This window comes from Gracilinanus agilis, chromosome 4, assembly GCF_016433145.1.
Source record: "Gracilinanus agilis isolate LMUSP501 chromosome 4, AgileGrace, whole genome shotgun sequence".
Classification (NCBI taxonomy): Eukaryota; Metazoa; Chordata; class Mammalia; order Didelphimorphia; family Didelphidae; genus Gracilinanus; species Gracilinanus agilis.
The window spans coordinates 128033010-128105098 of record NC_058133.1 but is presented as its reverse complement, the minus strand read 5'-3'; the positions used below and the strand labels follow the sequence as shown (position 1 = coordinate 128105098).

General features: G+C 35.9%; 3 protein-coding genes across 5 annotated transcripts in view; 2 read left to right on the top strand and 1 right to left on the bottom strand.

Moving 5' to 3' along the window:
- The window catches only part of IARS2 (isoleucyl-tRNA synthetase 2, mitochondrial), a 70640-nt gene extending 39502 nt beyond the window's left edge, over nucleotides 1–31138 (bottom strand). Inside the window, exons 1-11 of the mRNA XM_044671637.1 lie at nucleotides 30857–31138; nucleotides 25112–25234; nucleotides 17818–17977; nucleotides 15270–15418; nucleotides 15138–15187; nucleotides 14938–15047; nucleotides 10868–10958; nucleotides 10003–10118; nucleotides 5851–6020; nucleotides 4540–4630; nucleotides 3712–3863 (exon numbers count right to left, since the gene is read on the bottom strand). Coding sequence (XP_044527572.1) covers nucleotides 3712–3863; nucleotides 4540–4630; nucleotides 5851–6020; nucleotides 10003–10118; nucleotides 10868–10958; nucleotides 14938–15047; nucleotides 15138–15187; nucleotides 15270–15418; nucleotides 17818–17977; nucleotides 25112–25234; nucleotides 30857–31138 — 1494 coding nt within the window. The remainder of the gene's footprint in view (nucleotides 1–3711; nucleotides 3864–4539; nucleotides 4631–5850; nucleotides 6021–10002; nucleotides 10119–10867; nucleotides 10959–14937; nucleotides 15048–15137; nucleotides 15188–15269; nucleotides 15419–17817; nucleotides 17978–25111; nucleotides 25235–30856) is intronic.
- Nucleotides 31139–34989: 3851 nt separating this feature from the next.
- On the top strand, nucleotides 34990–71578 carry BPNT1 (3'(2'), 5'-bisphosphate nucleotidase 1). 3 transcript variants are annotated; one of them, XM_044672824.1, is made up of 9 exons: nucleotides 34990–35064; nucleotides 41482–41609; nucleotides 44574–44678; nucleotides 54453–54560; nucleotides 59375–59423; nucleotides 63655–63746; nucleotides 66477–66674; nucleotides 67400–67505; nucleotides 70927–71578. In XM_044672824.1, coding segments are annotated over exons 1-9 (936 nt in total). In that variant the 5' UTR covers nucleotides 34990–35063; the 3' UTR covers nucleotides 71076–71578. The 3 variants fall into 3 exon arrangements, with proteins under 3 accessions (XP_044528759.1, XP_044528762.1, XP_044528761.1); XM_044672827.1 differs by lacking the exon at nucleotides 34990–35064 and adding an exon at nucleotides 35323–35365; XM_044672826.1 differs by lacking the exon at nucleotides 34990–35064 and adding an exon at nucleotides 37381–37424.
- On the top strand, nucleotides 47013–48177 carry COMMD5 (COMM domain containing 5). Its single transcript, XM_044672828.1, has one exon. The coding sequence runs from the start codon at nucleotides 47066–47068 to the stop codon at nucleotides 47762–47764; it is 699 nt and encodes a 232-aa protein (XP_044528763.1). The 5' UTR covers nucleotides 47013–47065; the 3' UTR covers nucleotides 47765–48177.
- Nucleotides 71579–72089: the final 511 nt, after the last annotated feature.

The following is a 72089-nucleotide window of genomic DNA, read 5'->3' as shown; positions in this document are numbered from 1 at the left end:
CACTATACAGTTAAAGGATATCAACAGTTTTCAAAAGAATAATCATAAACTCTTATAGTTAAACAACTATATGAAAGAATAATCCAAATCTCTATTCCTAAAAGAAATGTAAATCAAAGTAACTATACAGTTTATCTCAGAAAATTCACAAATAGGGCAAAAGAGGAGATTAGAGTTAGCACTGAATAGGTTTACAGAAATATGTACACTTAGGAACTGTTGGTGGAGATGAGAATTAGTACATCCATTCTGGAAAGCAACCTGAAATTAAAATATAATGGAACATAACTATACAATAAAATGATGAATATGATGGACATGGAGAAGCATGGAAAGGTTTAAGAACTGATACAAAAGCAAAGTAAACAGAACTAGGAAAACATGATATAGAATGAAAACAATCTAAAGGGAAAAAACAATAATAAAACCATCAAGTGCTGATGAAATTTTAATGACAAAGCTTGGCCCCAAAGAAGAGACATGAGAAGGCACCTCCTCATCCTCCCTTCTTTCAAGAGGCAAGAGAGTATGGGTATGGAAGACTGCACAGAATATTCTTATTTGATATGTTGATTAGTTATACTCAATTGTTTTCCCCTCTCTATTTTATTTTTATAATAGAGGAGGACTCTTTGGGAAGGGGAGGGGATATAAGAAATGTACATGACATAAAATTAAAATATCTATAAACTTATGAAAAACAAAACAGAAAAAAAATTAGTACAATCTTGAAGAAACTATCAGTCAATTTGATATTTTAAAGAAAGTATTCTTTTTTATTTTTAAACCTTTACCTTCCATATTAGAATCAATACTATATTTTGGTTACAAGGCAAAAAAAGGAATAAGGACTAGGCAATGGGAGTTAAGTGACTTGCCCAGGATCACACAGCTAAGATGTGTCTGAGGCAAGATTTGAATCCAGGACCTCCCTCTCTGGGCTGGCTTTCAATCCACTGAGCTACCTAGCTGTCCCCTCAAAGCAAGTATTCTTTACCCTTATATCATAGGCTCTCCTGACAGACTAGTTCTCAAAATGATTTTTTTTAAATCATAGGTGGAAGAGATGCTAAGTTATCAGTTAGAAATTAATGATAATAAAGATGTAATTTCCCCTCCAAGTTGAGAGAACTCATGAAACTTGTTCATGGACCACTAAGGGGACTGAGGACCCCAGGTTAAGAACTTGTTTTAAAAAATAGTGTACACATTGGGGCAGCTGGGTAGCTCAGTGGATTGAGAGCCAGGCCTAGAGACGGAAGGTCCTAGGTTCAAATCTGGCCTCAGACACTTCCCAGCTGTGTGACCTTGGGCAAGTCACTTGACCCCCATTGCCTACCCTTACCACTCTTCCACCAAGGAACTAATACGCAGAAGTTAAGGGTTTAAAAATATTAAAAAAAAATACAAAAAAAAAAAAATACAAAAAATAGTGTACACAAATTCCTTTTCCTAAGAGTTTCTCCTTTCATATGAGACAGAGAAACATTAGCCCTCAACTTTATTTCACGCAACCCACAGGACAATTCAATTTAGCTGTAAAAAAATTATTTGTGTTCAATTGCAACACCCCACAAAGCCACAAGATGGCAATGTTAACCAATGTGACTGCCCCTAATCTTGCTTTTCTTTAACATTCAACTATAAAACTTTTTATTGTTTGTTTTAGGTTTCCTACTATTAATTTGAAGAGAATATGTGAGACATTTTATACTTATCTAAAAATTTTTTTTAATATCTTTTTTTAACTTATGTAAATATCAAGTGATTTTTTTCTTAAAACAAAACAAAACAAAACAAAACAACCCTTCTAGAATCAATACTTTATTGATTCTAAGGCAAAAGAGTGGTAAGAGCTAGGTAGTGAGGGTTAAGTGACTTGCTCAGGGTCATACAGCTAGGAAGTGTCTGAGGACAGATTTGAACCCAGGACCTCTCGTCTCTGGACCTGGCTCTCAATCCACTGAGCCACCCAGCTGCCCCTTGATTTTTTTTAAATATAGGACAATTGCCCTCAATGGGGGGGGTGGGGGGGGGATTCCATTTCCCTACTTTAACTTCACACATCTATGAAAGGATGAAATGAATAGGGACCCATATTATAATGATCACTTAATATAACTATAGATTCCATTTTCTCTATATCCTAATTTGAGACTAACCTTTTAATCAAATTCAGGTGGGATTCATGCTAAGTCAAAGATGCTCAAATCCCTAAAACCAAAAGGAGATCAAAACAATAACAGGGAATTGGCCAACAGTAACAGGGTCTTTTTCTATTTTAAAATAGTACCCAAAACATATAGGGCTTTAAACCAACCGATAAACTAATTTGCATGTTCAAAACTGAATAATACATACTTCATTAGAAACAGTGAGTCCCACTGCAATGCAGCATTTCAATTTGAAATTTTTTAGAATTTGACTACTAAAATGCTCTAGGAAGAAATATACAAAGTAACAGCAATATTGTAATGATGATAAATTGCAAAAGACTTGGGAATGCTAAACAAGACAATGATCCAAGACAATTCCAAAGGACCACGATAAAAAAATGCCATCAACCCCTAGAAAAAGAATTGATGAACTCCTGAGTATAAACTGAAGCATTTTTTCACTTTTTTTGGCTACACTGGCTAATTTGGAAACATATTTTGCATAATTTCACATGTCTAACTGGCATACTGCTTGTCTTGTCAATAAGTAGGTGAGGAGTCAGAAGAGAGAGAATTCAATAATCAAAATTTTTTAATGTGAGTGCTAAAAATAATAAAAAATATAACAAATGAAATGTTTCATGATGTTTATATATGCTTCATGAATTCAAAATTATCTGATTACAATGAAAATTAATTTTTCCTAAGTATGAAATTCCAAGAATGAGAATAATTGTTCAATATAGTAAGTACTTCAGTTTTAACCTATATTTCATTTAACAAAGAGCAGCTCCTTTTTGTTTTTATTCCTGATATCATTTCATGTAGCTGTGTATATGTATATATATATTTTTTTTATCCTGGGACTCCATTCTAGGAGCATAGGGCCACAACCAGTAGGCAATGGGTCATGGGTCACACAGTCGCTCAGGGTCACATAGCTGGGAAGTGTCTGAGGCCAGATTTGAACCTAGGACCTTTCGTCTCTAGGCCTGGCTCTCAATCCACTGAGCTAGCCTAGCTGCCTCTACTTTAGGTTGCAGTTTCTTTAGCAGATGTAGTTTTTAAAGGGTGGGGTTGCTAGCCCCATGCCCAACCCTCCTCCTTTTTCATCCGGGCTAGGGACCGTCCTTGGCCCAGGAGTGGTAAGGGTGGGCAATAGGGGTCAAGTGACTTGCCCAAGGTCACACAGCTGGAAGTGTCCGAGGCCGGACTTGAACCTAGGACCTCCAGTCTCTAGGCCTGGCTCTCAATCCACTGAGCCACCCAGCTGTCCCGTATATGTATATAGCAGTACAATAAAAAAAGTTCTTGTGACTAACCAACTAGCTGTGCAAACCCAGCCCATATTACATAACCTTAGCCATTCATAAAATAAGATTATAGAATAAATGATCTTGAAGATCATATCAAACTTTAAGCTTCAATGATTTTATGATTCTATGAATACAAGCAAGTACAAATGAAATAAGTTCTTTCAATGACTATCTGTGTACATATGCCTGAATGTAGGGTCAATCCTATACTTATAAAGTGAGTGATTTAAGTCTGGTACCTGGGCTGTAGCAAACATATTTTCTATCTTTATAAACCACTGCATGCTAGGGCGAATAATCACAGGTTTCTTTGTCCTCCAGTCATAGGGATAACTGTGTGTAAGTTGCTCCTCCTTTAGCAAAGTCTTGGTAGATTCAAGCATCTTTATGACTAATAAAAAACAAATGAAATTTCTAAGTTAGATATGATAACATATGATACAATGCACTCTAAAACCTCTTAAGCAAGAACCCCTTCAACTATTCCCCAGCTAGTAGTTGCTACCACCCAAGGCACCTACTATGCTGATATAAAAATCAGAGCCTATGGAACCCCTGATAGAAAAAAGTTACTCTTTCAGGAAAAAAAAGGGTGAAAAGTCTGGACAGGTAAGAGGTTCAACAATTAATATTTCACACAGTGGAAATGGTCACCTCTTTAGTTGAAAGCAAAAATGAGGGTCAAGTGGCTACAAGGAATCATAAGACCCACAAGGCTAGTCCACTATATCAATCTAGAAAGTCTTTTGGAATCCTAGAAACCACCAAGTTTATTTGTGTTTTAGTTTAAGGAAAGTGGTTTCTTTACCAAATCTCTTCCACGAATCTATCGCGTCACACAATCTTGTGCATGAAACATTGCAACTAAGTAGACTCGGTTAAAAACATACAGAAGTATGCTGCTTGACAAAATAAATTTAGATAAACCATTTAACAATTTTTCTTTCTTCAGGAAAGAGTCATCTCAAGTTACAAAACTGAAGATCAAAAGAAAAGAGATAGAGATGCTACTTGTACTTGTTGCCCACAGAACATACTTAGATTACTTAAACTGAGAAAATACTGACCAATATCAACTCCTTCTTCAAGTACATTCTTGTTCTGAAGTTCACTTCCTGCAGCTTCTGTGAAAATCCCATTTTCATCCACCAAACAATCCTAAAAGTTTCATTTTAGTCAATTAAAACAAAATGTTAAAATATCAGCACAAAAACTACATAATTATGTCTCATAACTAATTCTCATTCTAGAGTGAAAACTTTTGATAAGATACTTTTTAGTCCCAATTACATAAATTCAACTTATGTTTAGAAACAAATCTGTAGAACAAAGGTGTGTGTATGTATACATATATATGTATAATATACATATATATTCCTTTTTAGTTCAAACAACAAAATGTCAGAAGAGTTTCATCTACAAATATATATATATATATATATTCCTTTTTAGTTCAAACAACAAAATGTCAGAACAGAGTTTCATCTACGAAATGAGGGATAAGAAATCATTTTTAAAGTCCTCCTGGGTAATAGTCTGAAATTCTGATTTAGATTGCACCAATACAAAATTCATAGTAATTTAGACAAGTACTAGACTAAGATTTACTTTAAAATTTGTTTTCTAAATACTGCAAACAAAATTACAAAAAGAATACTTATATTACTTAAACTTATTGTTTACACATTACATTTAAATGACTTAGGATCATCTCCATTCCAAAAAAATACTAACTGGAAGTATCCCTTAGATATTAAGATAGCTGAGAAAAGGTCTCTGCTTAAGAATATTGTTAATATCTTTAAAGTAATAAAACTATAATCCTTTTCAAGTGAATATTTGAAATGACCCTTTTAAGTAACTGAAACTGAGTTAAAGGTAGCTGATATACTTAAAAAAGCACTTACTCTTAAGACCAGATGATCTAGGTTCAAACTTTACCTGTGACATTTACTTCCTATGTACTCTGGAACAAGTCACTTAATCCCCTAGATCTGTTTCCTTTTCTGTCAAGGAAGGGGGTTAGAGTAAAAGGCTAGTGAGATTTTTCCCAGCTGTATATCTATGATATACGGTCTTTCACAATTAGCCCCCAATAGCAAGGTTTTACTATACAATTTCAAGTTCAACAATTCTTAATTTTTATAATTTCACAAAATGTTATCTAGTTCAACTCATATCTTGAAGATTCAGAAAATGAGATCCCAAGAAGGGAAAGTACAAGTGATAAATGAAAGAGTTAGGACTGCCTGAAAAAGGAATAAATTACAATATAAGGTAGTCAAAATGAATTATGTTAATTTGATGTAAGCATAAAAACAGCTATTCTTCCTCACTCCTCCCTCTTAAAAAAAAAAAAAAAGAACAAGAAACGCTACCGTGGGCAGCTTGTGTATGGAAGCCACACTGTAATCTTCCATCCCATGAGCCGGAGCTGTGTGAACCAAGCCTGTACCTTTCGACATAGTCACATGATTAGCAGGTAAGAACGGAGAGACTTTGTCAGCAATTGTAGGATGCGCACAAGAACCACTTTCTAAATCAGCTCCTGAAAGGAGAGAAGATAACCATTAGGAATTTTTAGATTCAGACGTTCTTTTGAAACTTTCTTCCTATGAGATCCTAAACTCTCTGAGAGCAGGGTTTGTGTCATACTTCTGGCCTCACTGCCTGGCAGAATACATAGAAGGAACTTAGTACTTTTCTGTGCTTTGAACATGGTACAAGATTAGGGGAACAGCATACTGATTAGAGTTACAGGAATAGCATATTGCTGATAACCTTCCTGCTATATGAATTATACATACGTAAGAAATAATACATTGAATTATTTCAATATGAATCTCGGCCCATACTCACCTCTACTCCTGGAAATTACCTCAAAAGATTAGATCCATAACCCAACAACATGAGTTTTCCTTTTTAATTCTAACTCCTAAATTTACCTAAATCTTTTGTAAAATTACTTGTATCTGCTGCCTATACCATTTTTAGGATAATAAATTCTATAAGCCTACTCTGATGTTTAAAGCATTAATTTATGAAATTTATATTAAAACTATGCCTTTAAAAATCAGGGGGAATAGTAGAGGTGAGGAAGGAGAAAGAATAAAGCATACTTTTAATTACCTAGTTCCATAAGACTTGGCAAGATATGCCTTAAACTTAAAACCATTTTCCAAACTAATCATTTCTTTTCATCCATCTTGATATCTGTTAATGATTTTAGCAGTCTTTTTGGATGCATTTCAGCTTCACTGAGCCTTTATTGAAGCATAGTTGGCCCAAAGGTGTCAAACACTCTGCATTCCAGCCATATGAAACCCTCAATACTCATATGTGTAGCCCAAACTAAACGAAAACATAATTCTTGATGGTTTTAAATCTGTTGGTGTGCTCATAATAATTTTATATATACAAACACATGCACACATATATACATGTGTGTATACTTGTGTTTTCTTAAGTAATTATGCAGACTATGGGGATCTTTATGTGCAGTTTAGTGGACCGTATTTACATTGGTATTGGGCACCACTGCAGCAGAAGAAAGCGCAGAAACATTACAGGCTGTAATTGCACATAATTTTAAGCAGCTTGGGAGAAAAGAACTGCCTTCATTTAAGATAGTCAACAACCATTTACTAAGTTTTATTTTGTCCTAGGCACTGTGTTATTTTTGTCTCTCTGTCTAGTAAACAAAAGCAATGCCATCAATGGAGCATTTAATTTTAATAAATCCTGCTTGGTGAATGAAAGAATGAATGATCCTCTTTTCTTGGTAAAGGGCAGCCTTCCTGATGCTATTTAGCACCTTGATGCCTTTTAGACCTGCAAAGTCCTGGGAAAAGTAACCACCACACCACCACAGGAATGACTTAATCCTTTTACCTTCCCTTTCTCCCTTCCATTGAGGACCATCCTAGAGGGGAGCACCAAGTACAGGAGGACATCCAATCCTTCCTTCCTCCCCCCAACAGGATCATCAATTCTGTCTACTGGAGGCAGGTTTTCCTCTTTCCTTCTCCTTTGCTAGAGATGTATGGCTGTTCATAGAGTTTGAATAAGATGGCAGTTATTAATTTCACACATTCTAATGATATGGTGTTTTCTAAGAACCTCCACATCTCACCATCTGCCCTACTCTGAGCACTGCCATTCTAATTACTGAAATAATCTAAGGACCTCCAGGCCTTACTATTTGTTCCTTTAACACTTAGGACTTCCAGGCCATTCCATCTGTTTGGTATATGAACTGTCTCTTTTATTTTCTCTCTCCCAAGTAGAATGTGAGCCCTTTGAGGGCAGGGTTTGTCTAGTTTTTTTTCTATTTGAATCTGAAACCCTTAGTTTGGCACACAGTAAGCACTTAAATGTTCATTCATTCATTAATTTCCATTGGATTGATGGTTTTAATAAACAGACTATTAATGGCTGCTAGTCTATTTTTCTAATAAATGACTGATACCATATAACCACTCATGTCAAAACAACATTTTAAATTATTTTTCCCTAAAAGAATTATCTTTTATGTGCATACACTGAATTCCATTTGACAAACACACTCTCAATATGTTAGGTTGGCATTTCACTACCTTATGGATACACTTTTCCTGACAACATGTAATGGATATATGACCCACAATTCACATTTGTTCATCCAAGAAAGTGCTTATTCATATTTACTCTTTCTTTTCTTATCCCTAAACTAATTCTTCATGTATATCAAACTACATCAGTGCTGGTGAAGGTTTTCAAATTCACGTGCTTAGACTGCAATTTCAAGCTGCCCATATTACCCCAAAGAGCAGAGGGAGGAAGTGCTCACTTTGGGAGGGTTTAGCATTCAAAAAATGTCCTCAGGCACTGGGAACAGAGCAGCTCCCTGAGTGCCAGCTTTGCATGCATGCCATGCCTTCGCCAACACTGAACCACATCTCACAATCCTGTGACAAACCACTTTTAAAAATTCATTATTGGGGGCAGCTGGGTAGCTTAGTGGATTGAGAGTCAGGCCTAGAGACAAGAGGTCGTGGGTTCAAATCTGGCCTCAGACACTTCCTAGCTGTGTAACCCTGGGCAAGTCACTTAACCCCCATTGCCTAACCCTTACCACTCTTCTATCTACCTTGGAACCAATACATAGTATTGATTCTAAGATGGGAGGTAAGAGTTTAAAAGATAAAATTCATTAATAAAAACAAAAGCTTCTGAACATGATCAACAAATTAAGTCTGTTGTTTTCCCTTGTTCTGATACCTATTTATTCCCTCAAATAATCAACTCAGGCAAGATTTCTTTTACAGGAACCATACTGATTTTCTTCACATAGATTATACTTGCTGAAGACAATTATTCACACTATTCCTACCAGTTTTCAAGCTAAGGAAGTGAGATACATTCTTTTGAACTTTCAAAGATTTCCCTTTAGTAATCTGATAGATCGAATCCATGCAAACAACCCGACAACTGTCTCTTTACACAATGACCATTTAAAAATAATGTTGACAGTTACATCAATATACCTACAATTTTATTACTGACTTCTTCCCTATTGGGTTAATGGTATCAAGCTTGTGAATAATTTATAGCTAGTTTGTTGATAAGGACAGCATAACTTCTAAAAAGGAATTCGTATGAATATCTTTAGAAAAGAGAGAAGCAAAGAATTCATGGAGTTCTCTCACTTCATCAAAATTAACTATTTTCAATGACTAATCATGAGACCTCAATGAATTTCTAATTGACTTTGTTTTTCACATATTTAAGGAACACCTATCTTCCATATATTTAAAGAATTATTTGCTGTCCCCAAATTCAAGGAATCTGATATCTGTTACTTTTCTTATAAAAATTTTTCATCATCCTTTTTATTGAAGATGTCACATTTCCTAGTTGAGTCCCTTTCATTTTTCTTGAACTCATGTAAGGTTTTTGTTTGAGAAATTAGGTTTTTTTTAAACCAATGACACATTTTTTTTCTAGTCTTCAAAAAAAGTTATTATCTAGCAGTCTTTAGATGTTATCCAGTATTACTTACATTTTATTTACCATATAAGGTCACCAACTCTTTAGGTCTTCTAAGCTCAAACGTCCAAATTACGGCTATTTATAATTTGGTTGTATCATTTTGGTTGAGAGTTGCTTTTGGTATGCTTTCTAGAACTCATTCATTTTCTCCACAATCAAAATTTTGACTTTCAAAAATGTAATTTCTCTTTAAAAGTATTAAATATGTTTTCAGCAGTTTCTGTGTACTTTGTGTGTGTGTGTGTGTATCTTAAAGAAATTCCATTAGTTATGTAAACATGCATGTAACTTTCACTTATTTTATAAGTATTTCTATATTTTACATACATCTAACAAATAGATGTTCTTTTTTAAATATCACTTTAAATATTACTTGCTAGAAGCCAAGCTCCTATAAGAGAAAGACAATGTCCATCATTTTTGAAAAGTGAAAAGCAAAAGCTTTACATTCAAATCAATATGTAACTGATGAAGATAATGTTCCAATTAGCAATCTTTACCTAAAAATGTTGAAATAACCTCAAATTTTGTTTCCAAAGCAGTAGCTGTAGATTGTACTTTATCAGCACCCACTATATAAAATTCTCCAGAGTTGGCACATTTGACAATGGAATACCTAGAGGAAAATATTAGAAGTCTTATTAGTAGTAATAAAACAAGAAGTCACTGATAGCCTCTAGAGAAGCCAGTACCTTCCAATCTTTCCCTAATTATATAATATATTCATTGTTGCCTAGCCTGCCACAGCAGAGAGCACCAGTTTCAGAGCCTAAATAATCAGGGCTCAAGCCTAGATCTGACACAATGGCTATGGGACCTCAGGTGAGTTACTTAACCTCTCAGAGCTCCAGGCCAGTGCCTTTGGTCAAATTCCAAGAGATACAGGAGTCACCATTCTATGCATAAGAATTCCTGTGGGCCACTTGTTGACTTAATTTTAAAATGTATGATTGTTCATGTTTTCTTGTATTTTATTTTGTTAAATATTTCTCAATTCCACTGTAATCTATCTGGGCTGCACTAGGGAGGGCTGTGAGCCAGGTATGACCTGGGGGCTATATGACACACCTCTATTCTAGGCAACTCCACAAGACTGAAAGTTGCATGGAAGTGTTGAATTGGGCTGGGAGAAGCTTCCTCACAAAAGAGTTTCCTAAAACCAATGAAATCAAAGATCCAGGTCCTTTCCCTATTCCTTCCTAATAACAACTGATAAAGAGAAAACTTACAATATTATAAGAAATTAAATAAACCTATAAGCAAGTTTGCATCGTAACCTAGAAAATAGTATCCAGTAGATTTTAAGATTTTATACATTGAATGTGTTACCATCAAATATGGATAAAACAGAATCACAACACATACTTTGATTCTGGCATATAGCAAACAGCCTGATTGGCAGGAATAGTCCACGGCTGTGTGGTCCAGATTATTGCACTGACAGGCGATAAACCATCTGTAGGAGAAAAAGAAATGTGTTGTGAATGGCCCAATAAATAGTATATTATATGCCTATTGTATGTCAGCCACCTTACATAGCACTTGGGGGTTAGAGGAAGGAAAACGGGACAAAAAGGCCTGGGAAACAGACTAGACCCTGTCCCCAAAAAAGCTTGCAATCTAAAAGTATAAAAAAGATTCTATATGTATGTGTATATATACTCACACACAAGCAATCTAGAAAGTACAAGCATATGAATCAAGTACAAAATGTTTAAGAGTTCAGTTGTAGATGACATTTTTTTAAACACATATCTTCTACTAGGTTTGTATCCCAAAGAGATAAAAAAAAGTGGGGATGGATCTATTGGTACAAAAATATTTATAGCTGTGCTTTTTGAGGTGGCAAAAAAACTGGAATTTGAGGTGATATTCCTTAATTGGGGAATGGCTGAACAAACTGTGGTATATGATGGTGGTGGAATACTACTGTACTATAACAAATGATGAACAAGAGGATTTCAGAAAGAACTGGAAAGATCTACATGAACTGATGCAGAGTGAAATAAGAGCCAGGAGAACATTATACATAGTACCTAAAACATTAGGGGATGATCGAATGTGGTAGACTTTGCTACTAATAGCAATGAAATGATCCAGGACAATTCTGAGGGACTTATGAGAAAGAACACTATCCAAATCGAGAGAAAGATCAGTGGGAGCAGAAATGCAGAAGAAAATATGATTTATCACTTGTTTATTTGGATATGTGATTTGGGGTTTTGGTTTTAAAAGATTACTCTATTACAAAAATGAACAATATAGAAATAGATTTTGAGTGACAATACATACATAATCCAGTGGAATTGCTTGTCAATTCCAGGAGGGGGGAGGGAGACAACATGAATCATGGAATCATGGAAAAAGAGAAAAAAAAATAATTAAAAAAAAAGAAAAAAACCCATATTTTCTGTCTTAGAATAGATAATAAGTATTAGTTCCAAAGCTGAAGAGAAGAGCTAGGCAACTGGGGTTAAGTGACTTGCCCTACTAGGAAGTGTTTGAGGCCAAATTTTAATCTAGGAGCTTTTGTCTCCAAGCCTGGCTCTATCCACTGAACCATCTAGCTGCTCCGAGAAGATAACATTTAAACAAAGTCTTAAAGGTAGATAAGATTTCAACTGATAAAGAGTAGTGGGGGGAAATCATATCTAGGTATAGGGAATATTTTGGACGATCACCTGTTCTGATATAGTCTTGCATAGAATTCAGGTCTGGAACTTGTGAATTATGGTAGCATCCAGTATCAAAATAATTTGGATAGTTTGGTCTCCCATACTGTAATGCATTATTAAACCTATTATTGAATCTGTTGTTAAACCCATAATTTCCATATCCATTTTGCCTGAATCTGTTAAAGCGATTAAACCTAATGCCTCAGTTTCCCCTGAAGTTTTATCCAAAGAATTGTCCCCTAAATCTGCACTCTCTCATATGAGATGACCAGGTCTGTCACAAAGATAACATTTTGGGGTTTGTCTATATTGTCTGGGAGTGTAGTTATTTCTGGGTTGTCTATAAGTTCTTAGTGCAGCTACTGTTTTTTTCTTGCACTTCATTGGATTTCAGTTTTTGTTTAAGCTCTCTGATTTCTTTAAGTTATCAATTACATAGTTTTCTTTTTCTGATTGCTTATCTTTCTCATCTTGGAAAACATAATTAGCAATTCTCTGAATTTTGTCAGACCCATGTCAAACCAATTTGGACAGTTACACCAAAAATAATTTCAGATCACAGAGCATACATTTTTCACAAACTGTCTGTGAATATGATTTACGTTTTCCTGTTAAAATATCCTACCCAATCCATTTTTCAGCATAGTCAATAATTCTATCAAGGAAAGTGGAGGGAATCTCTCCCACTTCCTATTTTAAGCTTTCAAATTTAGACCAGGTTCCTGGGTGTCTAGAATTTTGCTTCACAGTTTCAATTATTGCCTCCCTGGCTATAATCAAGTCTCTGTACCCTGCAAACGAGTTAGCTTTCCACCCAGGATCCATGGTTGGCCAACTGGCAATTTGGGGGTTCCTATTAGTGTCCTCTATAATTTTCTGTTTCTCCCTCTGTCAATAATTCATCCATAAGGATGTCAAAGTCCAAATAAATATTGTAAAGCTTAACTAAGCACTTGAACTGCTTTACAACTCCCACTGGTTCTTCTTCATATTTGGGAATATTTTGCTTAAAACTGTCTATATCAGCTTGGGTAAACCTTTTGTGGCATATGAGATTCAGTAAACCATGCTCTGGGGACACTATGGGTACCTCCCTTAAAGGAAACATATTAGCTGGTATGCTTTCTAATGCTTCAGTTTCCATTTCTAATTTAGTTGGTTTATCTAATTTAGTTGCTTCATTTTCTTTACTTTCTGCCATTGGCCCTTTGGCCTTGAGTAATTCCTCATATTGAGTTTCCATTCTATCTAGTTTAATCTCTAGATAATTCACTTTTAACATTAGATCATTCTTTGCAGTAGCTTACTTGATGTTTGCTTTTAAATGTTTAAAAACAACTGCCAAAGATTTGATCATCATGTAAAAGCACAAGAAAACCAATACTAGCACAGGGACATAAGAGATTAGTTCCAGAAGTGTCAAGAGTAATGGCATTAGAAAGTCACAGGCAAGTGAATTTTGTATATGATCCAGTATAATAGAGAAAAAGAGATTTGGCAGAAAAGCCATATCTAACAGAAAAAGCCCCCTGGTGATTTTATGCAGCTAATTCACCTGCTTTTTTGAGAGCACAGAGCCTTTGAGTCAAGTTGACTGGGAGATGGGTTTTGGAGATACCTAGAGTTCAGCTCACAGTGACACTATCAGCTCTAGCTAGTGCTTCACTGGGCCCACTGCTGTGATAATAGTTCCAACTGCCCAAATTGACAGTTAGCTCTTTAAAATCAGATTTGTGGTTCTTTGTCCTATTTAATTTGTCAAAATTGTAAAAATAATGGGTGAATGAATTGGTTATGTATGTAAACTGATTAGATACTCTGCTTGCTATGCTTACAAAGTATCTTCAGTTTATATAAGTGAAGTGAAGCATAAGCAAACTTCACTTCAAGGCCAGGCACAAGGACACTAAGGAGACTCTTGTTATACAAAAATAAACTTTTTATTGAGAATATAAGGATATAAAAGAATTTCTAACTCTAAGGGGTTCTAACTCCACCCAAACAAAACTCCCTGGTTCCACAAGGAAAAATTTCTCTTGTTTCCACAGGCTACACTGATCCTTCCTGATCTGATTAACCCAAATTTTCCCTATTCTTCAATAAATTAACACTATTATCCTTATAAGAAGTATATAATTCTTAACTTTGTCTCCAAGTTATAAAAATAACAAAGACCAGCTGGCTGAGCCTCAGCAAGAACCAAGTTAAGAATCTGAGCCTTAGCAGTCTCAAGAGTCCAGACCAAAGACCAGGTCTTCCTTTGGTCTTCTCAGAGATAAAACAATTTATGAAGCAGCAATAGACAGTCACTGGTGTTTCCCAAGTTGAAAAAAGAAATCACTTAATTCCTTCAGGTTTTTCCCTCCTTTCCTTCTACCTCAGACAGTGAGGAGAGAGAGAAAAGATGTCACCTATACCCAGCACCCCAAGAAGAGAGTAACTGTCATTCCCTCAGAGCAACAGCCACACTCAGAGAGAGTAACTAACACAGAAAAACCATTACACTGTCGACATTTGAAACTGACACTCTTATCTCAGACCTATTTCAAACTCCAATTCTTTCTCAAGCCAGATTTTCTACTTCTTATCTCTAAACTAATATAACAAGACTTAATTTCTAATAACATCCTTATACTAGGCATAGGGAAAAACATGGATTTTTTTTTAAAGTTATAAAGGTAAGAAACCACAGGCTGTGGTGAGGAAACAGCAAATATCACAATGACATATCTTTAACAGAATAACTACAATAAATCTTACCTAACCCAGAGGCCAGCAAAGGAGGAGGTTTCACAAGTGGGAACTTGACATATACAGAACGACTAATATGCTTGGGATTATATTCAAGTTCAGCTTCAGCTAATGCAGTCCTAAAATTTTTCAAAACATTAAGTTAACAAATGAAACCTCTGAACTTACTCAAAAACTTTCCCCTTTTAGTTTTCAATGATTAAACATACCTTGCTGAAGGAGACCAAAATACAGGTTTATAAGCTCTATAAATCATATCCTGTAGAAGATAAAATTACATTAAAACAGTATTTTTGTGACATACACATTAAACTGTTTAAAAATTAATCAAATAAAAATACCTTAGCATACATTTGATAGAATGTTTTAAACTGTTGGGCCTCATACTTTCCATCAAATGTGTGGTAGCAATTATTCCAGTCCGCCATTATGCCCCAACGAATAAATGCAGACTTCTGTTTTTCAATAGCTGCTTCTGCAAATGCTCTGGCTGAAAAAGATAACTAATTCTTTTTAAAAAAAATTCAATCAAGTTCTTAAAACCTATATTAAATGTTATCCAAATGTCAAGGCTTACATGCTTCTAACATACATGTCTATACAGATCTGATTTGTAAGTTGGTATTGTGGCAATGAAATCATAGAGAGGCCACTAAATAATTTCTACTACACATTTCCCTTCTTTGTTATGGTTTCTTGATAATTTGTTCAAACTGGTGGCATTTATTACCTATTTCAATATATATACTGAATAACAAGATAACTGATCTTGGCCCATATCTTTGAAAAGGACTTTTCTTTGCAAGTAAAAAAATTATTAGAATATACAAATAATAGCTGTATAATTATATGTGAGGTTTTTTTTTCTTGATTACTCCCCACATAAGCAAGAGATTTCATCCATCCTTTCAGAGGAAAGAAAGGAGAATGTGAAAGAGTTTAATTTAAATTTTCTTAAGCTTGCTTTTCTTATGGGGAAAACAGGGGAATTAACTTAAATATTATATGTTAATATTACATTTCTGATTTATGGAACCTGAAATACAAATACTAAGTTCATACGACCAGAATACTGGGCTGTTATACATGTTTTTTAATCCTGCTTTCAATATCCCATAGTTAAGAGATTGACATTAGAGCCAAAACTCTGATTTAATAGGTCTATACTTCCTGAAAATCATAACATTTTACAAAATGCAGTTTTTTATAGAGTACCATAAAATTTTAACTGGCAGATTTCAATGTACTATTTGTTTTCATTCAAGTATTTCAGTCGTGTCCAACTGTTGTGACCCCACTGTGGGTTTTTTTTGGCAAAGACACAGGAGTGGTTTGCCATTTTCTTCTCTAGATCATTATTATAGATGAGGAACTAAGACAAACAAGGGTAACTTGTCCAGGTTCACAGAGCTAGTATCTAGGGCCAGACTTGAACTCCTGAAGATGAGTATTCCTGATTCCAGAATTGTGCCACCTAGATACCCTGACAATACTAGACTGGGGAAGAGGGTGGGGGGGAGGAGGGGGAGGAAGGTAGAACAGTCATATTTTTTAAAATAAGGCCCAGAAATGTTTAGAAAATGTACCTCCCCACTCTCTCAATGCAAAGGACAAGATTATAGTCTAGACTACTGCATATACAGTTAGTTCTGCTATAACCCTGTTTTGAAAATGCAAATTTGCTCCAACATAATTTTTATATGAGGGAACAACTGAGTTTCCTTATGTTCCATTTCGATGGTGAGGAATAGTTAGAATGCAAAAAAGTGTGCCATTACATAATAAATAATTCACAAGCTGCACAACACCCTACAACTACTTCTCCAAACTTCAGGCCTTTCTCAAGGTAAAATCCCATATTTACTGTATACCATCTGGTGCAATAAAAGGTGTATGCAACAGAGGGCTAGTTTGCAATCACTCACTCTGTACTTCCACAATGGTCAGTGCCCCAGAGTTGTGAATGAGGCATCTTTCTAAATCAAAGTTGTCAATTATTTCAGGGGACCTAGGGCCCAAGGCCAAAGAGTACCTCAAAGCCACAGATATAGCTACTATTAAATGTAGTACTTATATATTTCTTAATCACTTAATATAGCTAAAACTGTGTTGCTATCTTTGTTAGGTTCCTATCTTTTTTTTTAATCCTTTCCTTCTGTTTTAGCATTAGCAGTAATTATTGGTTCCAAGGCAGAAGAGCAATAAGGGCTACCCAAATGGGGTTATGACTTGCCCAGAGTCACAAAGCTGGGAAGTGTCTGAGACCAGATTTGAATCTAGGACCTCTCCTCTTCAAGGCCCAACTCTCTATCCATGGAGCCACCTAGGTGCCCCCCCCCCCATCTTTTTAATGTATCAGTGACAAGATCAATGACACATGAAGAAACCAGTGAAAATGCACATTAGCTATGGGGGGGGGAGGGAGGGGGTAGTAAGAACATGAATCATGTAACCATGGAAAAATTTTTCTCCTAAAAAAAGTGAATAAATAAATAGGTAATATCTTGGAATTTAAAAATGTATCAGTGACAAAAGTTTTTTATTTTTCCCAATAGCCCTGTGATTTCGTTGTGCAATTTTGCACAGCATGCAGTGTTTTATCAGAAGTGCATTTGTTAATAGGAGAAATGATTGTACTGTCAGACATGACTGATGTGTAGGTTTTGTTTTGCTTAATTTTTTCTTTCATCTCTTTTAATGCTCTACTATACAGAATAATTTTTGGTAGGTTAAGAGAGTAGAGGGATAAATTGATATATTAAGGTAATATCTAAATAAAAAACTTTAATACAAATAGAGTAAATTTTAAAAAAATTTTGGTAAGAAATAACTGAGTTTGATCAAGTACCTTTGCCATTATTTAAAATCATAAGATACAAAAAAATTTACCTTTCTTTCTAATTTCCACTGGTGAAAGATTCTGAGCTTTTTCTCCAAGTTCTGAAAGTGCTTTTAGTTCAATGGGTAATCCATGGCAATCCCAACCAGGCACAAAATGCACCTTTAAACCTCTCATCATTTGGAATCGATTACTGATGTCTTTCAAGATCTATAAAAAAACAATAAATGTAAATATACCTAATGCTTAAACCTTTAAATATCTTGATTTAGCAGGAATTTCTAATCAATTCCTTTTAAATGTTACATTTCCCCTCCCCCCCTTTTTTTTAACTTTTAGTTCCAAGGTAGAAGAGCAGTAAAGGCTAGGCAACTGGGGTCAAGTGACTTGCCCCCCATCACACAGCTAAGAAGTTTATGTGGCCAAAGTTGAACCCAGGATCTCTAGTCTTTAGGCCTAGCTCTGTATTCACTGCCCCTGTTGTAGCCCTTTTAATCCTTGCCAAAAATCTTTCTAAAAAGTTTCTTTTAACCCTCTTTAAGTGCAACATATCAAATGATTTAATGTCTTTCACAATTTGAGTATATGACTACCAAAGTAAATTTTCTTAAACATAATTATCACTAAAGAGTACTTGAGATGTAGATGGTGAAATAGAGGAATATACAACCATATGGGCCAGATCCAATGTATTTTATTATTCCTAAGAATAGAAGCTTCTTGGGGCATAAGTCCAATAGTTGGAATCTCTAGGTCAAAGGGCATGTATATTTTAATGACTTGACATACTTCTATATATTGTTTCCCAAAATAGTTGTACTGATTCATAGCTCTACCAGCAATACACTAGTAGTGCCTATCTTCACAAATCCTTTTAGATATTGGCTATTCCCATTTTTATATTTGTCAATTTGGTGGGTCTAAGGTAAAACCTTGGGATTGTTTCGGTATTAATTTCTCTTATTACTAGGGATTTGGAGCATGCTTTTATATGACTGTTAATAGTTTACAATTCTACATGTGAGAAGTTTGTTTCTATCCTTTGACTAACTTATCTACTGGAAAATTGGGAGTGGGGGTGTTTGTATTGTAATTGTATATAAAATAGGTTTTTGGATATTAAACCTTTATGTGAGAAATCTGATAAAAAGATTTTTCCCCATTTGACTCTTTCCCTTCTTATCCTAATTATACTAATTTTGAGTATACAGTTATAAATTTTATCTTTGTAACTGTCCCTATCCCTTGTGAAGATAATGAGAATCCCTGATCCCCTGATTAATCTAGAATATTGATTAATAATGGTAATTATACTTTATAAGGTGATATAGCAAAATGAATATAATGTAATCAGCTGTTTTTCTCTGTAACTACACATTAACTGTAGTTTCTGTAACATTCTTTTTTTTTTTCTTAAATTCACTATAAGTGAGCATGTTGCATTAAGAGGTAGCCCCACACAGCCTGTGTGACAGGCCAAAAGGCCAAGCCTCTGACTTGAAGGTTTGTGCCCTTTCCTACTATGCAAAGGAGGCCAGTCATATGGAAGATAAAGACCTACCATAGAAGACATTTCTTCTTTGCCTCTAAGTTATGAAGGGAATGTCCATCCTCTGGAGTTCCAGAAAAGAGGAAGTATTAAGGTATATAATTGGTGGAAATCACTCATTCATTTGTCTTAGTTATGAGGAAGTCTAATGACTCAGTTTTACTATGAGGCACTGGTCTCTCTCAATAAATTTTTTATTGGCTTGGAGCTTTGCCTCTTTGTTTTATTTCAAATTAGCTGAAAATATTCACCATTCTTGTTTGGTTAAAAATCCATCTCCTGACTCTGAATGAGTGCAATCATTCTTAAAAGCAATTTTGAATGCTACACAAAAAAGTTATCAAAGAGTGTGTCTGTCCTTTGATTCAGTTCTAGTACTGCCAAGTCTATACCCAAAAGATTTTTCAAAAAGTGGAAAAAGTTCTTTATATACTAAACTGTAGCAAGCTCTTTCAACAACAGTGAAAAACTGGAAACTAAGGGAATGGTCTACCAATTGAAGAACAGCAGGTATGGTATATGAATGTAATAAAGTTTTAGTTTTTGAGAAGGGAAGAATAGATAAATTTCAAAAAAGACATGGTAAGACTTCAATGAAATGATGCAGACTGAAAAAAGCAGAATCAGAAGAACAATTTATACTATAACATAAGTATTGTAAAAATGAACACTTTTGAGGACTGTAAAAGGGAATTCTTTGTTCTCTCTGAGTTTACACTTGTGAAAGAGAATCCATTATTCCCTTTGTCTATTTTGAGTTAACACTAACTTAAGTATCCCTACTTAGATTTTGAAGACAGGATTAACTCTTCTTTGTCTGCTTTTCAACTGAATCAACAAAAGACTGAACACCCTACTTAGTAATAGGTGAGAAGTTAGCAAGGTACTTAGAGAACTCTCAAGTCACTTATTTAAAGAGCTCTACCCTTTTAACTCAGTTCCAAACTTGTGAATCCTATGATTAGAGTTTATACTCTCGGAAACTCAATCAGCCAGGAATCTGTGAACCCTTTTGATGAGGATTCACTCCTCCAGGTGAGAACTGGCTCCCACAAACACTGCTCCCTGGGCAGTGCTAAATAATTTGAAAACTGTTATTGGCCTTTGTGAAGAGGGGCAGGGACAAGAAATCACCATAAAAAGCCATGAATTCTGCAGCTTAAGTCAGTCTTGTGGAGATAGTCTCCTAACTGGAGAGTCTTCAAGGGAGCTTAGCTGGAGACTGCGGCTTGGATCATGGGAATGGAGCTCGGCTTCAACTTGGACTCTGACTCCTGGACTACTTCATAGAGTGAGTGAAAGGTTGTCTCCTTCCTAGTTTCTGGCAAGACTAGCTTCCATCTTGGAGGAGACCTGGTGATTACTCATTACCAGTCTTCTTGGTTGAGAGCTAATTAATCTCTGCCTGGATTAAGATAGGATAGATAATGTTTCTATCCCCTTCACATTTCTCTACTTTGTTTCCTCTCTATTATGTAAATAAATTTCTGACTCAGAATATAATAAATATTGGCGACCACATAATTTCATAAAATTATTGTCCAACCATTAATTTTCACCTTTACAGGACTTACATAAAAAAAATTTTTTAAACCCTTACATTCCATCTTGGAGTCAATACTGTGTATTAGCTCCAAGGCAGAAGAGTGGTAAGGGTAGGCAATAGGGGTCAAGTAACTTGCCCAGGGTCACACAGCTGGGAAGTGTCCGAGGCCAAATTTGAACCTAGGACCTCCCATCTCTAGGTCTGGCTCTCAATTCACTGAGCTACCCAGCTGCCCCCAACTTACATATATTGATGAAGAATCAAATGAGTAGATCAGAAGAACAATTTACATCAATAACAATACTGCAAAAACAACCTTGAAAGCATAAGAATTATGATCACTACAGTGACCAGTCATAATTTGAGAGTAGAAGTGTCAAACATTCCACTAGCTGCACAGTTTAAGCACAGCATGTTACCCATTACATTCCCCAAAGTGGCCAGAACCATATTAAAATGTAACTTCTCTCTGATTTTAATGTGTCAATGTAATTAAAAAAAAAAAAAAGAAATAACATAATAATATGATTCAGAGAGATCCTTATATTGTATATATGTTTGCACATTTGCATTTAGAGAATTTTTTCTCTGCTTAACCATGCAAATGTATTTTTTAAAGTTTGTTTTTATTTTTTTCCAAAAGCATGGGATAGGTAAGAAAATAGATTTTTAATCATTTTTTCAAAATAGAGGAGTATGGATACTACATATATGAAATGTTCTAAGAGCTCTCAGATGGAATCAGTTTTGTTAGTTTTACTTGTTTTACTTTGTTATAAGCGATCTTTCATGAGGTAGGAGAAATCTATAATGTAAAAACTAAACATAATAAAACAAAAAAAATTTTTTTTCGACCACCTACTCGCAGCTTATGAAAGGTAGTGTGATTCTTTCTTTACAGATCCATTTCAAATTTATGAGGAATATAGTATAAAGGGTTGGTCTAAGTTTAATTTCTGCTAGGCTGCTTTAGAGTTTTCCTAGAAGGTTTGTTTGTTTTTTAATAAAATAGAGACTTCTTTCCTAATTAATTTATGCTTTCTGGTTTATTGAACAAGGAATTCCACCCTTTCTGATTCAGTCTTATCTATACTATTTCAATGATCTACTTTTCTATTTTTTAGCCAACCCAAATAGTTTTGATGACTGCTACTTGATAGACTAGTGTAAGGCAGTGATTTTTTCAAACCTTTTGAAGATGGAATGCCAGGCCCCACCCCTAGACCAAGTGAGGTGTTCACCCCCCTACCCCATACAGGGGAGGGAGAAAGTGTTTCCATTAGTCTGCTGGGCAGAGGGGGAAAGGATGTGAAAAAATGCCCTCAGGTGTGGAGAGGGGGATGGGAGCAGCTGTGCCTGAATCTCTCTGCTTTTCTAGTAACAAACTGGGGGGGAGATAAGGAGGACTGCCCATGGAAGTGCTCTATATGCCATCTTTGGTACACTGCCATAGGTTTGTCATCACTGGTTTAAGGTATGAAAGTGTTATTCCTCTTTGATTGCCTCTAGATATTCTAGATTGTCTTGTTTGTCCAAATGATTTTTATTATATTTTTCTAGTTCTGCAAATATTCCTTTGATAGTTTAGTAGGCAGAAAGTCTAAACATCTCACATTATTCAGATACCTTTTAGCACCATCAATTCCTTCCTTCTTGCCTATAGACATGATATGCACAAGTAAGCCCATCCTATTCCATCCTTTTCAGACTATCCCTGCCTATTAGAATAAAAAGGATTATTAGTTAAATCATTTCTTATTAAATACTCACTATGTGCCAGACATTGTGATAAGATCTTAGAATACAAATACAAGCAGAAAGAAAGCCAGCCTTTGCCCTCAAGAAGTCTAAAAGACCCCATTCTAAAGAAGGATGATAATGCATAACAGAAGAGTAGAAGACATGATAAAGAGGAATGAAGAAAGTTATCCTGGGAAAGTCAAGAAGTAGGAGATGAGCCTAGTTAGAAATGAGTAAGGTTAGCAGGGGTGCTTCCTCAAATGGAGGTTTTGAAGGAGAAATTCACCAAATGGAAAAGGAGACAACAGGGATGGAGGTTAACTCCAGTGTAGAAATGAAGCTAGAGTAGAGGTAGAAAAATACTGAGTCAGCAATTCATTCATTTCATCTCCATTTTCTCATTAATCATTAATTTCTTCCTGTCTACTTAGCTGCTTCTGTCCCATGTACAAAAAAAAATCTTTTCATTCCCTTATCTATCATCCTATATCTTTTCTTTTCGCCGAAGAGGCCCTTGAGGAAGTCATCTATAAATGTTACCATTGACTTCTTTTCTTCTATCTGGCTTCAGATATCATCATTCCTTCTAAATTGCTCTCTCGTGTGAAATTAATATAAATTGTACCCTTCCTTCCTCTTTCAAGAAAAACTCATTTTGGTGGTTATCAATCACATGCTTTGGGCACACATGCACATAATGGGAAAGCTCCAGGGGCCTCCTGGCTCCCATGTGTCCTGGAAGAGGCAGGCTGTTGTATCCTGCAACTCCTGGTAAACAGAAGACTGGCCTCTGAGCTGGACTGGTCAAGATATCCAACAAAGAGAGACCCAGAATGAGTGACGTCAATGGCTTTATAAAAGAGGACATTGAGTGAGCAAGAGAGTATTTTTTGAGCCTTTTGGTTCTTGGTGCTTAGTCTGGAAACTTTTCCCGGCATGGTGTTGAGCAAGCAAACAAGAGACAGACAAACACAACAAATTTGTCATGGCCAGATGATGATGTGACTGTATCACCCTCTCTTACTCCAAATTTTAATATCTAAAATATAATTATAAAATAATAGTCTCTAGAGAACTATAATCATAATACAAAGTTACCAGTGATTTCTTCATTGCCAAATTCAATGCTCTTTTCTCAAAACTCCTTCTTTTTGACCTCTCTGAAGTCACTGTTGATCATTCTCTCTTCCTCGATACTCCTTTTCGTTTTTTTTAGGACAGTCTCTCTCTCCCCTGGTTTTTCCTCCTACCTGCCTGACTAACCTTTCTCAGTATTTTTTGCTGATTCCTGATCCAGCTCATGCCCTCTAACCTCAGGTGTCTCACATGGTTCTTTCCTGTGCCCTCTTCTCTCTCTCTACAATACCACTATGTGATCTCATCAGTTCCCTTTAATTTAAATTATCATTTCTAGGCTGATGATTCTCAGTTCTATCTTTCCCTAACTCTTCTGCTGACTTGTGGTCTCGAATCTCCAACTGCCTTTCAGATATTTCATCTCATCTTCATTTAATTTTAAGAAAAAATCGAAGCAAGAACACAATAATGTAGGACACTGACCACAATGACTTGAATATAAGGTGAAATTTTCAACATTTGTTTCATTTGAAAACAGAGCTCACCTTATATTCTTAGAAGTCAAACACTGTGAGTCAGGGTCCCATGAGCCCTTGGCACAAGCAAGTGCAGCACTCCTTTGTGACTGTTGCCAGAAATTGAGAAATAAGCACTGTTACCTCTTGTGCAGGCAGAAAAGTACCTGTACAAAATATATTACAAACAGTACAAGAGAAGAGGGGAAGGAAATGAGTGATAATAAAACTACACTAGGATAGTCTACTGCAACATTGGTGAAATACTGGCATACATGCCCAGCCAGCATGGGGAGTAGCTGCTTGTTCTCCCTCTTCCCAGAGCCTAAGGGCATTTTTGCATGTCCCAGCCCTCTGTTCAGCTGCCCAAAGCAAGCACTTCCTCCCTCTGCTCTCTGGGGTAATGGGGGGGACAGGAGGATGGGGTGCACACACATGCAACTCGAAGTTGCAGTTTGGACATGTGAACTTGAAAATGTTTGCCAATGGTGGTCTAGTGGAAGACAATACAAGATCTGAAACTAAAGGACTTGTATTCTAATGATGGATTTTTCTGTAATTAGTTATTTGACTGTGGATAAGACACATCTTATATCTATAGTTCTCAATTTCTTCATCTTTAAGAGAAGGATGGTTCAAATAGAATATGCATAAAGGGTTCTTTCAATTCTGACATCCTAATTTAGCTTTACCTTTGTTTTAAAATTTCCACTAAGTTTCTCTGCTTGTAAAGGAGCCATATTCAAAGCCTTTCCAATTGGTGCAACCTCCTAAGCGTGTGCTTTCCTGGTATAGCTTCTGAGAGTTCAAGAATACTTCCACAACATAATGTGGCATCAAAGGAAACCTTTAGGGTACAAAACTATAACACATTTGAAGTAGACAAGACTGATAAGTAAAATGAAAATTATAAATACCTTATTTAAAGCATGACCAACATGGGCCTCACCATTAGCATATGGTGGTCCGTCATGAAGACAGAATTCTTGCTTTACATTTCTTTCTCTTTGCCATGAATAAAGTTCAGAAAATCCACATTTCTGTAAAGACAGGAAAATGCATTGTATCCATTTAATGCAGGAACAAATCACCTTATTTTACAGTGATACATTCTTAATAAAATAATAAAATATTTGGTACCAATTTTAAAATATATCAAAGTAAGCTATGTTAACATTGTTGTAGTCATTATTTATATTATACTTCATTTTGAATCGGTTCACACATATCTTTCTATCCTTTTCTGTATTCATTATAATCATTGTTTCTTATAGCACAGGAATACTCCATTACACTTTTGGTCATATTAAGTCAACCTGATAGGCATGAGGTAGTACCATAAGAGTTATTTTAATTTGTATTTCTCTAAGTGATAATGATTTGGTGCATTTTTTTCATATATATATATATTTGATTTCCTTATCTGAAAACTGCTTGTTCATATCTTTGACCATTTGTCAACTGAGGAATGGCTTGTATTCTTATACATTTGACTCAGTTCTCTATATATTTGAGAAATGAGGCCTTTGTCAGAGATGCCGCCTATATAAAAAATTTTCCCCAGTTTTCTGTTTCCTTTCTAATTTTAGTGCATTGATTTTATTTGTGCAAAATGTTTTTAATTTAATGTAGCTAAAATTATCCATTTTATATTGCGTAATGCTCTCTCTCTCTTGTTTGATCATAAATTCTTCCCTTATCCATAGATATGATAGGTAAACTATTCTTTTTACTCCCCTAATTCACTTATGGTAGCACCCTTTATGCCTGTCATATACACATTTTGACTTTATCTTTGCGTACAGTGAGATGATGGTCTCTATCTAGTTTCTTAGATATTGTTTTCCAGTTTTACAAACAGTTTTTGTCAAATAATGAGTTGTTTCAAAAGTTTGGGTCTTTCAGTTTATCATATACTAGATTATTATGGTCATTTTTCTATTAATTATTATATAACTATCCATTCCATTGATCCACCACTCTATTTCTTAACCAGTACCAGCTAGTTTTGACAATTATTGCTTTATAGTACAGTTTGAGATGTTACTACTATGCTAACTTCCTTTACTTGTTTTTTTCATTAATTCCCTTGATATTCTTGACCTTTTGTTCTTCTAGATAAGTTTTGCTATTTTTTTCCCTAGCTCTATAAAATAGTTTTTGGTAGTTTAATTGGTACAGCATTACATATGTAAGTTAGTTTGAGTAAATCACCATCTTCATTATATTGCTTTGGCCTACCCATGAGCAATTAATGTTTTCTCAGTTGCTTAGATGTGACTTTATTTGTATAAAAAGTATTTTGTAATTGTGTTCACAGAGTTCCTGGGTTGTGTTAGCAGGTGGACTCCCAGGTACTTTATATTGTCTATAGTTATTTTAAATGGAATCTCTTTATCTCTTCTTGCTAAGTTTTGTTGGTAATATATAAAAATGCTGATGATTTATATGGGTTTATTTTATCTCTTTCAACTTTGTTTAAGTTGTTAATTATTTCAATTATTTTTTGGTTTATTCTCTAGTATTCTCTAAGTGTACCAACATGTCATCTCCAAAGAGTATATATTTAATTATATACAAGCATATATAATTTATATAAAAAGTTTTTATAGCAGCTCTTTAACGGCAGCAAAAACAAGGGATTGTTCTCTTATTTGGGAATGGCTAAACAAATTAAACCAAATAAAATTTCAATTTAACAAATTAAATTAACTTAATTAATTTAAACAAATTAAATGAAATTATGTCATCTAAATGAATGTTAAAAAAACACTGCCAAAAGAAATGGCAAAATGGAGTTTCAAAGGAAACTGCAAAGACCAACAGAAATCACATGATTATGTGCAGATGCAGAAAAAGCCTTTGACAAAATACAACACCCATTCCTATTGAAAACACTAGAAAGTATAGGAAAAGAAGGGCCATTCCTCAAAATAATAAAGAGTATATATTTAAAACCATCGGCAAATATCATCTACAATGGGGACAAGTTAGAAGCCTTCCCAATAAGATCAGGAGTGAAGCAAGGATGCCCATTATCACCTCTATTATTTAATACTGTTCTAGAAACACTAGCCATAGCAATTGGAGAAGAAAAAGAAATGGGAGGGATTAAAGTAGGCAAAGAAGAAACTAAACTACCATTCTTTGCGGATAATTTGACAGTATACTCAAAGAATCCCAGAAAATCAACCAAAAGGCCAGTGGAAATAATGAACAACTTTAGCAAAGCTGCAGGGTACAAGATAATACCCACATAAATCATTAGCATCTCTATATATTTCCAACACAACTCAGCAGCAGGAGTTAGAAAGAGAAATTCCATTTAAAATCACTATAAAATATTTAGAAATCTATCTACCAAGAGAAACACGAGAGTTATATGAACACAACTACAAAACACTTTTTACACAATTAAAACTAGATCTAAGTGGAAATGTGCATTGGCCATGGGTAGGGGGAGTGCGGGGGGTGAAGGGGAAAGTAGGAGCATGAATCATGTAACCATGTTAAAAATGAATATTAATAAATGTTTAAATTTTAAAAAAAACTAGATCTAAATAACTGGAAAAAACATTAATTGCTCATGGGTAGGATGAGCTAATAAAAAAGACAATCCTACACAAATTAATCTACTTATTCAGTGCCAAACTTTTTCATAGAATTAGAAAAATTTATAACAAAGTTCATCTGGAAGAACAAAAGATCAAGAATATCAAGGGAAATAATGGAATAAAATATGAAGAATGGGGGTCTAGCAGTACCAGATCTTAAACTGTACTATAAAGCAGTGGTCATCAAAACAATATGGTACTGGCTAAGAGACAGAAGAGTAGATCAATGGAATAGACTAGGGGTAAATGACTTCAGCAAGCTAGTGTCAAATAAACCCAAAGATCCCAGCTTTTGGGACAAGAACTCACTATTTGACAAAAACTGCTGGGAAAATTGGAACACAGTATGGGAAAAATTAGGTTTAGATCAACATCTTAAACCCCATACCAAGATAAATTCAAAATTGGTAAATGACAAATATAAACAGTGAAATCAAATAAATTAGATTAGCATACCTGTCAGATCTGTGAAAAAGGAAGGAATTTAAGACCAAGCAAAAGATAGAGAACATTACAAAATGTAAAATGAATGACTATGATTATATCAAATTTAAAAGGTTTTGTACAAGCAAACCAATGCAACCAAAATTAGAAGGAAAGCAAGAAACTAAGAAAACATTTTTATAATAAAACTCCCTGATAAATGTTTAATTTTCCAAATATATAAAGAACTAAGTCAAATTTACAAAAAAACAAGTCATTCCCCAATCAACAAATGGTCAAGGGACAGGAATTGGCAGTTTTCACATGAAGAAATCAAAACTATTAATAAGCACATGGAAAAGTGTTCTAATTCCCTCCTGATTAGAGAAATGCAAATTAAAACAACTCTGAGGTACCACCTCACACCTAGTAGACAGGCCACTATGGCAACAAAGGAAAAGTGATAAATGTTGGAGGGGATGTGGCAAAATTGGGACACTAATAATAATTGGTGGAGTTGTAAATTGGTCCAACCATTCTGAAGGCCAATTTGGAATTAAGCGTATGGGACTTTAAAAGACTGCCTGCCCTTTGATCCAGCCATATCACTGCTGAGTTTGTACCCCAAAGAGATAATAAGAAAAAGACTTGTACAAAATATTTTTAGTTGTGCTATTTATGGTGGCAAAAAAATTGGAAAATGAGGGGATGTCCACTAATTAAAGTATGGCTGAACAAATTGTGGTAACTGCTGGTGATGGAATACTATTGTGCTGAAAGGAATAAAGAAGTGGAGGAATTCCATGTGAACTAGAAAGATCTCCAGGAACTGATACAGAGCAAAAGGAGCAGAACCAGGAGAACACTTATACACAGAAACACTGAGGCACAATTGAATGCAATAGACTTTTCTACTAGCAGCAATGCAATAATCCAGGACGATTCAGATGAACTTATGAGAAAGAACACAATCCAGAATGTAAGAACTGTGGGAACAGAAACGCAAAAGAAAAATATACGATTAATCACGTGGTTTGATGGGGATGTGATTAGGGTTTTTATGTCAAAAGTTCATTCTAGGGGGCAGCTGAGTAGCCCAGTGGATTAAGAGTCAGGCCTAGAGACGGGAGGTCCTAGGTTCAAATCTGGCCTCAGCACTTCCCAGCTGTGTGACCCTGGGCAAGTCACTTGACCCCCCCACTGCCTACCCTTACCACTCTTCCATCTAGGAGCCAATACACAGAAGTTAAGGGTTAAAAAAAAAACAACAAAAAAGTTCATTCTATTACAAATATGAAAAACATAGAAATAGGTTTTGAACAATGACACATGTATTACCCAGTGGAACTGCTTGTCCGCTCTGGGAGGGGGGAGGGAAAAGGGGTGGGAAAAATCATGAATCATGTAACAATGGAAAAATATTCTAAATAAATTTTTTAAAAACTGCCCAGATCTCTTAAAATCGGAAGGTAGAAATAAAAATAATGCACTGTTTAGCTCCTTTTTTCTTTTTTAATCCTTACCTTCTGGCTTAGATCAATACTGTGGATTAGTTCTAAGGCAGAAGATCAGTACCTCCTGTCACTACATAAGGCCTGGCTCTCATTTCACCAAGTAAGCTGCCCCTTACTAGTTAACTCTTGAAAGAAATCCCTAGGTTTTTATGCTCAAGTCACAAAGACTTGAGTTCAAATTCTGTCTATCACCTCTTGGCCCTCTGTGCCTTATTTTTCTCAATAGGAATAATCTACCTCTCAAGGTTGCTGTGAGGCTAAAATGAGTTAATAAGTATTGCAAATCTTAAATGACAACATAAATGCTAGCTTTTGTATCATAACAATCTTTTAAAATATTTTATAGTTCTTTTGATGTAGTTTATTCTGTAATCCTATGTACTCTATGTATGTATTTAAAAACACCATTTGGAGAATGAGTCCGTAAGTTTCACCAGACTTCCAAAGGGGTTTAACCGTACTAGACAGCTTAAGTCATTCTTAAATTCCCCTTGGCCATCTTCTATCATTCAGTTAGTCACTTCCTTGAACCTTTTTTCCTATAAATCAGTATGAGGCAAACTCGGGAGTTCAGGCTTCAGACTCCGAAGCCTTGCCACTTCTTTCTCTCAAGGTTCCCATTGGAGGAGCTCCCCATAATGTATGACAACTATAACTTTAGCCAGTTATGAAACATTATATACATTATCTAATTGGACCATCAAAACAACCAGGTGAGGTCGTAGGCATGGGACCTGTGGGCCGGCTAGGTGTTGCACAAGATAAGAGAAGTCGGATGGGATGCCAGGAAGACCCGAGTTCAAATCTAACACTTGGGAGCCAGGTGGGACCCTGGGCAAGTCAGTTAATTAACTTTAGTTAACTTCAGTTTTTCCATTCACAAAGTGGGGATGATAATAATAGCACCTACCTCCCAGAGTGGCTGCGAGGATCAAATGAGATCACGGCGCTAAGTCAGTAATAACTTATTGTTATCCCTAACTTGGGGGACCCCGGTACTCAAAGAGGTTAGGTGACATATCCTAGGTCACACAACTCCCTCCCACGCCGCACCCCCCACCCCGACGCCGGCCCTATCCCTGGGGAGGGGGGGGATGGGAATGTTGCCTACCTGCTGGATCTCCAGTTCCATGTCTGTCTGCTCACGGCCCACCAGCTTCATGGGGAAGCTGGTCTTCGGCAGCAACACCGTCTCGCGGTACTTGCCGCCCTTCGAGTTCTCCTGCTGCTTTCTGGCCCCGCTGGTGGTGATGGCCCTCCGCAACAAGCTCTTCATAGTCCCCGGCCATCCCAGACCCCACGGAGGTAGGCGCAGCCCACTCACGCCTCTGGCTGACGCAGCTGTAACAGCTGCCGCCGCCGAGGCCTGGCCAGGTCTCAGGCCCCAGAGCATGGCGAGGAGGCGGGCGCGAGAATGGCTACCTGCGCCCGACAGGGCCTGAGGAGCCGCGCTGCCCCGCCCCAGGATCTCAGAAACAACCCCCGACCCCACTCTACTCCGGCACTACGCATGCGCCAGAGTCGCTTAGGAGCGCATGCTCAGTCTGTCCGAGTCGCTGCCAAAAGACAGCCTGGCGCTCCCAACTGGGTATTAGGGGAAAAGCAAGAGAGTAGAATTTAATCACTCTAGTAAGTATTTATTAAGCGTCTACAATGTTTCAAGCGTTGGGGAGAGACAGTCCCTGCCCTCAAAGAGCTTTCTAGCCACATAATAAATGGCCTGTATCCTTGACTGCACTTAGAAACCTGATGCAGGTCAACAAAGACTACACCTTAGGTTTCTAATAATATAGGTGTGTAAATTTTATATATGTATGTGGAAATATAAACATTTATACTATGGTAAAATATAGATTCCTTTTTGTTAAAAGTTCTCATATAAATTTCACAAACACTCAACAAATATGTCTAGTATTTTTGTATATTTTCTTAAGGTTCGGCCTATATCTATACTTATCCAAGATCAAAGGTTTTTATTGATTGCTCTTTGAACACTATTCCTTTTGTGCAATAAAAGCTGAGGAAATTTTTCATGACACCTCCAATGGTCCAATTAGGAAACTACACAGAGCAAATGCCAAATGATGCCTTTTTAGTCCCATAAAAGTTCCTGCAAGAACTCTTGGATATTAGATTCAGTGATCTGAAAGACTGGTATCTCCTGCATTCTTTACCTGGAAGTGCTGTTATCCTCTGCTGCTCCATTCTACTGATTGCTCTGTTGTAAATAGGTCTGTTAAGACCTTCCCAGTTCTGAGCTATTTCAAGAGCAAAAAACTGTATCCTGATAACAAAGATAGTGTTTCCACTATATCCCTGAATACATTTCTGCCATACTATAGTTGAAATCTTCCAGATACTGGAGTGGGGGTGCAGGGTCCCCTGGAAACCCCAAGTCTCTGGAGGAATCCCAGGTTAGAAAGAGTATATGAGGAATTCCCTCAACCTGGACCCCAGGAATACAGGTGTCAGAAGAAAACTGATCCTGGTTGTAACCAGAGAGAAAACTGCATAAACAAAAGATTTTCTGAGAGATGCATTTCCTTCTGCTTTAGAAGCCATTTCCTTATTTTATGATGAAGGCTATATAGCATGGATGTTTACCTCAAATACCAACAGATTCTCTGAGATATGCAAATTCCTTGCCTTTATGTTCATGGCTTAATATGTTACAAACGATGTATATCTATGCTTGTACTCCAGACACCAAGGCACCTCACATGGGAATGTCACTTGATGCCCCTTGTTTGTCCCTTTCCCCACCTTCCTTTCTGGTCACATAGTTTCTGTTCCTTTAAGGTATAAAAATCCTGAACCTCTTCTCTCCAACTGAGACAGATTTCACCTGCATCTGCCTCCTGGCCATTTGATCTAATAAAATCCATTTATTTTCTAAAGATTTGTCAGATCCAGGTAATTTTCTAAGTGGGTATCCTCCTGAAACTGATAAAATCAAGCTCTCTCACAACAATACCATTGAACATCATACAGAAAGGTCTGCACTTTCTTTTTTAGCTGGTTCTGATTTGAGCTCTTCTATCCAACACATCTATGTATGTATGTTGGCTAGAAACCTGATTCAGGTACTTTACTGTTAAGAGCTATCTCAATGGGCAGTTCTTGGCCTAGAGTTAAGAGAGAACTGAGTTGAATTGCATTCTCAGACACTGACTATCTGTAGGCCCCTGGACAAGTTATTTAATCTCCCATTTGCCTCAATTTCTTTATTTCAAAATGGGGATATTAACAGCACCTAAACTCCAGGATTATTGTGAGTATCAAGAAAATAATATCTTTTAAGTTCTAAGCAAAGTGCCTGACACATAGTAAGCCCTCCATAAATAAATGCTAGCTATTATTATTGTCATGAGACTTTTATAAGATATGTATGAAAAATCTCTTTGCAGAAATATTAAAGGGCTATATAAATGCCAGCTATCAAGTCATTAAATATTAAGCACCATCTATGTGCCAGGCATGATGCTAATAGATGGGACTACATAGAACAGTTAAAAAACAAAAACAGCCCCTGCTTTCAGTAGCTCATAGGCTCTCCCAGCTTAGTCTCTTCCCTACTCTAGTCCATCCTAAAGTTTAGTTTCATCAATTCACCCATCCTTTTCCCTCCCCATTCCCCCAACTCCCATTCAATAAACACCATTGCCTCCCTACCGACTCCAGGATCAAATATTGTAAAAATCATCTTTAGGGCTGTAAAGCCTTTTATAACTTCATCCCCTTCTACCTTTCTAGTCTTATATCAATAACACTGACCTCTTTGCTATTTCTTGCACATTCTATTTCCCAACTCCACACATTTTCATTGACAGTTCCCCTGATCCTTATAATTCTGTCCTTCATCTTTGCCTCCCAAGTTCCCCGATTTCCTTTAAAGTCTCTGCTAAAATGCTCCTCTATAAAAGAGACCTTTCCCTGTTTATTTCTTGTTTGTTCCTTGTTGATTCCATGTTAGACTGTGAGGTCCTTTAAAGCAGGGACTCATTTTTTGTTTGTCTTTCTTTGTATTTCCAGTACTTGGAACAGTTAATGCTTGTCACTTTGTAATAACTGGGGAGACATCCCAAATAGACACAAACAAAAGGGAGACAGAGATAGGTCTATTTTTGTGAATATATGTGTGTATGTATATTTATAAATATATATGGGGTGTTCAGGCATGTCTACCCCAAGCATGTGGCATCTCCTGGTGAAATAGGCAGATAAGAATAATTTGTTCCAATAGCCATAAAAATAGGTAATAGGCCTCAAATCAGTTGATGAGTTAGGGGGATGTTTTATATATGTATGTATATATGGAGAGAGATGCATGTATATACACAGATACATATACTCACAAAAATAGGCCTGTCTCTTGTTTGGATAGGTGTGTATATGTACATATATACACAAATAAACACACATTCATGTGTGTGTGTGTATATATAATGAGGAAGCTAAGTGGTAAAGTGAATAAAGCACCGGTCCTGATGTCAGGAAAACTTGAATTTAAATCCAGCCTCAGAAGCTCACTGATCTGTATTTGCCTCAATTTCCTCATCTGTAAAATGGGGATGATGATAATAGTACTTCCTAGGGTTATTGTAAAGATCAAATGAGATAAGCCTGTAATTGTTGTAATTGTAAAGCACCTGACACAGCAAGCAGCTGCACAGATGTCAATTATTACCAAAATAATTACTATTAAAATTATTGTTAATATTAGTGATGTTCTCTGGAGGAAGGTGTATTAACATTAGGTATGTGGCCAAGAAAATGAAAAATTGTGGCCAGCAGGTCAGTATAATTCTTTTTATTAACTCCCTTACTTTGTAATCATTTATCACAACGACCACCCAGTTCATCCCTCCCCCACTCCCCACCAACGACTCGTCCTTTCCTACCAAAAGGATAATTAGATATTAATTGCGTCTTGCGGACTACAGAGGAGTTCGAGTTGGGGATGCTGATTTTGCTCATTTCTCCGGAGTGCTGGTTGCGGTTAACAACTGGGATTAGAATCTTTGACAGCGCCTGCCTTAGGTTATCAAAACGATTGCCAGGTAGAAGGGTAAGAGCTGGCTTCTGGCCCTAGGATAGAAGTTAATAATCAAAAGGGCCCGTGTAGCTTTAAGCCGAAATGACGGCGGGCCAAAGAGGGCGGGCATAAGTCTCCAGGGAAGAAGTGGCTAACTTCGATTGCTCATTGGACGACCAGCCTGCCTCTTGCACACCCAAGGAGAAGAGCAAAAGTTTGGGGTCGCATGAAAACGAGTAGAGATGATTTTTCTTTTTTAAGGCGTTAGAGGAAGCAGAATACAAGTGAGTGCTTTGAGCATGCGCCAGGCGGTCGCCTACTCCCTCCTCATTGGCTGTAGCGGATACCATACGTTTGGGATGACCTCTATGCTGTAGAGGACGTCCTACGGGAGGAAACGAGGGACCTGCCCCTGAAAATGCGTTTTTTTCTTTCTTTCTTTTTTTTTTTTTCCCCCCTTCTTTAAAGTATTTTTCATCTGGTTAGTTTTCCTGTTCTATCACAAGTAGCTGGAGCAAGTTTGAGCCATTTCGCTATCTCTCTCATCCTTTAAGTAGCTGTTTGCATCCATCTGAGGGCATTCAGGTACACATGTTAATCTAATTAATTAAAAAATTTGGTTGAGTCTGAATTATCCCCACCCACTCCCTTTCCCAAGACTTTCCAGGACCAGGCACTGGGAGTAGAGAGAGTGTTAACACTACCCTTAGTTATTGGGTTGTGACTTTTTTTTGGAATGCCCTGGAACATTTTTATAGCTGCTGTTAGCAAGGAACTGTGGCAGACTTGAGTGATGGCATTTGGCTGGTTGTTCAAATAAAATCTCAATTGCTTTTCATATACATCTAAGGATAAAGAAGGACACTAAAATACTAAGTCATTTTCTACCACCCTTCCTTTAGACTTTTTAGTTGTAAATTCACTCTACAAACTTGTATTAAATGCATCATCCTGTATTGGGTGTTAGTCCCTTGATAGACCTCCATTTTTCTATTATTGGATCAAAGAATAATGACAGCAGTAATGGAAAGAAATTTGCATGGTTTGTTTCAAGGTATAATTTATATAGTGTCAATAGAATGAAAAAAATTACAAAATTAGGTATTTGGGGAACAGGGGCAAGTATTATTTTGTTTGTTGTTTTTCAGTTTTGTCCAACTCTTTGTGTCTTCATTTGGTGTTGTCTAGGCAAAGATCCTGGAATAGTTTACCATTTCCTTTTCTAGTTTATTTTACAGATGAGGAAACTGAGGCCAACAAGGTTAAAAGACTTGCCAGGGGTCACACTGCCAGGATGTGTCTGAAGCCAGATAAAAACTCAAGAAGATGAGTCTTTCTGACTCAAGGCCAGTGCTCTATTCACTTCACTACCTAGCTGCCCTAATTATATGGTAAATAGACACAATGAAAAGTATTCTAAAACAAGAACTTTCAAATATTTTGAATAATGGAACACATTCTAACTTTGAGTCTTGATTGTTAAAAAAATGTACCCCAACTCCGACAGTTACTATGTTACCCAGGGCAAGTCACAACCTTTTAGTGCTTTGGTTTTCTTATCTATAAAATAATGATAATAATACTTGATTGTTGTGAGACTCAAATGGGATATCAGTAAAGGACTTTGCAAACTCTGAAATACTATATAAATATTAATATTCTATTATTATTAGGATGGGGCCAAAGGTGATCTAGCAAACACAGCATGTCCTCTGTTCACCCTTATATGATTTGCCAATCACAAGACTATAGCTAAAAGTTCAATTGTATCATATTTTTCCATTTTATTAAATCTTGAAGCTATGGTCCTGTTAAATGTATTTGTCATGGTTCCTCAGTATCTTCTTTTCCATGCATTAAAAGGCTGGTATAAGGTATGAGAGTTGTTGATCTATCCCTACAGCCTAAGATTGGATCTTAGTAGGTTCTTTGATGCCATCTTAGTGTCATCACTAGTTTACATTATACAAAATCAACCTACACCCAGCTTTTCTGTTATTTCTTGAGAGGAGAGGCACTGTGCCTTAAAGTTCCTTCTCTGCTTTTTCATCCAAGCCTATATACTATTTTTCTTTAAAACCTTTACTTTCTATCTTAGTAATAGCTCTAAGACAGAAGGGCAAGGACTAAGCAGTTGGGGTTAAGTGACTTGCCCATAGTCACACAACTAGGAAGTATCTGAAGCCAGATTTGAGCCCAGGTCCTCCCTGTATAGAGCCCAGGCCTGTATAGACACTGTGATCTCGCTGCTGCCCCTACCTGTGCTCTATTTAAAAGATGCCATATACCTGGAACATAAATTTTTTGACATGACTCAACTTTTTCTTGGTGTTGTGATAACATATCATATCAATAACATCAACACTCAGTAGTAAGTAGTAGCAATGATTTTTAGAATTAGACTGATATTTGGTGGCCAAGGTATTCAGAATCTAACTTAGAGTTAGGTGTATTTTTGATTCAATACTATATTTTGAGCATCAGGTAAGAAAGAGTTAAAATTGGGAGGGTTCTAGGACCCAGAAGATTTGTAGAACTAAGGGGAGGAAACACTGATTGGATTGAAATTTGGATCGTATAGTAGGAAGTTGTCTGTTTCCCGGTAGCTGGCTTTGTGCTTCACATACATCTGCTACAAAAAGAGGTATTTCTCTTTGGGAGTTATCATTTATCAAGAATCTTTGCCAAATTTTAGTAGTAGGGGAAGAAATAGGATCCAACAAGGAGCTCTCAGTTACAGACCGTATTTTGTTACCCAGAACAATTTGATTTCCTCTTAACAAATAAGCCAAGATTTGTTTGTCTTTGGGAAAAGATGGGGGGAAGAAAAGGTCACATTTTTCACAATAATGATTAAATTACTAATTTCATTTAGCACTAAAGAGTGCCTAAGAGGCCAAGGTGGAAATTATTGATTATTTGCAACCTGATGGTGAATGATTCAAAAGGCATCTATTCGTGAAATCTATTCGATTTGCCTTTCTACGTGTTTCGTCTAATTGTGTAGATGGATTCTGTTTTGGTGAGTTGTTCAACCAGGTGGTGGTGGGAAAGAAAAGGAAAATCATTAAAATATTTTCTTTGGAAGAAAGATAAATTTGCAAACCTGTAGGAAGAGAGCATAGTCATAGGTGAGGTCTGGTAAGACTTAAATGATCAAGGAGTTCAAAGGTAATGGATACCTTTTTTTTTTTAAGTTTACAGTTTACAGTGAAGGAAACTGGTTTGCCTTTAACAAATAGAAATGTTAAGTAAGATAAGGACAAACTGGCACCACAAAAGGAGGGATTCTGAGTTTTGCAAAACAAAATGTATTACCAAGTAGAGATTGGAAGAATGATTTTGTTTTAAAGCCTCTTAGGTTTGTGTGAACAGAAATGTGAAGGCCCGTTCATTTCATGCCCTTTCTCCTCTTTTCAGTATTTAAGCAGGCTCTGAATTAGTAATAACAGTTAGAACTTCTGTTTTAAGCACGAGGCCTTCTGTGCCACTGTGCACTGTCTGTAAAAGAGAAAAGTGAGTCTGGTGATTGTATTTCAAGTTGAAACAAAGAGAACATGAACACAGTTATACATCATTTCTGTCAGTTTTTTTTTGGTCCATAAGAGAGCTTCCAAGCACTTTATGTTTTTTATCATTTTCATAGTTCTATAGAGAATATAGCAAATGTTTTGTAAATAGTGAGGTGGAGTGGTTGGAAATTTAGGTTTGGAATAAGGAGTTCTTCTATTTACTACATGCTGGTCAGATTAATATTTGGGGCTTCGTTCTTCTTATCTGTATAACGAAGAGCCTGAACTTGACTTTTAAGGTTCTTTTTAGTTCTCAATTGTATGATCCTGTGACTTATAAGCCTACAGAAACATGAACTATCAAGAGTATTATTATTGAGGGGCAGCTGGGTGACAGCCATGCCTAGACATGGAAGGTCTTGGGTTCAAGTTTGGCCTCACACACTTCCTAGTTATGTGAGCCAGGGCAAGTCACTTCACCCATCCTTGCCTAGCCCTTACCACTCTTCTGCCTTGGAACTGATACACAATATTGATTCTAAGATGGAAGGTAAGAGTTTAAAAAAAACACATTCTTATTGACTATTCTTATTTTATTGTTGGAAAAACTAAGATATGAGAATTTAATTCTCTTGCCCAAGATCTCACTCCCAAGAACTTCAGTCGTTCTAAATTCTGTTCTGTGCCTACCCTATTGGACTCTTATTTGTGTCAGTAGAGATGAAGGTAGAACATGGGTATGTAAGAAGTTGTGTGCAAGTATGATCAGTACCTCAGACTTGCCCCTGCCTTGGAGCTAATCAAATTTCCTTTGGAAAGATACTTGCACCTGGAAGCTGTTTATTTCTTTGTTATGTCTAGGCCATCAAGTAATTGTCCCTCCTGTGTCTCCCTGGTGGAAAATATGGTCTGTTTTCCCCAAAGACTTTGGCTTCTCTTTAATTTTCATGTTGTTATTTTCTTCTATGTGTTATTTGTCCTTTTTATATACATATATAAGGAAAAAGAAGCAACACGGTTTATATACATATATAAGGAAAAAGAAGCAACATAAAAGGAGCCCTGGATTTGGAATTGAAGACAGCCATGAATCCTGTTTCTGTGTACTCTCTGGCTGTATGTTTCTGAACAAAGCAATTAACTCTTCTGGGGTTCCTTTTATTTATTCAAAATGAGGAGGCAGGACTGTAAGACCTTTGAAGCTCCTCTCAGATATAGATCTCTATTCCTATTTATGATATATACATCCCTTTAAAAAGATAATAAGCAAATAGCTGTTGAATTGCATACTTTTTAATCTTAGATTCCCAATATCTATGGTAGAGGCAAAGTAGGGCACTGCAGTATCTTTGTCAAGAAAACTCCAAATGGGGTCACAAAGTCAGACTAAAATGACTTAACAACAAAAAGTCAAAGTGGATTAATAAATACACTGCTGGGTTCAGCATTAGGAAGATTCAGTCTAATCCCTCCTCCAACTCACTTATTAGTTATACGTGACAAGTCACTTAAATTCTTTAGGTCTTTGGTAACTAACTCACTAGACTTTATCTGGGATAATTCCCTAGAACTTTTCTACTAGATCTCTTTATTGTTAAAAGAAATTATAGCCAGCAGAGTTACTTGTGCTTAAGCTCAGGTCATTTGTATATATTTGAAGTATTATCTCAGGGTAAAATTTATATTGGAATAAATTGTCTTATAAAATTACAATTTAAAAATTTTCACAAAGAGCAAGTAAATGAACTTTGAAAAGTGCTTTAGACTTCAAAACAGCAGTTATTTGATTTTAAGACATGCTTTGTCAGTCAACCTCCACGAAAGCCCCACTCAAGTATATGGCATGATGGTGAATCTGGATTTAGAAGTTAAATCAATATAAAGCACAAACTCTGGTAGATTGCCTAAGTAGAAAATGCTTTAATTATGGGCTGAAATTGGGTGTCTAATATCTAAAAACCGGTCTATGTAAATTAGAAGTTCTTCAAGGTATGCCACTTAGAACAAGGAAAGCCTGAAGCAAGTATTCCCTTAACTTAAATTCCCTTGATGTCAGTTTCCTCATATTTAAAAAGAGGGGATTGGATAGATGATCTCTAATAACCTTCCCAGCTGTAGAATCTGATAATCCTATAATCACCAGAAGGTTGAAAACCAAAAATTAACCTTTGTTGTTCCTGGCTTCCTTTGAGGCTTAGTTAAAGTTTTGCTTTCTACAGGAAGCCTTTCCCAGGTCCTGGCAATGCTAGTGTCTTCCTTCTAGGAGTGCCTTCAATTTGTCCTATCTATATCTTGTACATAGATTTTTGCATGTTTTCTTCCCATTCAGATTCTCATTTCCTTAGGTGTGGGGACCTTGATTTATTGTTCTTTTGAATCTCTATGGCTTAGCCTAATGCCTGGCATATAAGTAGGAATTTTTTAAAACCTTTATATATTTTCTCTTAGTATCAATTCTAAAACAGAAGAGCAGCAATGGCTAGGCAGTTGGGTTGAGTGACTTGGCCTGAGTCACACAGCTAGGAAGTGTCTAAGGCTAGATTTAAACCCAGATCCTCTTGACTGCAGGCCTAGGGTATTTTCCACTATACTACCTAGCAACCCTCATGTAGTAGGCACTTAATAAACACTTGTAGACTAGATTAGCAACTCAGGAGTGTTAACAATCAACTATTAAGGCACTGAAAGATTATCCTCTCTATATGAAATAAGACTGAAGTTGTCAATAAAAAGTACAAATGAACTGAGTTAAAAACAAAATTGCTTGGATTTGGGGACTACTATCATACACAAGTGCTTTTATTTATTTATTTTTTTTAATTTTTTTAAACCCTTAACTTCTGTGTATTGCCTCCTTGGTGGAAGAGTGGTAAGGGTGGGCAATGGGGGTCAAGTGACTTGCCCAGGGTCACACAGCTAGGAAGTGTCTGAGGCTGGATTTGGAACCTAGGACCTCCCATCTCTAGGCCTGACTCTCAATCCACTGAGCTACCCAGCCCCACAAGTGCTTTTAGATAGATAATCTTTTTGATTATCTATCTGAGGATAGCAAGTTTGTAGCAGCATTAATACTATGTGTATTTAGTTCAATTCTATGCCTTTATGCAAATATAGAAATAAATTAAATGAATATTATTTATATTGCCTATCTGTATGTATAACAGAGGGCTTCTCTTGACTTCTTTCCAGTGTTAATCATGGCTTCCAGTCCAACTGTCTTGATTCGTTTGGTTGCTTCTGCATATTCTATTGCTCAGAAAGCTGGGATGATAATCAGAAATGTGATGGCTGGGGGCGACCTTGGAATCGTGGAGAAGGTACATCTCATTTCATGCTAATTTTATATTCATTTAGATCTAGCAAAATTACTAATTCAAACATTCTAGTGGTCAAAATAATGTTTTTTATATTGGGAAAGTATAAGAGCTTTGTGCCATATGCATGAGACAATAATAATAAGATAACATTTACAGAGTGTTTTATTTACAAAGTACCTTACATATCCTCTCTCGTTTAATCTTAACTGAAGGAGCAGTTGGAAGTCTTGAGCTTTGTCTGTGGCCTGCTGAGGTTTTAGTTGTGAGTAGGATCCAGAAGAACATTGTACTTAGGTTCAAAACCTGCTTCTGACACTCATATCTTTGCAGTCTTGGACACGTAAGCTTCTTGGATTTCTGTTTCCTCACCTATAAAATGAGGAGACTGGACTAGTTGGCCTCTGAGGTCCATGCCAGTCCCAGATCTACAATCCTGTGATTCTTAGAGCCCAGTCTTCTACTTAAATCGCTTGCCCTTGTGATTATTGGCTAGTCCTTGTACAGCCAATATATTTCAAACCCTAGTTTGGGGTATTTTATGAGAAGCCACACAATCCTTGGCAAATGTGGCAATTCTAATAAAATGTGAATAAACAAACAAATAAATAAATAATGAAATTTTCATTGTCCTTAGAGACCTTTGATGATATAGTACAGTGATGGGTGAACTTTTGAGCTTGGTATGTCAAAATTCGCCAAAAAACCGAGCATAACTAGGGCGGTGTGTCACTTTGAGAAAAAAGCCATAATTTCAAGATATTTATAGTTTAAATAACAAAAATGTATAATTGTAATATATAACTGTATTTAATAAACCAAAATAGGTAAATTAACATAGGTAGAATTGTCATCTACAGTGCACAGAGTGTCTACACTACACTATAGCAAATGTTTCATCCTCAGCATGTGGCCCCATACTTCTCTGTATGCGGCCACATGTGACCACGTGTCATCAAAAATGGCTATGTGTGTCAGTGCTGACACGTGTGTCATAGATTTGCCATCACCGATATAGTATAATCTGTGGTCCACACATAATAGTTTTCTTTTTAATACAATAATTACAAATTGGGACAGTACTTATAGTAACAGTTAACTAAGAGAACTATTACTCAATTTAAAAAATATCCTTGTATTTCCTTTGTATTTAGTCCTGGTAATATCATACCACTAAGTACAAATGTAGAGAAACTGTTTTTTTTTGGTCATTTTTGTATTTTCAATAGGGCCTGGCACATAGTAAGCACTAGAAATGCTGGCTGACTGATTGACTAATAGAGAAAGGCACCACTAAAGCATCGCTTGACTAATAAATACAGACTTTCCTTAAACTTGCAGTAAACTTTGTTGAATACCTTTGTTTATGTAAGCAAATTCTGGAATGTAGTTTAATCAGGAACATTTTACTGATTTGGAAGAGAGATAATAAATGTATATAGTGACAGATTCTAGTAACAGCCAAACCAGTCCTCACCATTCTTCTTAGAACTGATACTTAGTATTGATTCTAAGATAGAATGTAAGGTCACTGATTCAAAGGGAAAAATTCAAATGAAGGCAGTGCAGAAACAAAAAAACTTACAAATACTTGTGTTGTGAGAAATTATTTGAAGTTAAAAATGTACAACATGAACATTTTTCACTTTTAAAATTAAAAATAGGAAGCCAGTCTATTACAAATACATGAAAATAAGACTTTGAGAGAAAGAGAATGGGAATGGAATTTCCAATAGCAATTTGTAGAGGAAAATAATCAAGAAGTGTTATTCAACTTGGTACTTATGAAGTCTAGACACCAAAGGCTTTATTACATTGTTTTAAAGAGTATATACTATGCACTATGTGTGTCTTCCTACTTAATGTGGTCACCAATTAATTTGTTATGCTGCAAAAGCAAGGTGGTCTCCCTGCTAGAAGAGACAAAAAAAAAAAAAAAAGGACTTGAGGAGCAACCTTCTATGGTCAAAGTTGTTAGAGAAGATGAAAGAAATATTCCAAGAAGGAAACAGAAATTTAAAAATTACATGCAAAGAGGGCCATCAATACTAGGGGCCAGAGGCTAGTGAATTAAGAAAATATAACAGAAAGAGAGAAGAAACTGAACCATTTGAGCTATATTCCAAATCTCCAAATATAACATTCAGGGCCTAGAGGGCGATTTAGAACCTATTGAAGAAGGCTGCAGTAAGGTAACAAACATTTATTAAGTACTTGCTCTGTGCCTTGTAGGAAACATGCTCAGTGTTGAGATTACCAAAAAAAAAAAAAAAAAAAAAAAAAAAGGCAAAAACAGTCCCTTATCTCTAGGAGCTCATATGCTAGGGAGGGAGATAACTTGATAATATGCCAATAACTTTGTACACATATATACATATATCTTTATTCATATTTCTTTCTTTATTATATGTGTTGTGGAGGGAGGGAGAGAGAGAGAGAGAGAGAAAGATAGAGAGAGAATGAAAATAATGGAGAGAGAGTTTATATATGGAAGGAAAGAAATCTCAGAGGTAAAGAAGGGGTTGTCTAGAAAAGAAAAAAACAAACAACCCCTGCCCTCAAGGAATTTACAGTCCACAGAGGGAAGGCAGGTACACAAAAGAAAACTTAAAAAAAGGGGAGGTGGATACTAGAGGATAGAATAGGCTTCCTAGTAAGTAGTTTGTTCTCCATCATTAGAAAATTCAAGGCTACAGTCAATGACTGTCAGGAATGTTGTAGAAGTGATTTCAGTGTTGGGAAGAAATGTTTGACTAGATGACATTCAAGTCCCTTTGAACTCCTAAGATGCTTTGAATCCTGCTTTGAAACAAAAGGGGCTATGATGGGGAAAGTGGATATGGTAGAGGTAGAGAGAAACTGGGAATTTGTAGGGCTCTTTCAAAGATAGAAACAGTACTCACTACTGTAGGACCTAGACTAAAAACTGCAGAACCTTCTCACAGTAATTTTCATCTTTTGTTGTAGACATCTTCAGTAGATCTACAAACCAAAGCTGACCGACTGGCACAGATAAGCATATGTTCTTCATTGGCACGGAAATTCCCCAAACTAACAATAATAGGAGAAGAGGTAAAAGTTTTCTGATGACCAAATTTGCCTTCTTTTTGTTGATTTTAAATTTTAATAAGTATCACTTGGAAATTTTTAAACTAATTATAAGTGCTTGAATGCATATTGTCCTAAAGCAGTGGTTTCCAAACTTCATGTTGCAAATGCTTTTCTTAGAAACAGTTTTTTTCATAAAACAATCCAGGGGGCAGCTGGGTAGCTCAGTGGATTGAGAGCCAGGCCTAGAGACAGGAAGTCCTAGGTTCAAATCTGGCCTCAGACACTTCCCAGCTGTGTAACCCTGGGCAAGTCACTTGACCTCCATTGCCTACCTTTATTGAAGGTAAGAGTTTAAAAAAAAATCCACCTTTATGTTATTTTATTTAAATAAATAATTGCAATTTTATAGCAGAACACAAATCTTAAACACCTAATGTAGAAATCAAAGTAGAATGCAGGCAGGCAGGAAGGCACCCAAGCCTCAAGTGGGGGATGGATGCAAGAGAGATTGCAATAGTTGATTCTCTCCTAAGATGACACAGGGCCTGTTTGCTCTTACTAGAGGGAGAAGGCCAGTGGCTTCCCCAAGAGAAATTGATTGATTCTTTCCCAACTCGATGATTTAGTTGAGAGAAAGATTATTCCCAAAGGAGAGGATGTTTTTGGATAATGGATGAAGACCACAATCAACGATTAATGATAAAATCAGAAAGGGCCCACACAACTGACTCCTCTAGCCAACTGCCAGGCCTGCTGGAATATGGAGAATCTCTCAGGGTAAGTCAATTGACAATGACCTTCTCAGCTGAAGAATTCAAATGCTATCTGTCTTATGGATATAACTCTTTTAATAACAAGGTGAATCAAATGGAGAAGGAATATCTTGAAAGTAAAGAGGGATTAGGAGAATTCTATAACTAATTAGTTGAGTCTTGGGCAGGCTTTATCCTGACCTGGCAACCCACCCCTCCTCACAGAATTTCTTTTCCTTTCCTTATCTATAACTCTATTATGTAACTAATAAAGTAAATGAGTAAGCTTTAGATGGGTTATTGATATAGTTGATTGGAGGTCTGTAGAGATGATGGTTTGTCTCTACTAACTGCCTACAAGATCTTCAGCAACTGTGGTAGTTCTGTTTCAATGAGGGTCAGTCTATCAAGACTAGAAGTCTTATAAAGTTACAGGGTAAAAGCACAAATATCTGCTGGTATGAGATATTTTTAGGCCTACGAGTGTTCAGTTAGCACCATTCTCCTCCCTACCTCCCCAAAAACCCAGTGAGTCCTCTGCTTGGGGAGTTCCCCCTTATTACCTTACCCTGGTTCCAACCATCCTCAACTGCCCTTGGCTTCTTGGGATTCCAAGGCATGTACCCCACTTGGAGTAATAGCTTACAACAACAACAACAACAACAATAACAATAACAACAACAATAATAATAATAATAATAGTAGGGGCAACTGGGTAGCTCAGTGGATTGAGAGTCAGACCTAGAGACGGGAGGTCCTAGGCTCAAATCCAGCCTCAGACACTTCCCAGCTATGTGACCCTGGGCAAGTCACTTGACCCCCATTGCCTACCTTTACCACTCTTCCACCTAGGAGCCAATACACAGAAGTTAAGGGTTTAAAAAATAAATAAAATAAAATAATATAGATGGTAATTTGACTAAAATCGGCTAAAATTGTCATATTAGTGGCTATAATAATATTGTGAGCTGTTTTCTGATGAAATTTTCCCAAACATAGTATCTGTTATTATTACTTATTTTTTCCGGTGGATAGCTAGGTGGTCCTTTGGGCCTGAGTCAGGATGACTTGAATTCAAATGTAACTTCATATACTTACTAGCCACAGTGACCCTGGGCAAGTCACTTAACCTCTTTATCTCAGTGTCTTCATCAGTAAAATGGAGATCTAAGGGTTGTGAGGCACAAGTGAGATAACAATTGCAAAGTGCTTAGTACTGTGCCTGGTTCATAGAAAACAGTATTAGGTTATCAATTATTTTCCAACCATTAATGAAGCCCAGTTTTACACAGGTGAGACGTTACCAACGTCCGTAAATCTGGCATTTTCTTGTTTGACAAACCCCTAGAGCCCAAGCGTGATTTTCTGGTCCACTGGCATGTAACGCTGCGATATCTTGGAGTTTGGGGGCTGCTCAGGCGAGGAGTCCGGAGGAGGACCCGTCCATCCAGGGCATGCGTGCACTCTATCCTCCGCCCGCGAGGGGGCTGCAGTCTAGGCGTCCCTTTCCCCTTTCTTCCTCTGAGACCGCTGCTCTTCTCCCTTTGGAAGGGCTGCATCCGGGGCTTCCGGGTTCCTCCCTTCCTTCCTCGGATCTGCTACATCTGGGGCTCTGAGCACCTATTACAAATATCGCTGGCGACTAGAGGGTTGATCATGTCTGCTGCAGGAGCAGCTGCGACCCGTGGCCTTAAACCCGCGGCTCCCTACTTCCCCCCGGCCGGGGATGGCCCCGGCAGCCGGGTGAGCTTCCTAGGCCCCCGTCCCCCGGCTGCGGTGGAAGCCATGGCTCGGGAGGTGCGGGGCTTGGACAAGGACTTATTTCGGCAGCTGCTAAAGGTGGTGGTTAGCGCCCTGCAGGGAGAGGACTGCCGGGAGGCCACCCGGCGCCTGGTGGACTCGTCGCCACTGTCAGAGTCGCAGTTTGGAGTCCTGGTCGCTGGCATGTATGCGCTGCTCCGGGAGGCCCTTCGGCTGCCGGCGTCCGCCCTCAAGCCCGACGCCTTCAGGGAGGACCTCCAGCAGCTCCAGGTGCCCGACGAGTTTCTGGCGGATTTTGCCACGGTGGTCTTCGGCAGCCGGCGCCCCGACCTGGAAGGCCTTGCTCGCGAGCAGGGCGCCCGCCTCCCCACGGTGGAAGACTTCAGGTGGAGGGTGGACGTGACCATTTCCACTAGCTCACTGGCCCGCTCCTTGCAGCCATCCATCCTGATGCAGCTAAAGCTCTCGGATGGGAAGGCCCATCGCTTTGAAGTGCCGGTAGCCAAGTTTCAAGAACTAAGGTACAACGTGGCCTTGATCCTGAAAGAAATGAATGACCTAGAAAAGAGATGCAGTCTTAAAATCCAGGACTAAAGCTCGCCTGCTGGTGGATTAAGTTCAGCAACTTCCCAAGAAGCCTGCTCTGTGATAATGAAGGAATCTAGAATCATGAAACATGCTGTCTCCCAAACACTGTGCCATCATTTCTCTTACTTTGTTGTAAATATTTTTCAATTAAAATACTGGTTTTGTAAGTTAGGATTTTTTTCTTCCTCAAAAAATCCTAATGTAAAAGATGACAGTTTATGCCTGAAATCACTTTTATATGATTTGTGAGGAGACAATTTTAAATAACTAATAAAGACAGAAGACTATAGAAAAAACAAACAAACAATAAGGCATTGCAATTCAGGTCTATGAAAAGCATGTGTCACATTTGTTCTTTGTAAATAGGTTCCTTATCTAGTCTCATTTAGAAATATGTTTATATCTTTAAAATAAGAATTGTTTTTGTAGGGTAGTTAAGTGATTAATAAATGTCTTCGTTTTTAGGACGTTGTTTAAAAAATTGAGAATTATCAAAATATTTTGTAAAGTTATCCCTAAATTTTTCAAAAGAACAGAGACTTAATCTTTTTCTGGATTAGTGTAGTAACCTGAGGACCTTGCATTGACTTATTGAGGGGTGTTAAGTTTTTATAGCATTCCACTAAAATAAAGTTTTAGGAGGAAAAATTTTAAATAGGATTAATTTGCTTCATCTACATTATTATCACTTCCCCCCTCAAAAAAAAAATTGGTATTAGTTTCTTTTAGCTCAAACACTTTTAAGAGTACTTAAGCCAGAGAGTTGCACAGTACTAATGAAAAAGTTAGAAAACTTTTTTGTTCCCTGGACTCCTTTACACATTTTTCTTTATTTCTTTTTTTTTTTTAATAACTTATTTCCGCCTTGGAGTTGATGCTGTTTTATCTTCAGTGAGAACTAGACAATTGGGGTTAAGTGAAGTGCCCAAAGTTACACAGCAACAAAGTGTCTGAGGCCAAATTGGAACCCAGAACCTTCTGCTTCTGGGCCTGGCACTGTATTCACTGAGTCACCTAGCTATCCCTTCTTTACACTCCTAAAAACTTATTGAAGACTCCCATAAGACCTTTGGTTAATATGGGATTATATAAATCCATATTTATGCTATTAGAAATGAAAACCTCTAAATTTAAAAAATACTCAATGAACAGTAAATTCATTACATACTAACAACTTTTACAAAAAATAAAAAATTAAGCAGTGGTATTGTTTTAGATATTTTTCCAAATCTCTTTAATGTCTTGACAATGCAAGTCAATTAGAGTCTCATCTGCATCTTTATCCAATACATTTTGATAAACTGTTTTAGTTGGAAGAATATGAAGAAAATCTGCTGTCATGGAGATGTGTAATTAGAAGGGAGGGGAGTATTTTAATAAGTAAAAATTTCTTAACATTGTTGAAAAAGTTTTGACCACATGGACCCCCTTAAAGGATTTCAGAGATGTCTCAGAAATCAGGAAACCCCACTCGGAACTACTTCTATAGAAATATTTTTCTTAAACCCTAAAATTTCTCATAATTTTGTAAAGAACCTTTCTTTTCTGACAGATGTATAGTCTTTTACTCTTTTAATTTGCAAAGTGAGCTATGCCCTCACATTTTTAAATAAAAATGAATATGAAACATTCAGTAAGTTCTGCATATGGACATTTTAAACTTCTGCTTGTAAACCAGCACTGTGGGAAAAGCCCATAATTAGCAGTGACAAAACCTGAATTTGAATCTTGCCCCCTACTGCTTAATATACTTGTCAGGAAGGTTGAATTAGATGACCTCTAAAGAGCCCTTTTGCTTCAGATCTGTGTACAAATGACTGTTGTTATATCCAGACATCAATAGAACTCTGGTATAGAGTACAGTACATTTTTCCACATTATATCATTTTTGTTAAATTCATCAGTTGGGAAATTTTTCTTTAGCATTATTAAAAATGGGTTTGTGCAGTTACAATTTTTTCCTAACATTGGTTTCAACAACATATCAAAAAATTGTTGGCATCCTTTAATATACATATTCCTTCATTTACTTAAAATACAAAATTGAAAGATTTTAGTTTCTTAGCTTATTACTGAAGTATTTTGACATGAGAACTTCCCATTTTTGTGCAATCAGTGCACAAAAGATAAAACAATCTCTTTTGAAAGCTTACTTTCCAACGTCCAAGTACATTTGTAAGGACAGTAAATATGTAACAAGATAGAGGATAAATAAGAAGTTTTTTTATAAAGGGGCAGTAGGGGGTGCGATGAATAAGGTTCCAAGACTGAAGTCAGTAAGACTTATCTTCCCAAGTTCAAATCTGGTCTCAGACACTAGTTGTGTTACATAGAGCAAGCCATGAGCTGGAGAAGGAAATGGCCAATCACTGGTATTTAAAAAAAAAAACCCAAATGGGGTCACAAAAAGTTGGACATTACTGAAAAATGAATAGCAACAACGTAATTTGGGATTGAAGGAAGTAACATTTGAGTAAATCTGGAAGGCTATCATTTGGTGTAATAACAAATAATATCAAAGTTGAAATATAGCCTCTGATAACTCCCTGTTCCTGGGCAAGTCACTTAAATTTTGCCTTGGTTTCCTCATCTGTAAAATGGGATAATAATAGTTTCTATTTAACAGAATTCTTGTGAGTCACAAATGAGATAATATTTGTAACACATTTAGTACAGTGCCTGGCATTACAGTTTGTGTTTCATCTTGGAGGAAAGAAGGAATTTTATAAACCCAAGTTTTGAGAAAATATGTTCCAGGCATAAAGGGCAGTCTGCAAAAGCACAGACAGAATAGATGCTGATGTCATTGTCTGAGAAACAGAAGGGAAGGTCAGTTTGAGTGGATTGTAAGAAAGGTGGGCTAGGGTCAGGATATGACCTTGTCCTTTTTTCAATTTTTAGCTACTCATGGATTTTCTTTTCAAAATAGCTGTTTTCCATCATAAAATGATATTGTTGTATTTGTACAAAAATTAGACAGTTAAAAGATGTAAGAGGCATAAATTTAATTCTTGTAGATTTTAAACCATTCAAACCAACTATAATCATTTAAAAAACTTAATTGCAGAATTATTTGGAAATCAGCTTATATCATACTTAAAATGATGTTTAATATGATAGCTATTATACTTCTTTTAACTTGTACAAAGGATTGTTTAATTTTAAATTTTAACATTTATTAAAATATCACTGGCATCTTGTAATGGCAGATTATGCTGAGTTCAGTCTTCAACATTAACTCACATTTGACTTTGTACACTGTAGTAAGTACTTCATTGTCAATTGGAGAATATTTTCCATAATAGTCTTGCTTTTCTTGACTTTGCTTTGAATTTCTTTGATTTTTAGAAGACCTGTGTGATAACTGTACAGAAAATTTTTGTTAATTTTGGCTAGTGCTTCATCTTTATGCTCAGGACTTTCATGACCACAGGGGGCACCCCCTTCCAATTAAAAAAATTTTAGTAAAGTATAATATATCAAAGGATCTCTTCCTCCCTTCCTTCCTCCCTCCCTTCCTCCCTTCTGTCTTGGAGCCAATACTAGGTATCGGCTCCAAGGCAGAAGAGTGGTAAGGGTAGGCAATGGAGGTTAAGTGACTTGCCCAGGGTCAAACAGCTGAGAAGTGTCTGAGGCCAGATTTGAACCTAGGACCTCCAGTCTCTAGGCCTGACTCTCAATCCACTGAGCTACCCAGCTGCTCCCTAAAGGATATTTAGAACTGAAGCAATCTCAGTCCAACAGATAAAGAAACTGAGACCTAGAGACATTTTGCATCTTACCTAATGTCATATACATAGTAAGTAGCAAGAGATAAGACTTGAACCCAGATTCTTTGGCTTCAGATATAGGGTAAGTAGTACAGGTGGCCAGTCCCATGGTCTAAGCCAAGGGATATTCCTATGCTAAAAATTAAATAAATGTAGTACTACATAATATCATACTTTCCATTTAAGTCAGAACTATGATACTTACCCTTACCTTCACATTGTTATGTGGTCTTATTCAGGGTTCAAGCATAGAGGAATCCACTGTTAAAGGGAATTACACTTTAAAATTGCTTGATTTGATAATAAACCTGGTCCACCATCGCTATTCAAAAAATTTACTTTTAGCTCTTGTCTAAGGTTTCCCCAAAAAGCAGGGAGTGAGAGAGTGAAGAGTTCTGTCAAAAAAAAATAATACTGTACTTACTCTCATTGGCATAAGCTTTACAACAGTTTTTATTAATTTGACTATTCAAAGTTCAAGCTGTGTTCTGCTTGAGGGAGAAATGTCCAAACTACCAAGTTCCTTATGCTGTCAAACATCTTTCAATACAATTCATTTTGAAATAACATAGGATTCTTGAACAGGAACATTTCATAATATAATAAAACAGTCACAGTTCAGGGTTAACATGTTTCATCAAAGAGCAATAATTACTTTTGCCTTTGAAGAACCAGTTTCCATAAACTACTTAATTCTTCCATGTCCATTATCTTCAAGAGCTTTTTTAGTTTGATAATTACCCTAATTTGAATAAGTTGAATCACTTAGGGGTCCTTTGAAGTCAATAGCTTCATTAGGCACCTTATTTTTAGAAGTTATCTTCTAATTGAGTCATGTCCAACTTTTCATGATACCATTTGAGGTTTTCTTGTCAAAGATTCTGAAGTGGTTTGCCATATCTCTCTTCAACTCATTTTATAGATGAGGAAACAGAGGCAAACAGGGTTAAGTAACTTGCTCAGAGTCACACAATTAGTAAGTGGCTGAAAGCCACGTTTGAACTGAGAAAAATGAGTCTTCCTGACTTGAGGTCTTGTACTTTATTTACTTTGCCATCTAGCTGCCCTATGTAAAAATCTTCTGAACAGAATGTAAACTTCTAAAGAGCAGGAACTCTTTGTTTTTGTAATTCCAGGAGCTAGCATAGTGCTTTTTATATAGTAGGCATTTAATACTTGTTGGCCTGGATTAGATAGTAGAAAGGGTAGAATATTCACTGTCATAGGTTTATTTATGTTTTCTTTGGAAAGACTATAGCTTTTTCCCCTTAATTTATTTTTCTTAAGGTTTTATGAAACATTGGAGATGGAGGCTTCGAGGTGGCTCATTGGATTGAGTGTCAGGCTATAGATGGGAGGTCCTGGGTTCAAACATGGCATCAAATACTGCATCACTGTGTGACCTTGGGCAAATCACTTAACCTCAGTTGCCTAGCCGTAGTGCTCTTCTGCCTTAGAACTGACATATTGATTCTAAGATAGAATGTTAGAGTTAAAAAAAAAAAAACAACAAACCAAATCTCAACTGGAGATAGCTAGTAGGTAGAGCCCTGGGCTTGGAGTCAGGAAGACCTAAGTTCAGATATAGTTTCAGACACTAGCTAGGTGACCCTGGGTATGTCTTTTAACTTTGCCTTAGTTTCCTCAATTGTTAAATGAGGATAATAATAGTACCTATGCCTCAAGATTATGAGAATCAAGTGAAATAATATTTGTAAAACACTTAGTATAGTACCTGGCATATAGTAGGCACTTAATGTCTTTTTCTTCCCTTCCTTCTTTTCATTTGAGAGAATAAATTGGCACATTTTAAATTGAGATAATGAACCAGATGTGCCTCATTATGACACTAGGTTGGTTGGTTGATTGATTTGTTTTGGTATAATCTATACCCCCAATGGCAGGTTGAGTAGAACTATTGAAACCTATGAAATTGTATTCCCAGAGCTGTTGATGCAAAAATAGTACAGTTTCTGTATTGTGAGAATTTATTTTTCATATATACAATAATTTCTATATAAGAGAGAATTGTGGGGGCAGCTGGGTAGCTCAGTGGATTGAGAGTCAGGCCTAGAGATGAGAGGTCCTAGGTTCAAATGCGACCTCAGACACTTCCCATCTGTGTGACCCTGGGCAAGTCACTTGACCCTCCATTGCCCACCCTTACCACTCTTCCACCTATGAGCCAATACAAAGAAGTTAACGGTTTAAAAAAAAAGAGAGAGAGAATTGCTGTGCATTTCTCTGTCTGTAATATGGATCAGAGATACCATCTAGTCTTCTCCTTTTACATTTTCTTTGAACTTGGAGATCCCAAGGAATGCCTTTCTTTTAACAGAATTTGTTTAATTAAATGAAGGGGAAAGGGGTTTTTCTGGTCTACATGCTAAACTTTACCTGTCAGTTTGGGGAAGGGCTGACGGTCTGATGGACCACCTCTTAATTAGCTATTACCAATTAAAAATATCTTGGGATCCTTATGGGAGGGACCTCCTAAAAATCTTTATTAGGTGGCCCAACCCAGCTGAGGGGGGCCCACTGGTATGAGAGACAACTATGGAGACCTATATCACTTTATTAGTAATGATTCTGGTCTAACCAATAAACCTGATATAATCAATAAATGTATGTTCTTAAGGGGCAGCTGGGTGGCTCAGTGGATTGGGAGCCAGGCCTAGAGACAGGAGGTCCTAGGTTCAAATCCGGCCTCAGACACTTCCCAGCTGTGTGACCCTGGGCAAGTCACTTGACCCCCATTGCCTACCCTTACCAATCTTCCACCTATAAGTCAATACACAGAAGTAAAGGGTTTAAAATAAAAAAAAAAAAAAAATGTATGTTCTTACCCAAAAATCAGTTTTGAGATAATTTTAATCATAACAGTGTAGTGACTTTTTCTTTCAATGTTCTTTCTTTTGATTTAGGATCTGCCTGTTCAAGAGGTAGATCAAGATCTGATTGAAGATGGTCAGTGGGAGGAAATTCTGAAGAAACCCTGCCCAACACAATACAGTTCTATCAAAGAGGAAGATGTAAGATTAATATTTGTAATGACCTTAATTTTAGACCAGAGTTTACCTTTTAAGAAAGATATTCAAGTAAGGTAACATTGTAGGTTTTAATAATATAGAACCATGGTTACATGTGTAGTGAGTTTTTAAGAATTGTTTATTCAGCATTTATGCAGATGATAGCCATGGAAATTAAATTCTTTAAGAGCCCACAAAGTATAATCTAAAGAGTTTGTGGGAGGGGGAAGAGTTATTTTTTTTTTTAGTCAGGACTTAGAACTTACTTTTGGTGGGGGGAATTCCTTTTATTCATGTTGATCTTTGTAGATTGCCTAACTTAATAGTCTCAGGTAAGTTGCTTGGCAGTCAGAGGTAAAGTGATTGGCCTATATTTACAAAGAGCCATCAAATGTCAGAGGTAGAATATTAATTTGGGTCTTCCTAACTCCTAGTCAGGCCCTCTCTCCATCATAACTCTCCAAATAACGTAACAATGCATCCACAATCTGAATCAGGAATATTTTTGTAGGCAGATATAGTGCCATTACTTGCCCTTTTGTTTTTTATATTTCTGCATGAAGTCAGTTCATTTAGAGAATTAAGATCATCAAACAATTTTAACTAACATTGTCCAAAGAGGAGATAAAGCAGAATGTCCTCTCATATCCCCATGAGAGAAATTGAAAGCCAATTTGAAGCCTTTAGGCATTCATTTAGATTAAACCTTTGTCTACAGATACTACTTTCTTTCTTCAGATTAAATCCATTTATTCATTTGTTAAACACATATTCAGTGCTTCCTCTCTAGATTAGCACATTGGTATCAAACTGAAATAGAAATGGATTTCTGGTGGCCACATATTGACTTAGAAAACCATAAATTGGGGGCAGCTAGGTGGTTCAGTGGATTGAGAGCCACGCTTAGAAATGGAACATCCTAGGTTGAAATATGGACTCAAGACACTATGTGGCCCTGGGCAAATCACTTAACCCCATTGCCTATCCCTTATCATTCTTCTGCCTTGGAACCAATACTTAGTGTTGATTCTAAGATGGAAGGTAAGAGTTTAATTAAAAAAAAAGAAAAGAAAACCATAAATTAACATTATTTCTGTTTTATTATATTATATATTTTTATTTATTTTGTTAAACATTTCCCAATTGCCTTACAATTTGGCAACACTGGAGAGTTTTGTGGATCACAAAGGGCTCTGAATTTGATAATTTGTTGTTGGATATACAGTGGTAAATATCGTATTGTCCCTGGTCTCAGATAAAGTATATCCTTTTATATTCCTTTTTTTAAAAAAAACTTCTCCACTTCTATCACTACTGGTAATAATTTCCAATTTCCAGTATTATGAATTGGATATTTAAACTCTGGGAAGAAATTGTTACTTTGATTTATTGCTAATTTTATGGTCCATTCATTTTTCTATTGTATATAAAGTTTTAGAGTGGCAGCATAATAAAGTAAATAGTGACTTAGAGTCAGGAAATAAAAAAAATAAATCAACAAGCATTTATTAAATACCTAATAGGTTACTAGGAACTATACTGGGTGCTTGGTATTCAAGTACAAAGAATAAAACAATCTCTACTCCTCATGGCAATACATATAAAAATATACACTATGGATTAAAATCGATGAAATATAAATATATACAAAGAAGTTTTTAGTTTGGGAGAGAAGGTACTAGCAGTCAAGCAAGCCAGAGAGGCTTCATACAGAAAATGGTCCTTAAGCTTCATCTTAAAGGAAAAGAAGGAGTCTGTGAGGTAAAGGTATTGCCACATTACATAAGGCATGTGGGATATATAATGTAGTCATGGAGATTGGATACAAGAGTGTGAGAAACAGAGAGAAGGCTAGTTTGGCCAGATCACAATGGGTTGGGGAGTCAGGAGGCAGGAAGGAGGTTGGAAAGACAGACCCTCACTTCAGGTTTTGTCTCTGATACATATATGCTATGTGACAGATTGATTGTTACTTTTTGATGTTACTAGAAATTCTGTAAGTGTAAAGTTGTAGACAGATTGTTAGCCTGAGTCTATAGATGAAGTTTCTATTCTAGGACTTCCCCACATCGATGAAATCACTGTTCACTACATACAGATACACACATACACCACACAAATTTACTATATGGTAATAAGACTAATTTTTTAAAAAAGAAACACATCAGAACTTAATCCATCCACTTAAATGTTGTCCCCTTTATTCATCTTAGTCTGCCATGTACAATGAGGCTGCCATTGAAATATTTTTGGAGCTTTCCTTTTGAAATTTGTTTCTCAGAGATCTGGTATAATCTTCTGAGTAGAGGGAAATGGTCTGCATTTTGAGGGAGGAAACATTTTTGGAAATGAAAGTTATTTGAAACCAAATCTACTAAATAAGGTAAGTTATGAAGTTAGTAGCAGATTTTTGGGTTAAAGTTGGTGTTGAAGTATCTCCAATAAAAGTCCAATTTCTTAAACATGTAAAGAACTAAGTAAAATTTATAAGAATACAAACCACACTCTAATTGATAAATGGTCAAAGGATATAAACAGGCAGTTTTCAGAAGAAATAAAAGCTATCTGTAATCATGAAAAAATGCTCTGAATCATTGTTGTTTGAAGAAATGCAAATAAAAACAACTCTGAGGTATCCCCTCACACCTATCAGATTAGCTAATATGATAGAAAAGAAAAATGATAAATTTTGGAGGTGATGGGGGAAAATTGAAACACTATGCATTGTTGGTGGAATTATGAACTGGCCCAGCCATTTTGGAGAACAATTTGGAACTGTGTCCAAAGGATCATAAAACTGTATATCCTTTGATATAGCAATACCACACAAGGTCTATATCTTAAACATTTTTTTTAAAGGAAGGAAAGGACTTTTTTGTACAAAAATGTTCATAGCAGCTCTTTTTGTGTTGGCAATAATTGAAAACTGAAAGAATGCCCATCAGCTGGGAAATGGCTGAGCAAGTTGTGTTATAAAATTGTAATAGAATACTATTATGCTATAAGAAATGATGAGTAGGATGATTTCAGAATAACTTGGAAAGATTTGGCTGAACTGATGCAAGCAAAGTGAGCAGAACTTCGAGAACATTGTACATAGTAATAGCAATATTGTACAATGGTCAATTCTGAATAACAACTATTTTCACCAATACAATGATCAAGGACAATGCCAAAGGACTCTTTTTTTTTTTTTAGATTTAAATATTTTATTTTTTTAGAAAAATTTTCCATGGTTACATGATTCATATTTTTACTTTCCCCTTCACCGTCCCCCCTTCATCCTCCCCTCTCCCATAGCCAACATGCATTTCCACTGGTTTTAACATGTGTCATCAATCAAGACTTATTTACATATTATTTATAGTTGCATTGGTGTGGTTGTTTCGAGTCTACAACCCCAATCATGTCCACATCAACCCATGTGTTCAAGCAGTTGTTTTTCTTCTGTTCCCACTCCCAAAGGACTCATAATGAAAAATGTCATCTGTCTCCAGAGAAAGAACTGATGGAAGTCTAAATGTAGGCCAAAGCATACTATTTTTTACTCTTTTATTTTTTATTTTGTTCAAGATTTCTTCCACAAAATAACTAATATGGAAATATGTTTTAAGTGATTGATTACACATGTATAACCTATTTCAGATTTCTGTAGTCTAAGGGAAAGAGGAGGGGAGAAAGGAAGGGAGAAAATTTAGAACTCAAAATTTTAAAAAATGAATGTTAAAAATTGTTTTACAGGGGGCAGCTAAGTAGCTCAGTGGATTGAGAGCCAGGCCTAGAGATGGAAGGTCCTAGGTTCAAATCCGGCCTCAGACACTTCCTAGCTGTGTGACCCTGGGCAAGTCACTTGACCCCCATTGCCTACCCTTACCAATCTTCCACCTATAAGTCAATACCCAGAAGTTAAGGGTTTAAAATTAAAAAAAATAAAAATTGTTTTACATGTAATTGGGGAAAAATAAAATATACTCTTAAAAAGTTGAGATTGAAGAATAAAATAATGAAATAGATTTTCTTGTATAGCTTATAAGGTAACAGGGTAATTCCTAAAAAGAAATATAAAAAATGTTTTATGTAATGATTATTGAAATAAATATTATTTTGAAGAATGGTACTCATTTGGCTTTAAAAGGTCTGATTTTATAAAAGATAATTTCATTGTTTTGTAGTCATAGTTTATAATCTTAAATTTGGTAAATTACTGGTTTGAAAGTATGTCAGATTTGTGATTCAGCTATGACACTTTTCCCGTTTTCATCTTTCTGCCTCCCTTCCTTTATTTTATTTATTTAAAAAAAAAAAACACCTCATCTTTGACAGAAGAGTAGCAAGGGCCATACAGTTGGGGTTAAGTGTCTTGACCAAAATCACACGACTAGGAAATGTCAGAGGCCGCACTTTGAACACAGCACCTCCCAATTCCAAGCCTGGCACTCTTTGCTACCTAACTTCCCCAACTTAGAGTAGCCTTTTGTAACCTACTCTATCTATGATACTCTTCTTGGTGCTCTGAGGATTTTATAGAATTATAGTAAAACTCTATCCATTCAGAATTACTTTTAAAGCATTCTACAATATATCATAATGTGACTCCAGTTATTCAGATAGGTTTTCTTCCCAGTGATTAGAAGTTAGTGAGACTTTCCTGCATAATGAAACTAATGAGTACTTTTAATTAGCCTTTTAAAGTATCATATCAGAAAAATTATTTTTTCAATTTCAGTGAGAAGAAAAAATTTTGTAATTTAATGTAGTTAGGTTTGTAATTATGATTTTATTTCCTAAAACTGAATCTTTTCCTTGGTGTTTTTCAGCTTGTTGTATGGGTTGATCCTGTGGATGGTACCAAGGAATACACTGAAGGTTAGCCTCTTATTTATAGTTCTTTATGGCAATACACATGAATAATAGAACCTATTTCCAATTCCTTCATATGAAAGGCAAGTTTCACAGTGCTTGTATTTTCCCTAAGACAAATATTACATCCATACTTTCCTTAACTAACTGACCCTCCCTGGACTCCCCAGCTACTTTCAACCATTGCATATTAAACCCTTTTACTCCCTTTTCAGATATTTCTACCTGTACCTTACTCTGCATATTCTCAGGCAGCGAAGTGGCACAGTGGATAGAGTGCTGGATCTGGAGTCAGTGTGTAAATGGAATTTCTTTATTCATTCTTTAGACTTTAGCCACCAGAAATAATGTCACCCCAACCAACTTAGAATTAAGTGGGGAGGGGGAGGTCTGTGACCCACATGTGATAGTAAGTGACAAATCAAAAACAAATCAAAAAAATTCAAAAAAAGTATTGAGGCTGCCATTTGTCCACGTGAAACTGGAGGTGGACGCAGGAAGTGACGAAAGATGCTATTTTTAAAAAAATGATGGCAACTTCCTGTGGAGAACTTTTGGCGCTTTGAACTTGGTGTGGAAGGAGCTCTGGTGAGACTTCTGGAGACTCTAGCCTCAAGGAGGCCTCTCTTCTTAGAAGAGACCTTGTGGCTAGAAGCCTTGTTTAATTAACCTGTGTGCCCCCTTTTCTGGGGCCTCTGGTCCTTGCCAGAGTTTCTCTCTCTCATTTTCCCTACCTTCAACCTTTCTGAGTGTAAATAAACCACCATAAAAGTCATCCTGACTTGGGTCTTTTTTATTTTGAAATTGAGTTAATCGATTTCTGGCAACCAAACCTTAAATATCTAGTCCAACCTTAATAATTCCCATTTTCCCCTCTTATATCAGGAAGACTGAATTAAAATCCAGCCAGACACTAGCTGTATAACTCTAAGCAAGTCACTGAACCTTTGTCTGCCTCAGTTTCTTCATCTGTAAAATGAGGGAAATAATAGCACCTACTTTTCTGGGTTGTTGTAAGGATCAAATGAGATAATTATAAAATGCTTTCCAAAACTTAAAGAACTGTATAAATGCTATTTCTCATATTATATGCTACCCTTTTAGAAATAAATTTAAGTTATATAGCCAGCATTTTTTCCCTTCTGATGTTCTCCTTAGTGTTTAAGAGTCAGAAGAATTAAAGATCCAAGAGATTAAGCTAAAAATTGCATTCTACCTATAGAAAGAAACTGAATGCCAGAGATTTGACCTGCATACCATGGATATGTTTATTCTATTTCTATGTTTAAAGGAACGGATACACATTTCTTGAATCATTTCCATGTTTCATAGCTAAAACAGAACTTTTTTCCCACCCTGAAGTCTTAAAAACATCATATAACCAATTTCTATTAAGTATGATCATTTTACATAAATGTGAGTCATTATTTTAATATCCAAACTTTTCTAATGGAAACACTAAGTATACTTGGAATAGCCATGAAATATAGAGAACTTATCTGTATTAGTTAAGGAGATCATTTGTTTGTTCATTAAGTTACATAAGGAAAGTTATAAACTTTAAAAATTCAGGACAGGAATATTTACCCAGGAATAGAGTATAATATAAAAAATAAAGATGGCTTATGGCTAGTTCATTCATTTATTTAAAAGAGAGATTGTCAAACTTAGGGCAAACTGGAAAATGAGTGCTATTGAGAACCAGATTAAAATGTAATTGGAGGGGGCAGCTGGGTAGCTCAGTGGAGTGAGAGTCAGGCCTAGAGACAGGAGGTCCTGGGTTCAAACCCGGCCTCAGCCACTTCCCAGCTGTGTGACCCTGGGCAAGTCACTTGACCCCCATTGCCCACCCTTACCAATCTTCCATCTATAAGACAATACACCGAAGTACAAGGGTTAAAAAAAAAACAAACAAAAAAAAATGTAATTGGAAAGTGTTTAACAAAATAAATAAAAATGCTACATAAATACAACATAGATAATGTTAATTTCTGATTTTCTAAGCTAATACAAAGCCCACAGTGATTTGTTTCTATTTGAGTCTGACACATTCATTTAGAATAATGGTAATAATGAGGCTGTCTAGTTTTCTTGCAGATAATTTTTGTTTTCTTTAGCCAGTAACCTGAAATTTCATACATTTGGCTAAGAAAGACTGAGCATAGTTTAGCTTGATCCTTTACCATTATGGCTGGTAAGTTAGTATCTGCCCTTGATGCCAGTCCAGGAATTAACAGAGTCTTGGGCTGGTGCCTTGCAAATTACTAGTTCACAGGCTATTGGGTACTAAGCTCCAAATTCACCACCCAGTTGTGATAATTGCTTCCCTTGTACAGGTATCTCTTCCACATTGCAGCTTTTCAATATATTGGGGGTTGGTATAAGAAATTAAATGGGAATTTTGGGGGAATTTTGTAGACCTTGCATATAACATGTAAAGGCCAGCAGAGGCCACTCAAAAAGTTTAGAAACTCAGAAATGCATAAAATACTTGAATAGTATTATATAATACCAATATATTTTATCTTTTAATACCACAAATATATATAATTTCTTTTACTGTAAAAACTTCATAAAGGAAAAATTCTAGGACAAAGGGAGGGCAAAAAATTTTACACTACTTTTCCAGATCTTGGGGGCACTATGCCACTAACCCCAAAGTTGTGGAAGAGATACACAATTTGGGAGATAGGGTCATAGTGGTTTTTGGTTGGTTTTTAATTTGTAAATGGTTTTTCCATTTCTGGCAACTTAACTCCAATTCTCTGGCAGTGCTAGATAGCCCCATGCTGGAGGACTTTGTCTTATTGCAATATTTGAAGACCAGGTTTAGATATTGTCAGTAAAAGTTCCAGTTGCCATCATTCCTGAGGCAAAAGAAATCTCAAGATGATGATTTATGGCATAAGGCTAAGTTGAAGAGCTCAGAGGAGAAGACATTGCCACAAGTTATTGGTCCCAGACCATCTTACAGTCCTAGAACTTCCCATTTAATTTTATCTTCATTCCTCTTCTTAATCCCAGTTATTCAAGAAACATATCTACTTTGGGCAAGAAGTAGGTAGACATCAGAAAACCCTCCAGCTTCTTTCCTTCATAATCTCCCTACTTCCAGATCTCATTTGTACCTCAATTTAATTTAATGAGCATTTTCCAAGTACCTAATATGTATGAAGCACACTACTAGGTGCTGGGAATTTAGAAATGAGAAGGATGACCTTGCCCTTCAGGAGCTTCTACTCTAATGGGAGATAAAACCCTAGTACAAAAATAAACATGTTACCAACGACACTGTGATAAATGAAGAGGAATGATTCAGACAAAATGAAATTAGACATTTTAGGATGATGATTTCTGCCCTGTCACAGATATATTCACTGGCAAGAACATAGGCCTTTCTGTTGTGAACATCAGATCAATAAATAGCAGCCTCAGTGCTCATCAGCAGCATCACCCACTGATCACCAATGCATGTCTCCTTCTTATTCTTCTCAGTCTTTCTGGATGACTTCTCTCCTGATGCCACTTCCTGGTCCACTTTACCAACACTTGGGAGTTGCTTCTTCCATGGAGGGTCTAGAGCTCTCCACTGCAGGAACAGAATCATATACCATGTGGTTTAGGCCAGTGATGGGCAAACATTTTAAAGAGGGGGCCAAAGGAAAGGCAATGCTCATCTGTCAGTCTGTTTCTAAGGCAACTCTTTTGAAGTTTCACTGTATTGTACCCTACTCACTGTATTTGTCAGATTAGGAATAATGTTGTACCCCAGGATAGAACATTTCAGTGGGCCTCATCTGGCCCATGGGCTGTAGTTTGCCCATCACTGGTTTAGGGAAAAGACAATTGAAATTGGAAAGTCCCTGGAACTGAATTCTGGCTCTTCTACTTCTTCCCTGTGTCACTGTAAGGAAGTTACTAATCCTCTTTGAGCCTCACATAAAATGTAGGGGTTGAATTAACCTTGATGTGAACTATTGGTGATGCCTCAGACTCTTCTAAGTGACAGAATTGCAGCCCTGCTGGCCTACAAAATCAGCAGCATTGCCTTTATAAGAAATCTGCAGGGGACATATTGGGGAGGTACTCTGTGGAAAGTGGAAAAATTGTGACATTTTCTTTGTATGTATTAGTGAATATACTGTTTACACATCGATCTAAATGAATACATGCCAAAGTGGAGGCCACATGAAATAATTCAAGAAAATAATGGAGAAAATGACTCATTTTTACACAGGTCTTCTGGACAATGTAACAGTTCTTATTGGAATTGCTTATGAAGGAAAAGCAATAGCAGGAGTTATTAACCAACCTTACTACAACTATCAGGTATAATACATCAATACAGGCGGATTTCATTTGTTTTGCAACACGTTTTGTAAATTTCTGTTATGTTGGACATGGAAAAGAACCATCTGAACTTAGTCCAACCTTTGTCCTTGATGTCATTCTTATTAACAATTTTACTAATGATTTGGATTTTAAAAATTGATGACTTATTATCTGATTGACAATATAATGTTTGGAAGGATTTCCAAATACATTGGATGACAGATGTTAAAATATGACAGCTTATTCAGCCATCATAATAATTTTTTCTTAACAGCATAGTAATGACATAGTTTGCTTAGCTATTTCCCAAAAGAGCATCTACTTTGTTTCGAGTTCTTTGTTAGTATTTTTAAAAATGTTGCTAAAATTTTTTGGGGGGATATATGGGACTTTTCTGTCTTTGATCTCTTTGGGGTATTACATATATAGCAGTGGAATTAGAATAATTTTGTTAATTTGGACACCTTACTTTTAAAGAGAGCTAGGAATGTGTTACAGAAGTAATGTGCTAGGATCAAAGAACAATACGAGTCACTTTGTTTTGAGTAATATTTAATAATCATTGTTAGATTGCATTTGCTCAGTTTGTTGAGCTATCCTAATTCTTGTCAATTTAGATGAAAACAGCATGCTAGTATGGAAAAAGAGGTATATTTAGGTAGACCTGGGTTCAAAACCCACCTCTAACACTTATTAAATGTATGGCCAAGGGACAGTTACCTGATTTCTAGCCTCAGTTTCTTCATCTATAAAATTGTGATGATATCCTGTAGTACATGCTTCACAGAGTTATTGTGAGGATCAAATGAGTTAATGTATGTAAAGTACTTTACAAATCTTTTAAGTACTATATCAGCTATAGTAATAATAATGACCTTTTTTATAGGGGCTGGAAAGAGAAAGCCCAGTATTGTTTTCATTATTTGGTAATTCTAAAGATGAAGTACAGTATTCTAAAACTATATATTTAAGTGAAGGAACTGAGAGAAAAGAACCCTGATAAGGCAAAAAGGGAAAACAAGTAATGAGAAGCCCATCATCTTATGATCTTATATGCTTAACTTGGAGTAGACATTTCCCCCTTTCAAAAAGCACATCTTTTGTTTTACCATGCCAGTATAATACTTTTTGGATTGTTACAGGATATTTGTTCCTCAGTGCCTTTTGTGGTTGATTTTTATTTCTTTTCAGTGAAAGCATGTATTTCTTAGAATTATTACAGTAAAGTGCCAATTCAAATTTGGATAAGAATCCAAAACATTTAGGATGTCTTTTAATGTTTGTAATTATATTTAGGTCCTAGTTGATCACACTGTAAACTATAAATTATTCAGTACTAATAATTAAAAGGGGATATTTTCATCAGAATTAAAACTAATACATTGGATTATTTATCTCTAAGTATCTTAGTGATTTAAAGATGAAAGATAATTAATTTTCATCATATGTTTTGAAAAGGTTAGAAAAACTAATCCTAACCCAAAGAGTAGTGAAAAGAAGTCAGGGGAATATAATAGTAAGGAAAAAGTGAGAAATAAAACTGGAATTTTAGTTTCTATTAACCGAACAGATATTATACTTAAGTGTTTAGCATTGTTGCTACCAGGTGGTGACAGTTATTTTAAAAATTGTTTACTGTATGCATAAGAATCCATTTATCCTCTTTATTTTCTCTTTCTATATCTCTGTCTTATTTTATTATCTCTCTTTTTCTCTAAAACTATCAATATTTTTTATTTTCTCTCTCTCTTTCTGATGTTGGGCAAGTCACAATCTCTCTTTCTCATCTGTAAAATTAAGGCAGTGACTAAATGACCAGTAAGGTCCTGACTTATTCTAAAACCTATAATCCTGTGATTTTCCTCCTGCTTTTATATTCAGATTTGTCTCAGTAATCTGAGATAGTGCTATTTAGACTCAGCTACAAGAACTTTTTATTTGTTGGTGGCACTCAGGAATGTTGTGATTAATCAGTCCTAAGCTAAGAAGAAGTAGTGAATATCAGATGCAGAAATGTATTTACAGAAAGTGAAGCCCCTTCGTGAACATAACTTTGTGTATGTGGCTCTTTATTAACCTCATTGTATCTCAATTTTTGCTAAAAAATCAGAATACCATCTTTCTGCTTCACAAGAATAATTTTGAGATAATTGAGATAAAATTACACAAAGGCATTTTAAGCTTTTGAAGTCAATCATTAGAGCAATCAATTACTATTTACTAAGCACCTTCTATGTACTGAGCACTTGGGGATATAAAAAGAGGCAAAAAACAGCCTTTGCCCCTCGAAGAGTTCATAATCTAACCAGGAGCTTACAGTTCAACAAAAGAAAGATTTAAGCCCAAGGTTATATCATTTTTATCTTCTTACTCCAAAATGTTAGGGAATAAAACTCTAACCTTAATTCTATCTTCTTGACAGCCTTTAACTGACAGTTTATTTAGCCACAACAGTGGTCCTGCATAATGCACATGATATTGAACATTCCTTGAGTAATTCTGGTAGTACAGAGAACAGCTCTATCTTTCTTCTCCGTGTATTGCAAAACATCTTATTTCTCAAAATAATAGGAGATTTCATGCTATCTGGGAACAATGATAGTTCTGTGTTAATATTATATCTTTTCATGTGTAATTATAATGACATGACTAAAGTGAAACATTATACCTTTCACTGACTTTTTGCCACAGAGGTATTACATATTATTGTTTCATTGATTTGTTTAGGAAGGAACAGATGCCGTGCTCGGAAGGACAATCTGGGGAGTTTTAGGCTTGGGTGCTTTTGGGTTTCAGCTGAGTGAAGTGCCTGATGGGAAACATATAATTACCACAACTCGTTCTCATTCCAACAAGTTGGTAAATGATTGCATTTCTGCTATGAATCCTGATGAAGTTCTCAGAGTGGGAGGAGCAGGAAATAAGGTAATATAATTGGTGTTTGTCAGAAAAAAAACAAAGACTGAGAGGAGTTACAAAATGTTGAATTTATTATAATTTTTCTTCAGAGTTTTGTTACATAGGATTAGTTATTTGGTAATGTTCAGACTTATTCATTTGATATAAATGATTATTTATTTAAATGTGTGGAAAAGGAATAGAAATGATAAAATGATGCCAGTAAAGTTAACTCTAAAATATAAAACAAGTTTTTAATCTAGTTTTTAAATTCTAAATTCAAACCTACTAAAACTTTTGATTTTTCTAACTCTGTTTTTCTAATCATTTGCCTTTGATTAGAAATAACCCTTCTAAGATAGAAAGAAGATAAAGTGGCCTGGGCATCCCTAATATTGTAGTTAAAGAAAGTTAATAGCAAGGTTTTAGGGTGATTACAGAAATCTTTATTGTTACCTAATTTCAAATTAAAAATAACTTTTAAACATGAATGATCCTGAAAGGAGTAATTGGTGAGAAGTTAAAAAAAAAAAAACAACTTTTTCTCATATATATGCAGCTCTTTTTTTACATAAATATGAACTTATGAACTCATTTTACTAACAAGGACATCAAATTGTCCTAACTTTATCATGGTCCTTGAAGGCTTTATTCTCATTTGAGAGTTATACTTTTGAACTGGCTATATTTATTGCTTTGGGTAACTAAATCCATTTTCCAAGATCCTATAATTAAAAAAAAAATCCTTACAGATCATTCAGCTGATTGAAGGCAAGGCATCTGCTTACGTATTTGCTAGTCCTGGCTGTAAGAAGTGGGATACTTGTGCTCCAGAAGTTATTTTACATGCTGTAGGAGGTGAGTAAGCAAATCCAGAGAATTTTTTGGATGAGGCAGATATTACCTTAAGAATTTGATATCCTAGGGTGCAGCTGGGTGGCTCAGTGGATTGAGAGCCAGGCCCAGAGATGGGAGATCCTAGATTCAAATCTGACCTCAGATATTTCCCAACTGTGTGATTCTGAGCAAGTCAGGTAAACCCAATTGCCTACCCTTACCACTCTTCTGCCTTGGAACCAAAACATAGTATTGATTCTAAGATGGAAGGTAAGGGTTTAAAAAAAATTTTTTTGATATGCTATAGTATCAATAATGTTGCATGTATTTTAAAGTTACTAAACTTTTGTTTTTTCGTAATCTTCATTTTCCATTGAATCTTGTATCAGTGCTGTCCTAGAGAGCCATTCCATACAATAAGTGACTTTTGAAAGAAGAAAAAAAAGTTCAGCAAAAGTAATAAGCAGCATATTAAAAAAGTCTAATGTTCTGTACAGTGTTAAAAACCTGTGGTCTCCCACATATTTAAAGAAGTAGAAGGAGGTATTTTCTTAAACTTTTCCTTAGGGCCAAACTTGGTAATTATAATTTCATTTCAGTTTCAGTTGTTACTTAACATACATTATTAATATCAAGACACAAATACTAGTTCAAATAGCATATCCATTTTTATTTAGATGCTAGTTGAAAAAAATTTATCACCATACCCTATGTTTTAGGTATAAATCTGCCAGAAACAATTTTATTTAATTTTAACATTACTTTATAGCCCCAAAAGAAAAACAAATTAGCGAAATTATAATGTCAAGGAAAGGTAACAGGAACTGAAAGAATGAAGGAAAAGCATCCATATTAATAATAGGTTTATTTCTGATAGAGAAGAGTGGTAATTAAAATTGGATAGACAGAGACTAGAGAGATGAATTTTATGATACAAACATGGATCAGACTTTCAGGAGATTTTTTAAAAATGAGAACAGAAAATATATGGATATTCATTTTCTTTGTGATCCTAATTTAAAAGTGATTGATAAATGAATAATAGAGAATGATTAATTGTGTTCAAAATAACTACCAGGAAAATAAACCATATGAATGCCCAATAAGAGCCCAAGGTGCAGTGAGTTAAGCAGACATGTAAAATGCCATTTCTTTTATTAAAATCATACATTTTCTTATTTTATTAATCTTTTTGTTCCTTTTTTAAAAATCCTTACTTTCTATCTTAGAACCAGTACTGTGTATTGGTTCTAAGACAGAAGAGTGGTGAGAGCTAGGCAATGGGGTTAAGGGACTTGCCCATAATCACCCAGCTAGGAAGTATCTGAAACCAGATTGGAACCCAGCACCTCCTGTCTCTAGGCCTGACTTTATCCACTGAGCCACCTAGCTGCCCACTTTTGTTCTTTTTAAAAAAAGATAAATTTTTATTGATATCTTTTGTTTTTACATCAACTATATTTCTTAATGTATTTTCTCTCCTCCCCTCCCAGAGAGCTAATCTTCTTAAACAAGAATGTAAATAGTTCAACAAAGCAGTACTAGAAAAATCTTGACATAATATAGTGTTCCACACTTATTATTATGATATGTGTTATATTACATGTATAGGACGGTAGTATCTAGAATTTTAACCAATAAATAAAATAAGATCATTTTCCCCAAGTATAACATTGTTTATTAATAAGGACATTCAAGCTATTAATAAAGGATGGGTACATCACCCATGGGTCTGCATGGAAAGATGTCAAATGGCCATCTTGCACCATCTTTTATACTAAGGGTGTGTCTTCCTTCTGATTGACCTGATAGTGCATCCTTTGGACCTCCGTGGCAGTCCTAATTGGTGAATATTTTAAAAGAGGAAGTGGACTTAGAGAATTCAACTCCTCCCCCATTACTTCCACACAGGGAAGGACTATTCTTCATGTGGGTGGATACCAACAGCTTCTTTAGGTTAAAGAAACTTGGCCAACCTGTCCTTCTCTAGAATGTTGGCTAGTTTATGAAAACTAGCTTCCTCTAGCAATCTTTGGCTAGAAAAACACAAGTTGTCTTAATCGGGTTTTCACTGATTCTTTCTCCTATTGTAGACCAGGTCACCCCAAATCTAGATGATGTATTTAGCAAGGATAAAGGAGCATGTGCTTGGAGGGTGGATTCTTATTTATATATAAAGAAAGAATAGAGCTCTCTAAGCTGCCTTCACAGCAACAACAATAAAAAATGGAGGGACTATGCCTAGTTAAATGCCTTTGGCTTCAGGAGTAATTATCTTAACTTGAGAATTGCCTGGTCTTCAGAGGATGGGGTTTGAGAAAATGAATGAATTCACATAGAAATAGTGCTAATAAATAATAATGTGAATTTTAATTAACATTAATTTTAGTTTAATTTAAAATTAGCATTAGTTTTCTTCATTGTAATATATTTATTATATATAATATATTATTGTTATATATATATATATATATTGTAAATGTACCACCTTATCTCTAAAAAGAGAAAAAAGATGCATGTCATTTCCAGTTTTGAATTTTCAACTGATCTCGTGTACCCAGATAAGATTTCTGTTCTTTTTAGGATTTGTTATCCTGGAATTGTTAAGCTCATAATTAAATTGATCTGATAACTACAGGTTTACCTTAATAAAATAATCCTCAAAATCAGGGTTAGGGGATTGGATTAGATGAATTTTAAGGCCAATTTCAGCTCTAAAGTTTTATGATTCTCATTTTTCATTTAATTGAAATCTAGTGAAATCAAATAAAATCTAATTCTGCTTATAGTTCTGAAGTCAATTTAGATTTTCACTCTTCTAATCATAATTTTTTCTTTTTTGTCTCCCTTCCTGTCAAGTTGGGCAATTTCTTTNGTTATATATATATATATATATCATGTAAATGTACCACCTTAGCTCTAAAAAGAGAAAAAAGATGCATGTCATTTCCAGTTTTGAATTTTCAACTGATCTCGTGTACCCAGATAAGATTTCTGTTCTTTTTAGGATTTGTTATCCTGGAATTGTTAAGCTCATAATTAAATTGATCTGATAACTACAGGTTTACCTTAATAAAATAATCCTCAAAATCAGGGTTAGGGGATTGGATTAGATGAATTTTAAGGCCAATTTCAGCTCTAAAGTTTTATGATTCTCATTTTTCATTTAATTGAAATCTAGTGAAATCAAATAAAATCTAATTCTGCTTATAGTTCTGAAGTCAATTTAGATTTTCACTCTTCTAATCATAATTTTTTCTTTTTTGTCTCCCTTCCTGTCAAGTTGGGCAATTTCTTTAATCTCATGTTTCTTTCTATATTATATGTAATTGAAATTGAAAACCATTCGTGCAAAGGGAAAAAATAGCAACCCTCTTAATCTACCCTAAAATGTAAAGTCTTTGATGAGGGATCAATAATACATTCCTATTTTTACTTCTAGGCAAATTGACTGATATTCATGGAAATGCCCTTCAATACCATAAGGAAGTAAAGCATATGAATTCTGCTGGTGTCCTTGCCACACTGAGGAATTATGACTACTATGCAGGCTGTGTTCCAGAGACTGTTAAAAATGCACTTGTACCATGAAAGACATATTATTTGCTTACCAGTGAAAATTTTGAGATTTAATATTCAAGTTAATAAATTTTTTAAATTATGAAAATAGATTTAGTTTTGTTTTTTATCATTATTGATTAATGATACTTTTTGTACAATAAGAGCAGCATAAATAATTAATGAATTCTGATAAATTTATAGTTTTGAAATATAAAGCATCAATTTGAAGCTAGTAAACCAGATCCATGAAACAGTCAAATTAGAATCCTAGTGCTCACTTTTGATTTGCTCATGACAGTTTTGGCCTACATTTGATTATTGTTTTCCCTTTTAGCAGTAGGGATAAAAATTAAAGGTTCAGTTTTGGGCACTGATAATATACTGTCTGCATTTAATTTAGGACACAAAGCTTAGATATGACAGGAATTTTATTTTGTTGAATGACCTTATTTTTTAAATTATTGTGATTTTAACCATTAGTACTATACATGTTATATTGTTTATATTGATGAAATAAAACTTCTATAATAAAATTTCATATTTTTTTGGATTATTTGTGTAAGGGGTAAAAAGAGGTTTTTATTGGGTGAATATTAAAAGGTTTGGTCCCCAGGGAATTGAATTATCAATCCCCAATTAAAGAAAAACCTCAAGTCAAATTGACCTTTATGGAAGTTTATTTACAAATGAAAAAAGAGAAAGTAAGAAAATTAGAGAGAGGATAAGATAGGATAAGAAACCCAACACACTAGGTAATTTGCTCTAATCCCCTAGTTTAACCCAGGCAGATCTAATTAACTCTCAGCCAAGGGAGATTTAGCCTTGAGCCCAAGGAGGGAAAGTCAGATGGCTGGAGGCCTAATGGTCTCCAGAGGTGAATGAAGCAAAAGCTTCAGTCACAGAGTCTCTTTGAAAGGGAAGTTCCTTAAGAGAAGTTCAGGAAGATTCAGTCTTAACACTCACCACGTGGAATTCCAAAGGAAAGATTTAAGAATAGTCTCACTAAGTTCTCAGGGTCCCAGCTCCAGAGCTCCTCCAAGTCCC

Bases quoted from the DNA above. Each gene is read 5' to 3' on its own strand.
- BPNT1 (XM_044672824.1), top strand. The intron at 44,679-54,452 runs GTAAAAGTTTTC...CTTTTGATTTAG, and splicing joins TAACAATAATAGGAGAAGAG to GATCTGCCTGTTCAAGAGGT. The intron at 59,424-63,654 runs GTTAGCCTCTTA...ATTTTTACACAG, and splicing joins TACCAAGGAATACACTGAAG to GTCTTCTGGACAATGTAACA.
- COMMD5 (XM_044672828.1), top strand. From the start codon at position 47,066: ATGTCTGCTGCAGGAGCAGCTGCGACCCGTGGCCTTAAACCCGCGGCT.